Source organism: Aplidium turbinatum, chromosome 4 (assembly GCF_918807975.1).
Source record: "Aplidium turbinatum chromosome 4, kaAplTurb1.1, whole genome shotgun sequence".
NCBI lineage: Eukaryota > Metazoa > Chordata > Ascidiacea > Aplousobranchia > Polyclinidae > Aplidium > Aplidium turbinatum.
Genome location: NC_137475.1, coordinates 34,375,349 through 34,438,545, shown reverse-complemented (window position 1 = coordinate 34,438,545; position 63,197 = coordinate 34,375,349). Strand labels below are relative to the sequence as shown.

Below are 63,197 nucleotides of genomic sequence, written 5' to 3'. Positions count from 1 at the left end.
GAGTTAAATACAGTAGATTACACTAAATCCATGTGTACATCAACTGCCGTTTTTTAATTCTTAATGAACTACATATGCATTGATATTAATTTCTTTGCTGTGTAGCTGTTTAAGGGTTGCCAAGGTTTTTAAAGCTATCGTTTGTTGTGTTGTATTCAATTGTAAACTGTCTATAGTTATAAGGTCATACTTATAATATTGTACAATACGATGCTCTACAAATATATATGCAACAACATTGGTCCATAAACATCAAACTGAACAACCATGCAAAACAACAACTCCATAACAACCTTTATCACAAATTTTATTTTACCCAGGCTTCTCTTTCATATCTGTTCATTTATCCCATGCCAAGGGGCACATCATCTGCTTGTCGCTTTTTGTTCTGGCGTTGAGCTTTTCTCGTTTGTAGTTTTAGCACAGTAAAAAAATAATTTTAATTTTTAAAATGTCAATTTTATTATAGGCTAGCCTATATCTAGATTTCCTGATGAGAGGTCCGTTGAAGTTATTTTTTGGTATTTATTTTATTTGTAGTTAGGCTACATAAAAAGAGTGTAGAGTTTTGTGTTATTGTTTACTTGTATGTGGTTGTGGTTTCAATTTGCAATACGGTACATGTTTTCGAAAAAGTGCTAGATTTATTTGTTATAAAATATTCTGACTATTTTACGAATCGCTTGCAAAACAGATAGAGGTATCAATGATGAATTCAGAGTGAGATCGAACAGTTCAGTTCTAATATGTAGTTATGCAGAATTTTTCAAACTACCTTTTCCTTTCAGACTTTTTATAAGTTTATGTAGTAAGGAAATCCTGTGTAGTAAGGAAATAATGTATCCTGTGTTTATGATTGTCTCTGAGAACACTATGTTTGATGAAATTGTTACTACGTCTTTGCAAGGTGGGTGACATCACAAAATACTGGTTTGTGCTCAATGTATCATACATTTTTCATTCGGAGTAACTGACAGAGGGCATGCCTTCCTACAAATGCACATTTTAGTTTGATTTACTGAAAATTATCTCTTGTAATATTTTCACCTTTTGGAACCCTGTCAACTACGTTTATCCCTGACACCAACTTCAAGTAACGCGACTGCTTGTTGCAACCACCTAACTTACGTTTAAGCAATAAAGCCAACACGCTTTGTACATGCATTTCACTTCAGAAGCCACACGCGACCTTGGTGAAAATCGACGTCACAACACCACTGATCGTTACCTTGCGACTGTACGATGGTTCCGTTGCATCAATGGATGAAATTGAAACGCTGAGAAAGAAAAACGACCTCGATCAACATGAACTTGCATCAGTTAGTTTAAATCGCTGGATGATGTCACCAGGAACTAAAAGGATAGTAATGACGTTGCAAAACGATGGTATATATGGAACACTTTTCCTGCCTCCTGGAGATGGACCATTTCCAGGTATTTGTTGTTTTGATCCAAAAACGAATTTCTGTTAACCAACTTTACGCTTCATTAACGAAATTGCAAAATCAACAAAGAAGTTTCATGCTTGTTATCATTACTGGTATAAATAACACTGGTCACATTATTTAATAAACTTTCACGAAAGAAATACATTTTGATTCAGGCGCGATACCCATTATGTGATTGGATGGCGCAGCAGAGCAGTTAAGGCGCTCGCTTTCAAATCATTTGATCTAGCTTCGACTTCCAGCTGAAGCACCTCACCTCTACCCAGAGTGTGGTATGTTAGGTGGGTGTAGGTGCTGAAAGGCCGCTGAGAAAATAGAACTGGCCACCCTGCTCGCGAAGGCTTAGTGTTGTGAGAATCTTATCTTCTCATTTCCCGATTCTAGGAATCAAGCGTGCTACTACCTTTTACCTTCGAACATCGTGAACAAGTTTTGTCGAGCTAAAAGGGATATACTGTACTTCCGACTTTTTGCTAAAGCAATCTAATGAGATCTTGATTAAAAGCAAAATATTGCCGCGCCTTTAATGTGCAATACTTTATATCGTGTATCAAGCTATTGCATCTAACAATGATTTATTGCACTCTGTTTTCACTTATTTGTTATCTGATGTTCCTTCTCGTGCTTTGTAGCCAAAAGTATCTCGTCTTGACTCTTGGTAATTGAACATCGATGAGTATTTTTTTTACCTTTTCTAACTGTAGTATCTCTACTAACAGGTCCATATGATCTATCATCCTAACTGTCGTTGGCATCCGATTACTGCAGTAAGTGTTTTTTTAAGTTAAGTGGGTTTGCGGTGGGCATTTGGCTAAACAACCATGTATTTATTACTTTCCAACACCCCCCTAAATCGATTTTTTTTATTGCTTATAGACCCTCCCCTCCTTTGAAAAACTTATAGGTTGTAGCTATACATGGTGTTAGACAATGTCATTATATTTTTTCACTTCGTGATTTCATCTTGTTGGAAACCTACAACTTGGCAGTTTGATAGCCTACTAACCAGCTGCATAAATTCGAATATTTTCGCTTCTTGTGTTGGTACTTTAAACCAAAGTCTTTTTTTTTTCTTAGAAGCACAGTGTACTTCTATCTCAGTAGACTATACGTTTTGGTTCACAATTTTGTTGTTTTATTTTTGTTTTTATCAGGACTAAACAATTACTTATTTTGCACTGACCATGCGCTATATTTTCAGTTTTTTTGATATAAAGTAAGGTTGGTTATCACTTCCCAGTAGCGTTGACAGGAAAGTCCAGGGGGTACTTTTGGACAATGGCCCTGGATGAATTCAGGGCCCCGTAACCTTTCCAAGGGGCCCGGGAACCTGAAGAAACCAGCGCGTATTCTTTGGGTACAGTGCGTTTTTGTTAGAAGTGTATTGATTTGGGCCCAACGATCTCATTGGACACCGGGCCCAAATTATCCTCTCAACGGCCCTGTTAGTTCCTACGTTGTGGTGAATAATAAATTGCTGTTTACCGTTTGAAACTGAACGTTCATTTTATGGTTTAATTGGCATTGAATTGATTGAACCTGGCTATTTTCGCTACTAAATCAAAATTAATCGAATTAAAATCTAATCTAAGTCTACTAAATGAAAATGTATGTGGCTTAATGGAAGTATTGTGTTTGTTGCTATATATTCTATTTGTATTCCTGAATGCACTTGCGTGGATGCTAATCTCAGTTGTGTAGAGTGTATCATTGATAGTCTATTGCATCTTCGAGAACATTTGCACTCAATTTGTGTTCAAAAATGGTTCAGACTTGATTTCATGTAACTTTTTATCAACACAATGTTGTGAGCATACCAACGGTAAATATGTTTCGACTAAATTCGTGTGTACATTACTTTGTTTTTTAAAGAGTGTTTTTTCATTGTTAGTGATAGTATATATAATAATTATAGTATCCATTATACAGTAAATGTTGACTTCTTTGCAGTTGTACCAGTTTTTGAAAGTTTCCAGAGTGTTTTAAATTTGACGTTTATAATTCTGATTTAAATGAAAAACTATGTTTAAATTGTATAGTTATAAAATAAACCTTTTGCTTCTACAACACGTTGTACTTGTACTACAAATATATCAAACCAATCAACAAAATATTATCTAAATTTACGTTTACTGGAACAAAAAAGGAAACAACACTGCCTTTAAACTTCTTGTTAAAAAGCAAAAACAAAACAGTCAAAAAATAAAACAATCAATAGACTTACAATGAAATAAATAGAAAGCTTTCACTTCTATGGAACATCATCAGGATTTTTGTGATGTTGAGTTGTGCTGTTCAGTTTCATATCGTTAAAAGCTTTAACATGCTATAGTAAAAAAGTGTAAGTTTTCACTGTCAGTTTATTGTCCTGCCTCCATGAAAGCCGTAGCCCAAACGTCTGAGTAACTTTCTTTACAGTTAGTATTTTTGTGTTTGAATACAATTATTGCTAATTGTACATTCTTTCTTGGGTTTATGTACGTTTATTGCACAAACAACACATTCTTCATGCTACGAAAGCTTTTTTTACACCTAAAATACTACACCTGTTTGTGAAAAAAACTATTTGTGATTATGAGATCCACGAATTACTTGTCAATATGATGTATTACGTACCGGTAGTTCATACGTTGCGAATTCAGAATGAGGTAGTTTTTGTTATGTTGTAATGCAGATGTGTTTAAACCAACTTTTTCTTTTAGAGTTCGTAGCTTGTAAGTTTTCGTATTTGTAAGCATGAAGCCCGCATTTAGGGTTTCCTTTGAAGACACCATGTTTGATGAACCTGTTGCTATATCCTTACAAGGTAAGTGACGTCACAAAATGAAGGATTTTATTTAACGCGAACCACACATTTTTGATCTGCATTTGCGAACAGAAAACTGCGTCACCGACGATGCACACTCTACAGTAGATTAATCAGCACAAAACTGACTTTTAGTTTTTCTGCAAACACTAATCATGCACGAAATTGTACAATGCTGTACGTTTGTATCAGTTGTCTAAAGTGCAAATATGATAATTGCTTGAATTGACAAGTTAACAAACTTTCTAGTGATAAAATATTAACATCCCCGTATACTTGTGGGACATTCGAAAATTGCTGCTCTTTTCCATTTGATGTGGTATTTCAACTGGGTGCATCTTGCTTTATCAAAAGAATGAGATAATCTTGGTTCAGGTAAAATAAAATGTTCCGTGGATATCATACAGTATGCTGGCTGCTGCATGCTTGACTGATACATAAGTGACGAAGTATTCGTGCATTATCAGATGGAAAAATACGAATTAGAACCAAATTTGCAATGCTTCGACAGTGCTCTGGTTAACATCTGATACAACAAATTCAAATACACTGATACCCTGTGCTGAAATCGCATAATATGCTGTTAACTTGCCCATTAAACTAAGGTGATTTTCGCACGGATTTAGCATTTTGGAAGCTAACTGGTCAGAATCACAGCCGTTTCTGTCGTCGTCAAGATCACAAATTCTTGACCAGTAGCAGTAACACTGACATGAGTTACTCGGACAAATTCAAACAATTTGTCACGTTTTGCCGCGAATGGATTTCTAATTTATTTCTGAAGTGCCAGATTAGAGTCGGGAATGTCGCTATCAAACTCGCCAATAAGGTTTTTGAAATGTTTCGTCAAGATGGCTTGATGGCATTAAACGTGCTTTATTATTTCATTCCTCCACCTTCAGCGATAGAAACGCATTTGTTTATTTATCAACCAAATGACAAAGCTTTGGTAAGATCTGCATATCAGGTCGTACAGTAGATCCACGACACGATCAGGACCTTCGCGCAGATGAGCCATCTCAGTGGAATAGAAAAGTATCGTGTTGTATTTCGTCTAGTGGGGATGTTGAAAAGTTGCTTGGTAAAACAAACAAATAAATTGATTGATCACATTCGTGGACGCCCCTTTCTCCTAAAACTTGCTTTATTATACGAATAGTGATTGGAGAAGTTTTTTTTTACAGTTGCTAACTAGTAAATATCGAAGCGATTCAACTTAAGAAAATTAACACAAACGAAGAGTGCCTAGAGTTGAATAGCTGGTATGAGAATGCAATAAACAATAAACATGCAAAGACGCAAGTAACATCGGCTTAACCAACATCCCTTTTTCAGGTTTGAAGAAGAAACAGTTGGTGACTTTACATTCATTTACTACAATAGACAATGGAAACTCGTTTGAAGGTTTTGCCCAATACTGGAGCGACGATAGAGGTAATGTGAACCAGTCCTAGTTTAGTATGCATAAAATTATTGATTATATTTCGCTACACATCAGTCGAGCAAAAGAGCTAGTGTGACACATGGAAAGTCGTGTATTATCAATTTCACACTAAAAGTAATCTTGACCGGTCATTATTTTCCTTACCATTTTGTCTTTATTTCAGGTTGTGTAGATTTGCAACATGACAAGTCAGTAGGAGGATCTTACACTGGAATTAAACCCATGGGTTTATTTTGGGCAATGAAACCTTCTATGTTGAATAAAGTAGGTTGTACTACTGCTGTTTTATTGTTGCAAATTCGTTTTGTGGCGTTGGCAACCTTAACAAACTCGTATATTTGATTTTCACATATCAATTATAATTAAAAACGTGCCTGTGCCTCGAACAGGCTACCAGCTGACGTAGTTTCATGAGAGGTGTCAAGATCTTGAGTCAAGATGCGGCTATGGAATACCTTAAGCAATGATTATCTCATTGACACAAACCTGAAGTCATACCACTGCCTGATGTCTTGCTTTGTTAAGATTTAATGCTGTTTAATCCTCACAAAAACGGTGCACATATCTTTTCAGAAACCACACGCGCGGTTGGTGAAAGTCGACGTCACGACACCACTGGTCGTTACCTTGCGAGTGTACGATGGTTCCGTTGCATCAATGGATGAAATTGAAACGCTGAGAAAGAAAAACGAACTCGATCAACATGAACTTGCATCAGTCAGTTTAAATCGCTGGATGATGTCACCAGGAACTAAAAGGATAGTAATGACGTTGCAAAACGATGGTATATATGGAACACTTTTCCTGCCTCCTGGAGATGGACCGTTTCCAGGTATGTTGTTTTGTTCCAAAAACTACGTTCTCTCTTCAACATTGTGCTTAGTTGAGCAGTTGTCAAAGCAACAGGAATGTTAAAAGTTTGAAAATTGACCATCACTTAATTGTTAATTTTTCTTGGTCGCTTTGTTTTAACTTTTATCTTGTGCCAATGAGGAGTTGTAAATTTTTGTTCATGCAAGTTTGGCAATCAAGAGCAAAGCATAAACCGTATCATAAACGATTGTATCATCTTTTGTCCAGCAAATGGTTCAGAAGGTCTTGATTAATTAATATATAATAAAATCAACGACTAGCTACTTTGACACATTATAAAAATAGCTAAAGTTGTGCCAATTATAAACAAGAAGGAAACATTGAAGGAAACATTGAAAGAAACATTGAAACATTGGCAACCTCGAAAAGTAAAAGTATATACCCTGAGCCGCAAGGGCTGAAACGACGACAAGAATTTATTTTTGCAAATAAAATTATGTCATTTTACATAAATGTAGTTTCTACAGTACAATACCTTAGCTTAGTCGGTGATCTCAGTTGTTGAATAAATTATTTGATTTTTTCGGACATTTGCAGGCGTCATAACAATATTCGGACATTTTCCGGGAACATTGGAATACAAAGCAGCATTGCTGGCTTCTCATGGTTTTGCAGCCCTTGCTTTGGCTTTTCTTGGTTTACCAGGATTGCCTCCGGTGGACGCACGTGGTGACTTCAAATTGGAATACTTTGAAAAAGCTGTTAATATAATGTCGCAACACAAAAACGTCGACGATAGATCTAGAATTGGGGTGATTGGGCTTTCGTTTAGTGCATTTATCGTGCTGGGAATGGGAGCACATTTGAAAAATGTAGGATGTGTCATTTGGATTAATGGCTTTGTTTATCCAATGTTTGGACATCTGACGTATGGTGATGTCAATTACAGTGCAATGCAGTACATTTCACGTGAATATGAAACCAATCAAGGGGATATTCCTCTATTAAATTTCCGACATTTGTATCCGTTTTATCCTGATCCTTTTCATCCTGACATCGATAAAAGTAGAATAAAGTTCTACGACCGACATGATGTGAGTTATATGTTTATCAGTGGATTGAGTGACAACAGTGTGCCATCAGAACATCACATCAATCAAGCAGAAAAGTTGCTGAAAGCGTCTAAACATCCAAATTATCAACTTCTTCGATACCCAGGTGCTGGACACTTAATTGAGCCACCATTCGGTATTCATCATTCAGCAACTGAACACAAGGTACTTCAATTCCATTTTGATTGGGGTGGTGAATCATATGCTCACTGCAAGGCCCAAGAAGATTCATGGTCAAAGCAAATAGAATTTTTAAAATGTAGTTTATTGCCGAGAGCTGGTTCAAAAGTATAGACTTTGGCTGTGATGATCAATGAAAGCTTTGGAATGTGGATCAAATTACTGAGTGAACTTTTGCAAAATATGTACTCAATTTGAAAATTTTCATTAAAACGTATGCTACTGCTCAAGATAATGTATAAGGTTGTTTGGAACTAAAATGGGTGTAGTTGCAAGATTTTTATGCAAGCAATTTCATAAGATCTTGCTTAACAACTGCTGTAAATCGCAAAAATTTTGATCCATCTTTAATGCGAGATATTGTGTATCAGATATTAAGCTATTGCATCCTATAAACTAATTATTTATCAAATCCCTCCTTTTCTTTGTTGTTTGATCCGTTGTCTAATCTTACAAACATTAACAACTGAAACCATCAAGACTCATCAGCCGAAGTTTACTAATTTGTGGAGAAGGCAAAGAGTCAACAGTTCTCACTGTATAATTAGGTACAAGCTCGACAAGGGAAAATGAACGGTTATACTCGAAGCTTCCGACATTTTTCACCAAATTAGACGCTATTGCAAATGATGCAACAAAATTTGAGAAAATTAACGTTAATACCAAAGTTATTTCTAAGTAAACGTTTATTCGTTATTATGTGAGAAAGTATGCCAAAAGTTTGCTAAAGACGTAACACAAAAATTGTTTCTTTCGGGCAGCAGCCTAGGTAAACTTCACGGTTTGATGAAAGTTCATACAGATAATCTGCACGTCCTGTTGTATCTATGGTTTCTTTCCCTAAATGCTGTTTTTTTTTTGTTTTTTTTTTTAAACTGAAGTGTTTCCAATATGCTCCGAATCAATTAATGATTAGTTTCAATGTTAAGTTATTATTCACCACTCTTTCTTTAAATGAAACTACAGTACAGACATTATCGCCAATTGTATTTTTTTCCAAGACCAGCCCAACCATCCACCAAACAATGTTTTTGTTTTTATAAAATTGTTGCATACATATTATATGTTTCTCTATAAAGATAAATTTTATAAACAAATTGACAGTGTGGCAAAAAGTTCACATCTCAGCTCTTGCTAATTTTATTTTAGGACATGTTGAAAATAAGATTTTTGTCATCTAAAATTGTATTTGCGTTATGTTGACATTTTTGTATATGATAATTCTTTGTACGGTGCAGTTTCTCAACATACTAACTCGCAACATCCTAATACAGCCAATACAGTAGAGAAAATTTATCGGACCATCCCTTTTCTCGCCAAATTTGACAGTTGGGTTTGGTAAAATTCAACTAACACCAATAACCTCCTCGATTTTAACTATGTTTGCCCTTCCAACTACAAGCCTGTATATGTGCCTGCTCATGTGATCGCGAGATATTTGCTCCAATATGGATAATTTTAATAATGAACTTAATCTATTACGTTTTTGTTTTAATGATAGCAATTTTTCCTCATGGTTTTTTAATAAAGTGCTTGAAAGGTTTTTGGATTCACGTTGTACTGACTGTCAAGCTGAAAGCGTAAATTAAAAAAACCTTCTCACAGTCTCTTTTATAGGTAAAGAACATGTCGAGTTTTATTAAAACGAAGTTCAACATTGCTATTATTTCTGTGTATAAAATAGAGTTGGTTGTAATTTTCAGCTTTAATCTAGGACTCCCTCCTATTTGTGTTCAAATGTCGTGTAGGCTACAAGTTTACTTGTTTGCACGACGCGAACTGTACATGCATTTGTATGTTCACGCGACATGTAGCCATGAAAGTGAGAGAACACTTGGATGAAAAAGTGCCATTAAAGACCACATACTCCAATAACAAATTTGTTTAAACAACAGACCATCCTTAGGGTCTTTTGAAACTCCACGTAAATGTTTCACTAAATTTTGTATTAAAATCCGTGATTTTGCTCACAAATTCTACAGGGAGTTGTTTGCGGTAGGTGCCTCCTATGTGCTGAGCGTCTTTACTTAATTAATTGTCATGTGATGTCTTTTTACTCGTGTGATTAACCGTCATGTGCTGTGCTTTTATGTCCTCTGCCTTTCTAGTTCCATTCTTGTGCATTTCCTTTTCAATCCTTATGTAATTTCAATCCATGTGTTGGTAGATCAGTTATATAATTTCAATTCACGTATTGTGTATCATAGTTATATATTGTACTTTCAATTCATGTGTGTGTAGATCAGTTATATAATTTCAATTCATGTGTTTGTATAGTAGTTATATATTGTACTTTCAATCCATGTGTGTATAGATCAGTTGTATACTTTCAATTCGTGTGTGTGTAGATCGGTTAGCGTATTTGTAATCTGCAGGTCGCTGCAGCAGATGAGGTCCATTAACCAATCAGAAGGCAAAATTTAAATCAGCTGATTGCAGTCATGCAACTTATGCACGTTAAAGCAAATTAATTGAAAGTTTCGCTGTGGCCAGGCTAGGGCTAGGAATAGTAACTTCGATGGCGTGGGTTGGATTCCCATCCCTACCATTAGGCGTATTCTTTTTTTCTTCTGTAATTACCAAACAATGTTCAAAGCAAGAATCAACTGTCTGGCTGAGTGCAAGAAGGGTGACTCTGTCAGTCCGCAGACTGCAGTCAGCTGGTTCACAGAGAAAATTGTATTTATTATACAGTACGTATGCTTTTTTATCGCATCTATAGGCATACGCCAGGCGGTTGAAGATTTAGATTAAGTGGACGAGAAGGCAAGGAAGCCAATCTTTGTGTCCATCTTCAGGCATGCCTTTTAGTGTCTTGCCAAAGACGCAGCCGCTTGCTCTTGAGCGGTGTCGAACCAGCGCCTTTTCGAACGTCGAACCAGAGCTCTCAGCCTTTCACCACTTGGCTATGCAACTGACATTCAGTGCTGAAGTAAAATAAAAACTGTGTTCAGAATGTCAGGTTATAAAATAAACTTCTTTTCCGCGATACTTTTCACAACACATACTGTAGCCTACCTAGCATGTAACAATATTTTGTTTAAACGTAAAAAATAAATAACCCGAAGGTCTTCCATTCTAAGGAACCCACATTGGGATTTTATTGTCATGTTATGTTGCTCTGTTCGGTTTCATAAGTATCGTTTTAAGTTTTAGCACACAGTAGTGAAGTATAATTTCTTACTGTGACTTTCACTGTGCTGCCTCCATGAACACAGCAAACGTTTGGGTTACGATTTTGTATTTGTTGTGTTATTTTAGTACAATACATGCTATATATTTTACCTTACTGTATAGCTTACGTGTATATGATAAGCCTGGATAAAACAATGGAAACTTTTTACGAAAGCTCTATCTACAATTCGCATTTGTAAAAACTATGTTCGTGATTATGAAATCTGGTTGTAAGTCTAGCTGGCTAATTAACAAATTGCTTGTAAATATGATATAGGCTGTGTAGCCATGATTTGCAAGGTCAAAATAAGGTCTGTTGTGTTGCTATGCAGCCATTTTTCAACCAGCTTTTCCTTTTAGAGTTTGTATAAGTTTGTGTAGTAGTGAAAATAATGAATCCGGCATTTACGGTTTCTTCCGAGAACACTATGTTTGATGAACCTGTTGCTATATCCTTGCAAGGTGGGTGAAATATTGTATGATAATTTATGTTAAAATGGTCACTAATTCTTACCCAGTTGTAACACTGACAGCAAGCATGTGCTGCTATGATGAACACCACAATTTTTTAGCAGAAAACTACTGTGATAGTCATACTTTTGCTTGTGACTAACCAAAGCAGAACTTTTAATATTTTGTAAACAATATATCGTATGTAAACAATTTTGTGCTTTTTGTATCAATCATCTAAGAACCACATAACATATGATTGCTTAAATTGGGATTTTGAACAAGTTAAGACATCTGCAATGATGCCTCATTCTTCACCTGTTCTTTCCATGTTCTTTTTGGAGGTTTCCATTTCCTCTTACCAGCTACCTTCCTCCACCTCCCTTCCTCTGCTCATAATCAAAGTCAATACCTTTCGAGAAAAACTTTCTTCCTTCCTCTTCTGTACATGCTCTGTACATGCTCCTCTGTACATCATCAGTCTTTTTATCCCTCCTCGTTTTTACTACCACATTGTTCTCAAGTTCTCACCATTTCCCTTTCCGTTCTTCTCACAATTTTCAGTTCACTCTCTTTTAGTATCTATGTCTCGTTATCTTACAATATTGCAGGTGCACACCACTCCGATAGCCTTCTTATTTATTTTCAATGAAATTTTCTTCAGTATGGCATTTCACCACATTCCATGAACTGTGCCCAACCCAGTATCGTCCATCTTGTCACAGCTGCTTCACATCCATCACTTCCATTTATCTGATCACCCAAAAAAACAGAAGTCTGTCACTGTCCAATTGTCCATGAATGAATTTCTTAACGCGATCCTCAACTTAAAGGCATGCCTGAAGGTGAACACGAAGATTGGTTTCCTTGCCTTCCCGTCCACTTAATCTAAATCTTCAACCACCGGGTGTAAGCCTGGATACGACAAAAAAAAAACAAAAAAAACTAAGTCTCTTTATTTATCATATTTCCCACGTAAATAAAAAAACACTTTGCCGATCTTAGTTTAACTCTCTTCGTATTAACACATCTTGCATGTACCCGTTTACTGCGCTCCTTGCATTGCATCAAATTTCCCATTACTTTTTTACCACTTTTTTCGTAGTATCACTGGACATACTCAAACAAGTTATCAACTTTCGCCATGAGCGGATTTCTGATTTATTGCTAAAATGCCAGCTTAGAGTCAAGAATGTCGCGATCGAACTCGACAAGGTTTTCGAAATGTTATGTCAAGATGGGCTCAATGACGTTAAACATGCTATGTTTAATTATTCCATTCGACCACGTTCTTGTTCACCGATAGAAACCCATCTGTTCATTCGCGCTACAGTCTCTTCTTCAGCGAGCATCATGATATAATAATAATAACAACATTTACATAGCGCCACATCCACAGTATAAACTATGCTCCCGGCCCCCGGGCGCTGTCAATCTATGTCAATTTCTGCCTTGCATTGGCCTGTGGAGCTCGTTTACTGCGGCAAAAACTTCATTGAGATAGTTTTACTTGAACTTTTCGACTTCTCGTGGAACCAAACGGCTAGATTCAGTAAAGATCTGCATATTAGTTCGTAGGCCTACAGCAGTTTCAAGGTACAATCTGGACCTTGTCGTAGATGAGCCATCTCACACCGGAGTAGAAAACATGTTTAAATTCAGACTCGAAGTTGACATAGTGTGCGATAAAAACGTGTTGAAAAGTTATGTGATAAACAATTAAAAGGATTCATTGCATTCGTAGACGGCCCATTTTTCTCTAAATTTGCTTTGTTATAGGAATAATGATTGGCGAAGTTTTTTTTCTACAATTGCCCACTGATCAATGTCAAAACGATTTAACCTTCAAAAACGAGTATAAAACTAAAAGAAGAGTGTTTATAGTTGAATAACTGGTATGAAAATGCAATAAACATGCAATAATGCAAGCAACATCGGTTTAACCGACAGACTTTTTTACAGGTTTAAAGAAGAAACAGTTGGTGACTTTACATTCATTTACTACAATAGACAATGGAAACTCGTTTGAAAGTTTTGCCCAATACCTGAGCGATGATAGAGGTAATGCGATCTATCCAATTACAATAAGTTTAAAGTTATTGATTAAATTTGAGTTCAACAGCAACACCTACACTACTCACTATAGTAGTTTTATAAGACACATGACTTCACTGATTCCGACTATGTCGTGGTTTATGTAGGTCACTCAACTCTGTTCAGCGAAAAGGCCAGCGTTCTTCGAAAGTCATCTACTCTCAGCTTAACACTAAAAATAATCTTTACCGGCAGTTGTTTGCTTTATCACTTTGTCTTTATTTCAGGTTGTGTAGATTTACAACATGACAAGTCATTGGGAGGATCTTACACTGGAATTAAACCCATGGGTTTATTTTGGGCAATGAAACCTTCTATGTTGAATAAAGTGAGTTGTGCTAGCACCGCTTCATTGAGATGTATATTCGTTATGTGCCGTTTGCATCCTTCAAAACTTTAGAGGTTTAATTATTGTAAATAACAAAAAAACGTACTTCAGTTTCGAATTGGCTACTAGCGTACGTGGTTTCGGAAGAGGTCTTCCTTACAAGATAGAAAACTACCTGACAAGCAACTTGGAGTTTTCATATTTAGCAGAAAAAAGCACAGGATTTAGGTTATGATGTGACTAAGGATTACTTTCAAATACGTTTATTTTATGACACAAACCTTTGGTCATACCACTGCTTGATGCCTTATGCTTTCATAAGTTTTCACCATCTTCAGCCAGTCATGCCACTGCTGGCTGATGGCCTCCACATAATGTTTCCACATCTTTGGCTGTTCTCATCCGGGTGATGCCAATATTTTTTCAATGTCATTCCGCCACCTTCTTTTCGGTTGCGCTCTGGTTAACACTGTTTAATCCTCACAAAAACGGTGCACTTTTCTCTTCAGAAACCACACGCGCGGTTGGTGAAAGTCGATGTCACGACACCACTGGTCGTTACCTTGCGAGTGTACGATGGTTCCGTTGCATCAATGGATGAAATTGAAACGCTGAGAAAGAAAAACGACCTCGATCAACATGAACTTGCATCAGTTAGTTTAAATCGCTGGATGATGTCACCAGGAACTAAAAGGATAGTAATGACGTTGCAAAACGATGGTATATATGGAACACTTTTCCTGCCTCCTGGAGATGGACCGTTTCCAGGTATTTGTTGTTTTGACTTTAAAATTACTTTCTCTCTTGCAACATTGTGCTTAATTGAGGAGTTGCCAAGAGAACAGAACAGAATTGACCATCTAGGCGGGTCAATATATGAAAAATATGGGGGCAACCCCAAAAAAATTTATACAAAAGGTTTTTTTGTTCCAAGTGTATGATTAGGTTGTACTATACCCCAGAAAAAAAGTCTACAAAAATCCGACCCCGGAAAAGTAGTTAATTAACATAACTATTGGGTCATTCCATGTCAAGTGATCCAGAAAAATGGGATTTCGTAACCCTCCGTTTCAGATTTTAATGAAAATTCACACACTGATAAAACTTTTCTTTCTGATTTCAAAAAACTAATTTTTTTTTAAATTGGTCAACTAAAACAAAAGTTACGGCCACTTAAAGTTGACTGCTTTTTGTGATCGCTGAAGCGTAAAGTCCATTTCGCTTTCACAAGTTTAACTATAGGAAGATATTTCCCAGCTTGTAAAAAATTGTACTGATTTATATTTTCAGGTATTGTAGGACATTTACTTCTTCAGCCATATCACTCAAAACTAAAGCTCTTGACCATCACCTTTGACCTTTAACCTCATGTTTATTAGTAACCCAATTGTGCTCAATCATGCGGAACATAATTTTTGATCATAAATAACCCATGGTGCTCACTAGTTACAATCACATGCAATGCATCATTTTAAAGGTATTTTCAAGGAGAATTGATATTAGAAATAAAATTAATGGCTTATTGAGTATTTCACCTCACAAAGTGAAAACAAAAGCTTGTGTCTGAAAATCAGTACTATTTTTTTATTGCAAGTGCGCTATGCCAAGTTCCCCTAGTGATGTTTTGTATATTTATAATTTAAAATAGGCTCATTAAATATTATAATTGAAGAAGATTGTGCCAAACAATGCAAAAACACCCTCCACACATCCAAGACACCCATTTGAATGCCCCAAGCTCCCAACTTCCCTGGACACAACCACCCTATGGACAAATCCCACAAAAGCGACCAAGCTTGTGGCTGTGTGGGGGAGGCCATGGCTTGACCACTAAACAACTTGGAATGGCTCCTCCTCAATGACTTTCAGGGAGAGGAGCCAACAACAAGATTGTGCCAAAAATTTATGTTTTTCAACTAATATGGGTCCTGCTACTTAAAAATTTTAAGCCTTAGATCCATCTGAGCAACAATGATAAATTCTAAATTCCAGAACAACATTTTGTCACTTAGGGTACATACTCTTTCTTGACCTATTTTGAAGTTTCACTGGTGATTCACCCAAATTGCCTAAACTTTCATTTAAAATGTTCAATGAGTCACTACTGACACTATCTACCTGCAGTGATTGTATATCGCTTTCACTAGATGAAGAAGCTCTTCCAGAAGTATCTATAAATTGTTGAATTTTCATTCTGCAATTGGAACAAAGTTTTTTTCCAGGTATGAGTTTTAATGAAGGCTGACAAGATTTAACTTTTTCGTGCCATTCCAGACTGATAGTGCGCAAACTTAAATTTCGTACAGGTTTTCTATGGACTATGAAAACGTCACAGCAAGTCTTCTGCTTTGATGAGTAAGCATCAATATACGTACAGTATGTCTGTGGAACATACAGATTGTCTCAAGAATGCATTCTCTTTTATTCTCATCTGCAACTCGAATATGAATAGGAGGAATTCTTGTCACAGGGCTGCAATAAGCAAGGGCTGATCAATATGATAAGCAACAAACTACGAGAGAAAGGCCCCACAGTTATAAACGCTGAAGGAGATGCCGACTATGATATTGTTCAGGCAGCTATTGCAGCTTCTGAATACCCGGAATGGCCCGTTTCGGTGAGTCCGATTCGGTGAGTCCGATCCCTTAGCGGGGGATTTTTTCAATTTTTTTTTTAAATTATCGGGTACCGTGGCCTAATTATCATTGCCGTTTTAGGGTTATGGGTTAGAGGTTAGGAACTCACCGAATCGGACTCACCGAATAGTAGCAGACTCCTGAATACCACACTACAACCCTGGTTGGAGAAGACACAGATCTCTTGATCCTTCTCCTCTATCATATGGACAGTCGGAAGAAGACAATGTATTTTCATTCGGACAAGAGGTCTAAAGATCAGAGGGTGTACAATATTAATACCCTAAAGGAATGTCTCGGACAACAGCTATGTTCTCAGTTACTTGTTACAGTTACTTGGGGCATTCAAATGGGTGTCTTGGATGTGTGGAGGGTGTTTTTGCATTGTTTGGCACAATCTTCTTCAATTATAATATTTAATGAGCCTATTTTAAATTATAAATATACAAAACATCACTAGGGGAACTTGGCATAGCGCACTTGCAATAAAAAAATAGTACTGATTTTCAGACACAAGCTTTTGTTTTCACTTTGTGAGGTGAAATACTCAATAAGCCATTAATTTTATTTCTGATATCAATTCTCCTTGAAAATACCTTTAAAATGATGCATTGCATGTGATTGTAACTATTGAGCACAATTGGGTTACTAATAAACATGAGGTTAAAGGTCAAAGGTGATGGTCAAGAGCTTTAGTTTTGAGTGATATGGCTGAAGAAGTAAATGTCCTACAATACCTGAAAATATAAATCAGTACAATTTTTTACAAGCTGGGAAATATCTTCCTATAGTTAAACTTGTGAAAGCGAAATGGACTTTACGCTTCAGCGATCACAAAAAGCAGTCAACTTTAAGTGGCCGTAACTTTTGTTTTAGTTGACCAATTTAAAAAAAAATTAGTTTTTTGAAATCAGAAAGAAAAGTTTTATCAGTGTGTGAATTTTCATTAAAATCTGAAACGGAGGGTTACGAAATCCCATTTTTCTGGATCACTTGACATGGAATGACCCAATAGTTATGTTAATTAACTACTTTCCCGGGGTCGGATTTTTGTAGACTTTTTTTCTGGGGTATAGTACAACCTAATCATACACTTGGAACAAAAAAACCTTTTGTATAAATTTTTTTGGGGTCAAACCTTATATTGACCCGCCTAATCATTTGTGTTAATTTTTCTTGGTCGTTATATTTTAACTTTTATCTTTTGCCAATGTAGAGTTATATGTATTTTTATCTTACCGCGGAGAATGGCACTCAAAAACAGAGCGATGTCAGTTTAGCTGTTTTTATTTCTGACTATGACAGCGAAAACAATAAACATCAACATAGTAAAGGTCAAGAAAAAGGTAGAAGCGACAAAACGCGAACGTTAAAACGTGTTTGAGACCGAAACAAGTTATTATGTTGAAAGAAAATTGGCACGGTTGCAACACCATCAGAAAAATTTAAGATAAAAAGGGAAGTGTAAAAAAGAAGTTACAAATAAAAATAAAAACAGAGACATATATTCAGGCAATAGCTTTATTAGCCCATGTTGCTTTAACTGACATTTTCAAGATTTGTATAAATCGACACTTGCTATGAAGATCGGCCATATTGCGTTATCAAGAGTGCTGATGGTCGTGGGGAGAACACATCTTGACTCGTTTAGCTCATAGCAAAGAAGAGCAAGGCACAGGCATGGAGAAACCATTTTAAAAGTAGGTGGGCCCAGAGGCGCAGCAGTCAAAGTCAATCCAACTTCGCCCCCCAGACCCCCATAACATTGTTAGATTCCTAATACTTGAAGTCGTTAATAGATTGTGTTTTCATTATTGCCTTTCGTGCCAAAAAGCGAAAATTTTCCATTTTTGGGCCCGATTTGGCCAAACAATTTACAAAATTGGTAAATTGCTCTGTAGCGCTGTACAAAATATGGCGATGTACACACAAATAAAAAGGAAACAATACACACACAGTTATAATACCACCCGGGAGTGATAATCTGCAGCATTATACAGTACGTGCATACTGCATATGTAATGATATCATTGTTTTAACCATCGAGACCATAGACAATAATTATATTGATTGATAGATTGTTCCACCAGTCACACGCAACCACACCCACACGTGCTGCCCATCAATAGTGGGCTCAACAGAAAAGTTTGAAGATTGGATTTCATCATTCAGCTATCAAAGACAATCAAACTAGTGTGTATCAAATGAGTGAAGACCTTTTTTGGAACTCCCTGTCTGATTTGCCATTTTTGCTACGTTTTCAAAAAAATTTGACTTTCAAAAGTGGGTGGGCCAGGCCCACCCAGAAAATATAGTAGGTGGGCCTAGCCCACGAGGCCCACGTGGTTTCTCCATGCCTGGCAAGGCAGGGAAATAAAACCCCACAAAAAATCCTACCACGGGAAAAGCCATTTCAAGCGCAACGCACCTGGGCCTTGCACGACTTACAAAACAACGACATCATCTTGCTGAAATCCAATTGCACCCAGAGAAGCTATGTCTTACAGATATCAAGCATGCTTTGATATACAGTTACGTCGACAGAACGATAATTACGTCAAAAGACCCCAGTCAGCAAAACTCGTCACCTCCACAACGACCCAACGTCAGCAGACGTTGAATCAATGTAAAACAGGCTCCGCTAGCTGATGGGATGTAGATCAACGATTGATGTAGATGTAGCTGGAAGTAGATCAACCATTGTACCATCTTTCGTCTCGCAAACGGCTCAAAAGGTCCGCGTGTATTGCATGGTGAAATCCATGACTGGCTCTTCTCTATTAGTCTCTTGGCATAGTCCGGTGAGAACATTGCCTATCCAGGGTAGTAAAAAAATTAACCCTGAGCCACAAATGATAACGACCGTTGATTCTCGCAATTAACACAATACCATTTTATGTAATTAAAGTTTCTACTATAACTTAGTCGGCGATGTCAGTTGTTGAACAACTAGTCTGACTTTACAGTGTAGATTTTAACGATCTGTTTTAGCCTGATACTCAGCATCAGCATCATGATGCTGAGTATCAGGCTAAAACAAATCGTTAAAATCTACACTGTGAAGTAAGCAACGATCATGCTGCTAAAAGCGAAACTCAATCAATTGCATAATCTAACTTTCTCGAACGTTTTTAGGAGTTGTAACTATGTTCGGAGGTTTTCCTGGAACCCTGGAATACAAAGCTGCATTGTTGGCTTCTCATGGCTTTGCAGCTCTTGCTTTGTCTTTTTTTGGTTTACCAGGATTGCCTAAGTTTGACGTTGGTGGTGAATTAAAATTGGAATATTTTGCAAAAGCTGTGAACCTCATGTCCCAACACGAAAAGGTCGATGGCAGATCTGGAATCGGGGTGATTGGGCTTTCGATGAGTTCCTATATTGTGCTGGCAATGGGGGCTCATTTAAAAAATGTGAGATGTGTGATTTGGATTAATGGCTTTGTTTATCCAATGTTTGGACATCTGACGTATGGTGATGTCAATTACAGTGAGATAAAGTGCATTTTACCTGAATATGAAACCAATGAATTGGAAACGCTTGTATTAAGTATCCGAAATATGTATCCGTTTTATCCTGATCCTTTTCATTGTGACATCGATAAAAGTAGAATAAAGTTCTACGACCGACATGATGTGAGTTATATGTTTATCAGTGGATTGAGTGACAACAATGTGCCATCAGAACATCACATCAATCAAGCAGAAAAGTTGCTGAAAGCGTCTAAACACCCAAACTATCAGCTTCTTCGGTACCCAGGTGCTGGGCACTTAATTGAGCCACCATTCGGTATTCATCATGGAATAACTGAAAACAAGGTACACCGTGTTCATCTAGATTGGGGTGGTGAATCATATGCTCACTGCAAGGCTCAAGAAGATTCATGGTCAAAGCAAATAGAATTTTTAAAACGTAATTTATTACCTAGAGCAGATTCAAAGCTATAGGTCTAGGTTGCAGCGCTGGTTATCCTGTATTATTATATTAATGGAAACCATCGCCAAGTGAAAAGTTAGAACATTTTCTTTGTGAGTTGTTATTTCAAACGATGAGTCAAGTCATAATTTCAAGTTGTTTAAAACTAAAATCAATTTACTTGCAATTTTTTTTACAAGCGATTTAAGGTGAACATGATAGACCAACTTTTGAAAATTGAAGCTTCGTTATGCAACCTTCCGTGCATTATTGGAATATGTGTGGTCCTTTATTATGTCAGCAGTTAGTCTATCCTACGTTTTTTACACTTACGCTAAATAATTCATTCACCGAAGCCTCTATTTGCTCGTTAGGCCAAAATAATCGGTGTTTTTTAGCCAAATGTTTTACCACAGATATTTGTGGAAAGTGGATAGAATCATTTTTATCAACGTTGCTGTACTTTACTTCGTTTGGTGGTTTAATTGTTTGTTAGAAAAAAGATAAAATCTGGTAACAACCAAATAAAAGTAGCCTAATGTTTGTTACAGAATGCACGCAAGGGAATATATGACTTTTACTGGCCCTAATAGTTATACATTTTAACGTTGCCCCATGCAAAATTGTTTTGTCAATAACTTCTTAAAACAATGGTCTACGTAGGCCTACGCCTCTAAATAAGTATGAATTTTTACCCCTTTTCCATCTTTTTTGGCGTGTGCACTTTTATCACTGGCGTGCGTTAGCTGATTCCGATTTGAACTCACAGTGGTTTCTACAAAATGTTTTTAAAAGTTTATCGTTTATTATTGGTGTAAAAATTATGAGGCAACTACTAACTGTTCTTGGTTTATCTCCCGGCTGAAAGAAATCGTGAAACAAACGCAACTTGGCATCGTAATATGTGACAATGTTGACCGTAGTACGCTACTGTAGTTCAGTTTGTAGTTGACGATGTTTTCAAAATCGGATTGGGCGTGTTTTAACAGTCCGCATGATAAAGTTTCTCTAATATTATGCAAAAATGTCAATATTGATTAGTAGGCTATATAAATTAATTATTTTTTTACTATTTTGTGAATAATCGTAAAATTAAAAAAAACAACATTATAATAGTATAAAATCGTAGTTTATCTCATCGCTGTCCTACTTTTTTACATAATAAATTCTTGTAGCTTACAGGAATTACTTTAAGCATGTGTGGTGTTTTGTATTGTTGGCAATTAGTCTCCCATTGTATCGTAGCCGTAGGCCTATTTTGGTATTGTCAAGGCATGGACTTCTAAATAGTAGCACCTGGACTGTACACGCAGTGGCCAACATGTGGCCAAACAGTTGGTACAACAGTTGGCCAACAGGGTTAGTTACTTGGCTGTTGGCCCACTGTTGGTCAACCGTTGTACCAACTGTTTGGCCTCATGTTGGTCACTGCGTGTCCAGTCCAGGTGCTACTATTTAGAAGTCCATGGTCAAGGTTTCTGAATTCTTCTTTAACGTTGAAGTTTTGTGACACAATGTTACGTAACAGAATGATCACAAACCAAAAGTCAAGCGTTATGTTTGTCTATCTATATATGAGTTTGACTTGCTAGTCTTATACTCGGAAAAAATACTTTTGTACTGTGTAAGGCTACAAGTTTTGGAGTTCATGCAGTTTCAACTACAAAAATTTAAAAAAGGCCGGAAAATCTGTCCATAAATAGCTTTATCATAAGCGATACAACTTAACATGGTTCTGATTAACCGTTGCGCATTATAAGATATTGGTGCATCGTCACTGCATTATCGAAATATGTGCAGTATTGTATGCGTATTGTATTGTCTATCATGCTACAGCAGTGGTTCCCAACCGGGGGGAATTCCCCACTAGGGGGAATTTTGCAATTTTCATGGAGGAATTTGGTTTTAGGATTTTAAAGCTTTTTAAGCCTAGTAAGTTGGCCTAGACCAGAGCTTTAAAGCGGAGAAGCCCTTAACTCCGATCCTTAATCTTAGCCCATCCTTAATCGGAACCCTTAAGCCCGATTATTTAAGCAACTGTGCACTGACATGGATGCAAACCATCACGTAGGCCTACTTCTTTTTAATGCAAATACTCAATTGCTTTGAGGAGGAAACGTAACCAAGCGAGTGTTTGAGCTCAGAGACGAGCTTAAATTATTTTTAGACCTTTAAATAAAATTGGAATTTGTTTTATTGCTGAATGATGACAGATGAATTAGATCCCTTGCTTATTTGGTTGATATGTTTGGTCCACTGAATAAACTAAACCTAAAAATGCAAGGGAAAAAACAATATATATTCAATCGCTATCTCCGTTTGAAGCAGATTGCGCATTAACATGGGTTATCTGTATCCATGCGCCATTGACATATCGATACCATGTGAATTTACAAACTGTAGCCTACTGCTTCCATGCTGGCTCAAGGCAGGTTGGAAGAGAGTGATTGATTCATGTCACTGTCATTAGGAGATTATTTTAAGGTAATAGAAGACTCCGCTGTCCTGATCGCGGGGGACTACGTTTTGTCTGGCCCCTACCTTTCGACCAGCCTGGTTTGGGTGGCCCTTCCAGGAGCAGATGCCACCGCTCAGCATTTAAAGATGCTTTGGAAGCTTTCACTTGCAAGCTTGATGATTGAAAGAGAAACGTTAGAATAAACAATTGAACATGTCACCATATTTAAAGAACTATCCTCGGTGCTGGTTGTCGACGGCAAAGGACAAGTTCTCCAGAGTTGGAAAAAGAATTGATTTTGCAACATCTCACAGCATTAGAACTGGAATTCATTCAATATTTTCCTGAAATTTATGACGATGAGCTTGATTTAATATGAACTTCATTCACACTGCTGATGGAAAAACTTCCCGATAAATTGCAGAATGAATTTTTAGAACTCAAAACGGATTCTTGCACAAGAGATTTATTCAGAGAAAAAATCAATCACTGGATTTTGGCCATTAACGTGTAATTTCTATCCCAAAGTGGCAGAGAAAGCTATTCGAAGTATCCTTCCGTTTGCTTCCACTTATCTATGCAAATCAAGTTTTTCAACTTTTGCAGATGAAAAGAAAACAGAGAAGCCGAGTAGACGTGAAGAATGATATTCGTTGTGCTCTTTCCAATACTCTTCCACCACATTCATGAGTTGTCGAAACAAAAAAAATCACAAGCTTCACACAGATTGTTAAATGCGTTGACTCTTATATTTTGAATGTCGTTGGCTCCAGCTCGTGTCCGATCGAATTTGGTTTTGGATGGTGATGTCATATGCAGCTTTGGTGACTCAGTCTATGATGGGAAGGACGTGGGAAAAATATCACATTGTATGGATGGTGGGAGACGTGGTAGTTTTAGCTTTCTTTTGTAGGGTTTCGTTTTTCATGGGCTTTTTGTATCCTGTTTTTTTTTTAAATTTTCGTGCCTTCTCTAGTTCTTTTTTCTCCAGAATGATCCGTCACTAGCAAGTTGTTCCCATGAATCCAGATCAATGTTTGCATGGTTGAGGGAGACTTTCAGCTGGTCTTTGAATCTCATTTTTGTTTTTGTCTTTGAATAAATTACTTTTCAGCAACGTTCTTCATTAATTAAATTATTTTAGTATGAAAAGGAATATTACAGGCTAAAAAGCTTATTACCAGTGAAAGTTTAGTTTATCTTCTAAGACTTAGATTGAAATATTGATGTAAACAAGTTTTTAACAAACTAAATTTATAGGGGGGGATTTGGATTTGAAAATTAACTAAAAGGGTCCACCGGATAAAAAAGGTTGGGAACCACTGTGCTACAGTATCGTATTTAACAGAGTAACCTAGGCTATGCCTACGCTAAATAATTTAGGCACATTGAATGCATTGAAAGCCCATCTTGTTGTGATGCTTGTGGAGAGATTGCAGCTAAACATGTTTATCTGTGTCATGGTATTTTTTCTTCACTTGGTGATCTTATGGTGAAGAGTGCAAAAGATCCCAATTAGTAAAAACCATCTAATTCTAATGCGTGCGTATTATGACAATTCATGAAACTAAATAATGTACACACTACACATAATCTTGTCAAAACACATAATCTGTGTTTATTTTCTTGGGTTTAACTTTGAAGAATCAAGAATTAATGCTTGTTTGAAAGGACATGTCGATTTCTTGTACTCTTAATATTTTGTGTATGGCCAATATCGCCTGATGTGTCCATGTTTTTCAAGTTAGACATAAGTTTGGTTATCGTAAAGCATGTGGTTTAATACAGTAGTGTTTGCCAGTTCTAACAATTGTATTACATCTATTGATTCTTGAGATGTCGACGACTCGACGTTCTGCCTATCTAGACGGCGATTTTGATTTTCCTTCAAGTGTCGAGTTACGCGATTTCTACTTTATAAAAATTAGTAGCGATTCAAATGATGTACAGTAAATTGATATATCTAACCAAAACAAGCAAACCTGTAGCCTATAATTTTGTATCGTTAAATAAACGGCACAATAGGTGATATTTTGGGGAAAATTTTAATTGCCCAGTAATGTGCTGCCGATATTGTTTTTTATTTTTATTTGAAAAAATATGAATTTTCTGTCTCCACAGCTGTTTTTAAAGTTTCGGTCGGTTTCTTCTTATGTAGCTTATAGATATTTTGCATTGGTTGTATCTAAACCCGAAACTTAATCTTGTTACAGGTTTTAGAAGTAGGCCTAACACACCATTTCGTTAATGTGTTCAAAACGAACGTTCTTGTTACGTTAAATGAGGTTTCTTTTGTTACACCAACAAGCTATTTTAAATCAACTCAAGAATTGCTCCTTCACTTTTTTGTCACGTGACCCCATATCTTTCATCAAAAGGTTCCTTCGAAAATGGAATCACCAAGTCAGGTTGGTTATTTAGTTATAAGGAGTTATGACCATCTACTAAATTTCAGCGTGGTTTGGTGGAAAAAACAGCCAATCACACAATCTTTGGCCGTCCCATTTGGGCGACTCTCCCGAGAAAATACAATAAAGTGAATAGGCCAAAGCCATGGAATAATAAACTCTTGGTTGATGAATGTTTTGACTAATACTCGATGGTTCAACATAATTGTTTTCTCCCACAATCCTCTTGAGTCTGCCACTGCTTCCACATTAGCCTACTTTACATTCGATAGGTTGCAGTGAACCTAGAAGGGTCCATGGATAGACACACAGTTAGAATCCTGAACTAAGCCTTGCATACGTGAAGACCTATTTATTACAGGAAAGGCTGCACCAACGTCTTTAAGCTACATATAAATACGCACATTTACGTTTAAGACAACACACACATTTACTTTTATGTGTTTTTGATACGCAGACTCTTGAAAATGACACATTGTGCAACAGATATCGGAACAACATAAAATCGTTTGTCCATCCAGAACCCAGCATGCTTGATGTTGAAGTCGATATAAGCGTTAAAGGTAAATATGTGCACAAATAATGAAGCATACGCTGCATTGAATCTTTATCTTCGGATTGAGAAAGCTTCGGATAGGTTTCTTCCTTGCAGTTTCACATACTTGTAGAGGCATTGAACTCTGACGCAGACTCGGTTACCGAGATTGGCTGAGTAAAATTTCCGATTGTTGAATTTTTTGTTGTTGTCTGTGAATTAGTTTATTCTCTAGACATCGCTGAATGCACCGCAGTCCGAAATGCGTTGCTCACGCGCACAGACGCGCACCCCAAATTCCACAAGTGGCTGAATAGATGTTTAACTACAATGTCTATCTCCACGTTTTATTTATCTTATAAGGGCTGGTGTATCAAAATGACTTTGCCATGATGGGCATAGCCAGGCGATTTTATTGTTTTTTGCCGACCTGTTTTTTTTTAATGAGTTAAACCAAACGCATCAAGAGTTCTGTACACTGCATTGACAATCAACTTTTCATGACGCACCACGGCCGACCAACATTTGTATATCTTCTTTTTATTTAGGCTAGGTTTTTCAAATATGTGTTTTTTGAGATTGATGTCACACTTTCAAATTCCTTAAGGTGTTGCGACCATGCCTAATCCTTGTTAGCTATTTAGTAGGGGAGGTCAGGGACCAGTGGGACAAAAATAGCTTTTTCTTTAATACCGTAACTCAAATAATTTACAAACAATGTGTGCTAAACCACACTTTTTATAAAGTTCCACCTTTTACTCACATCTTCAAAACATTTCAACAATTTTTTTTTAAAATATTTTGATGTTTATTTTTAAGTTTTAAATGCCGCACTAAAGTGTCCCCCTCGTACCTAACTTAAGAGAGCAGTGGGACACTTCAGAAATGTTCCACTGGTATATCGTCCCGCTGGTCACCGATCTCCTTATAGGCTAGGCTAAATCATTTTGATGTAGCACGCCTCAGCATTGTTGCTTCTCCTTTTTTCTACATCCTTGTTATGCTAATAATTGGAACGTCAAGTAGGCTACTGTAATAGTTTTCGCTTGGATGGTGGAAAATACAGCAAAAGAAACAACGAAATGGAAACCTACAGTAAACAGAGCCTACTCGGGATTGTTTTTGTTTGTTTTTCATATCTTTATCCTGCATTGCGGGAAAGCGGACTTGAGCGCTATGCATCGGTGTACGCCTTCCGACGTACACCTGACCCACGCTGCAGCCGACGGCAATGTCTGTTTCCGGTTGTCTACTCTACTTATGACTTAAATTTGGTACTACCCATTACTCGAAATCGATCACTGGGTAGAGGCAATTATCGTAAAGTTTCTTGCCCAGAGAAACAACAGCAAGTGCGGGTGGCTGGAGTCGAACATGCAGGCTCTCGACTGCGAGCCCAACGCGCTAACCACTCGGCCACTGATGTCCCACCCAGCTCTCGTTTTAGAAGAGGTTGAGTTAATATAAAAAAACAAATTTTGCTAGCAATGCCATTAGCGGGTCTGCTACTATTCGGTGAGTTCCTAACCTCTAACCCTAACCCTAAAACGGCAATGATAATTAGGCTACAGTACCCGATAATTAAAAAAAAAATTGAAAAAATCCCCCGTTAAGGGATCGGACTCACCGAAACGGGCCATTCCGGTCATTAGCATAGTAGCCCACGGTATAATTGGCTAATGTCAATAGCCGACAGTATGTTACTTGCTTGAGGCTTAAGTAGCCTAGCTCTTGAGTAACTCTGTGTTTCCTTAGGTTTGCCCCCTTCTCAACAATTCACATTCCATAGTACCGCTGAAAACGACAAAAATCTTTTTGAATGCCTGGCAGTTTATACATCCAATCAACAAGGTAGGGAATTATTTTTATCGCATTTGCATTCCTGGCAGAATACCAAACAAGTTAGTAATTTGACAAGAGGATTTTATCTAGTCGACAGAGAATGATTTATATAGAATCGATGTTAAAGCGATTCACTTGGTAGCCTATCAGAGTTGTAAAGCAGCCGGACTTTGAAATTCTCGGTAAAAATAGTAGCTGGAATCTGATTTTTTTGCCAGTTGATACTTTTGGCGTACAAATATCTAAGATTCTAAGTTGTAGCTACTTGTTTTTGTGTAGGCTAGGTAGCCTACTTCTATAGTTTTATTTCCAAGCAGAAAATTTTCGTTTAAAACTATGCCTTTCTTGTCATGACAGGAGATAGGGAAGGTGTGAGTTTGAAAGTATAAAAAATCTGGATTGTGGCTTATGGTTTGCGTTCAGAGTCAAAATGGAGTTAACATCCTCAACATATTTGGAGCAAGAGTGGAGTAACAAACTTAGGAGTGGAGCAGGAATACACAATACCTGACTTCGTCGCTACGCCTCTGATAGGTAGCCTACAGATATGAAAAAATAGCCAAACTAAATTGTGAAAACGTTTTGTGTGTTCATTTTATAAAAATACTACTGTACTTTATGCAGGTGAAGTTGACTTATCACGAAATGCTTCGTGCGGTGGTTTCTTTAGAGGAGTTGAACCGATGGGATTATTTTGGGCCCTGCAGTCATTTTCCGTTGACAAGGCAAGTCTGATGCAATCAACAACTTTTTGTACCGTTATTTTAGCAACAGACAAAATACTGTAGGGTAGGCTACAGCAAACGCTTGATTGCTTTTGAATCTTTATAAAAGGTTTTGTGAGTCCGAGGATAAGGGGATTCCTGGCAGTGTCGCATACTTGTAGAGGCTATGAACCACCGACGCAGGGACGGTTACCGAGATTGGCTGGGTGAATTTTCCGATAGTTGTTTGAAGTGTTGTCTTTGAATTAATTATCCTATCCACTAGATTCCGCTGAATGGAGAGCAGTCCTGAAATGCGTTGCTCAAGCGCACATCCCGAGAGGCGAACCAAGCGCCGCTTGATTGTGAGTCGGGCGCTTACCCACTCAGCCAACTAAGACAGTTCAACCACAGAACAACCAAACAGACTACCAGCCTAGTTTTGACCGTGGCAGTTTTTGTCTTAACCTACAAGGGTACTTTTTGCTTGCAGATGCAAAATCGATTATTAAAGCGCAACGTATCGACGCCACTCATTGTGACAATCAGCATTCATGCCGGTCATTTTGATACTCTCAAAGAATTCCACCCGCGTTCCACATCAACTAAGCTTTTTCACTTTCAAGTAACACGTCTATGCATTGCTCCCGGTACGAGAAGAATTGAAGTAAAAGAACAAGGGTTGCTTGGAACATTGTTTCTCCCTCAAGGAAAAGGTCCATTTCCAGGTAATAAAACTAGGCTATATATTGCGATTATCACCAGGTATCACAGCTTTTGTTTGGCTACTTTTTTGATGCTCCTTTATGTATTTTGGGTGCTGAGTTCAAAAATCTAATTATTTTTTTCGTAGGCTATCGTTACTTTTTAAGATATTCAATTTTTTGTTTCATCCGATGTAGCTGTAACTAGCAAATTGCGTTATAGGCTTATTCTTGCAGTAGATTTCAACTCAACATCAAGGTCCCGTTCAGTTTATTGAACAAAAACATAGTTTTGCAAATATAGTGTCATTCAAAAATGTACTTTTGAGCGAGTTTTTCTTTTATGACCGCTCCTATCTGACTTTATTGGGGCTCAAGTTGTCAACCTCCACGTGGTGAGCCCTGGATTCGACTGATGACAACAAACCGACAAATAGCAAAGAGAAAAGAAGATCTGACTTTATCAAAGACAAAATGTGGTCTCCCAGCATTGCATTGTCCCAGCAACTTTTATATCGTTTATTTATTGGCTCAATATCTTTGTGAAATCTCTCACCATGCTCCCCACTGAAGTCATCAAGATTCTCTTAAAAAATATGCAAAAAATTCTTTCAGATATGAGGCAAAACCCATGTTCTGGCATCGTTTAACTAATTTTTCCACCAACTCTTTGCAATTTCGGTCCCTTTTATTTATCAAAACTCCACCAACCACGCTTTGAGATACTTGCCACTCTTCCTTTTCTGTTTCATTTATTCCTTTTTCCAAGCTTTTGCACTTTAGCATTGTGCTTATCTGGGGACCCAGAAATATTCCTCCTTTTGTTTGACCAACTGATAGTCTGAGAAACATTGAACCGATTTCTTGAAAAACTTGTCTTCCAAAGCTTTGACAAACTGTTTTACCAGACCTCGGCTGATATGAAGTGGTTGCAGTAAATGCTTTTCCCTGCTTAGAATAGGCTCCCCAGAAACGTACATTTCTGGAGTTAGTTTTCTTGTGTTGGCAAATAAATTTTTTCACAGTGCTCACCGTCAGTTCCGCCACTCCACAAGCACAAAAACGCAAGAGTATTTTGTGTAACCATTCTAGAAACCAAGCAAAAATCCTAACATTTTAAAGTCACCTCAAACATATTACGTAAACTGAGGGTAACTGATTTAAATGAGCAATTGCTTGGCATTTTCATAATCTTTTTTCATCTGAATTGAATAAACAAGTGAAATTGACGGATATATGTTGCCATTGTGAAGTAACATCGCTTTGTCACTTTTAGTAGAAGTGTAATGCTATTTTAAGTGACTATTTCTGTAAGCAGTACTCTGAAGTCGTCACCAAGCAGATTCCACTCATTTAGCCTGAATGTTAATAACTTTGCTCCAGATTTTTTAAGATCCAGATCACGTATCAATTCATACCATTCTTTTGAGCTGAAAAACAAGATTCTGAGATTGCTGGTGCATATCTCGTATCAGTATGGTATCTGTATTATTGCTTATTACTGAGTCTTTACTGAAGTCCATTAATTTTCTATTTAAAGTACACAGCATATAAGAAAGTGAATCCAGTCTAAGAACATATCAATAACTGTTAGTGAATCACAGAAAAAACTAACATTTGATGGTGGGTTTGGAAATGGTAAGGCTGAACTGTGATAAGCAACAAATCAAGGTTTACTTGGATATGTCATAACTGTTTTTCCGCTGATCTTGTGATACTTCGATATGTTTATGGTGCAAAATCATGACGATGATGTGCGAGTCTCTCAAATTCACGGAACTGTAGATGACATTTCCCAGCATTGCATTGTCCCAGAGGCCTTTATATTGTTTTTCCATCGGCTCAATATCCTGGTGAAATCTCTTACCATGCTCCTCACTAAATCCTCCATGATTTTCTTGAAAAACATCCAGATGAGGAACTGGTGCAATGAATGAGGGTGTAGCCTACTTGGATATGCCATAGCTCTTCCGCTGATTTTGCGATACTTCGATGTTTGATGCAAAATCATGATGATGATGATGTGCGAGTTTCTCAAATTCACGGAACTGTAAATGACATAACTTTTCCAGAACCCACTCAAACATCCTTCAAGGTTACATCGACCGCTGCCACAGAGTCCATGTTGCGCTCATGACTTATCTTGATCACCAATGTCTATCCCAAAATACAGCCTAGAGCCCTAGATGCTGTCGAAAAGTCTACTTTGTTTCTTTCACAATTTTATATGTGGTGTATTTACTGCTGATGTAGTAGGCTATCCACATATAGTCATACATAACAAAATCAATCCGGTAAATTTCTTGAGAAATAAAAGCACTTTTTCTGCTAAATTTTACACTGCCACATCCCCATTCACTTCCTCAAACAAATAAGTCGCCAATTTACAACATGATAATGCTGACAGACACATATCATTGCAACAATAACCGCATAAAAAACCTTGAGTTTACGGAAAATCACAAAAAACGGAAATCGTTGTATCTTGAAAGCGATCGATGATAGAAAAAAAACTACAGCATTTTTGGTATCAGCGCTTGAAAATCATACAGATACACTTAAAAAATGTAGTAATTTTTTTTTGAATTTTGTTACGCAGTGTTATAGACCTACAAATGCATGTTGATACGTTATCTCAGTTAAGCTTCAAGTTCGTTATGATTAGTTGAAAGATACAATTGAATAGCCTGTTGCTTGGATGTTTACAAATATTAGTCGTAGCCTGAGCGATGCAGTTTTTATGACATCAGTTCTGTGCCAGCCGATAGTAGCCATGTAGCTACCATAACCTAACAATAGCTGCAAAATAACACCTGGACTTTTATTTCATCACACGTTTTGTAAATTCTATCCATTAGATTGCAACTGATGTTCTCAGTGGTTAATGTGTTGTCGCAACTACACATTTCCATATTTGCAGGTCTTGTGAACATGTTTGGAGGGATGCCAAGTACGCTCGAATACAAACCAGCTTTGTTTGCCTCTCATGGATTTGCCGCTTTGGCTCTGCCGTATACTGGGTTGGAAGGATTGCCAGAAAGTATTTTCAGCCTTGACCTGGAATACTTTGAAAAGGCAGTGGACTATCTATGTAGCCATAACAGCGTTGACGCAAATCAGGGAGTTGGAGTTGTCGGATTGTGTAAAGGAGGCGAAATTGCTTTGGCAATGGCTGATTCTATCACGAGGATAAAGTGCGTCGTTGCGATTAATTGCGCTGTGCTACCTGCTCACACCACATACAAGTATAAGAAGTTAGTGCGAGAGGGTGGGACTCTAGAAAATTATGTCGAAAAAACCAAAGCAGGGTCGCTGGTTTTAAGACGCACATTTCCGATGGTGGACAGAAACTGTAAAGATGCAGAACTTAAATCTAAGTTGTTTAAGTTTCATCCCAGTGTATCTTACATGTATATCGCCGGCTTAGACGACGACGATCTACCGTCTGAATTTTATTGCAACGTGTTAGAAAATGCCTTGAAATCTGAAAATCATCCCAGCTACACCATTTTACGTTATCCTGGCGGGGGACACTTGATCGAGTCCCCCCACATACCACACTGCGCTGAAAGTTATTTCAACGGTTTTGGTGCTTTCCTGCGATATGGTGGAGAGCCACTCGCACATCACCGAACACAGGTGGACTCTTGGAACAAACAAATAAATTTCTTGCACAACAATTTAAGCAGAAAGCAGACCAAAGCAAATCTGTAAACCAATGATAGGTAAACCATTTTAACTTGGTATTTCCCAAAATATCGTGACATTTTGAACTTATTACGGTAGGTATTTTAATTTGTAATGTTTTATACCTGCAAGGTGCAATACATTTCCATACACTGATCACTGGTAATCTAAGTTTATTTTTTACGCATACAAAGAAGTTTTATGTGATCATTGTTCATTCCTGCTACTATTATAACGACAAAATCACCTTGGTGATGAATGAGAATGTATGCGACCAAACTAAAGCCACAAATTAGTAATGCACGTTCAATTAACTTTCTGGTCTTTCAATGTTCATTATTCTAAAAATGTCATTGTTTTGCAGTGTTTGTAACTAAACGAAGCACAAATTGAGATTACTGAACAAACATTGGTTGCAGTTTTCCTCAAACATGTGGACTGGACGTGCCAATTGCCTAGAACTGACTGTATTGACCTAAAATTGACCACAGACAACCGACTCCTTGTGTCCAGAACTTTTACTTAAAACCACACCGCAATAGACTTTAGTGACTTTAATTGCCCTAGCAATGACATACAATTATGCACGGACACAATGCTTTTCTCGTTTAGCTTGGTTATACAATTATACATACATTACATGATACATTGCAGTTGCACTGTGAAATTCAGCGAAGAGTTAAGGTAAGTAGCGAGTTCATGACACAATATGTAATGACATTGAGGTAACTTCAACATTCTTCATCGTTTTGCACTTTTTCGATTACTTGATCAGTAACTTTCCAACATATTTCTTAACGAAAAAGCATCGAATTTCATTAAAGGCTCTACAACTAACTGCGTTGTATATCGAGGTTTGATAAAGAAAAAGACCAACAAAATGCAACTTTGGTCAAATTGCAACTGCGAAGGTCAGCATGTACTAAGTTTATAAGATTTGACAGTTAAATTAACCTGGTGCTAAATAGTGAATACAACCAGCCCAAACATATCGTTCCATGAAAAAAAAGTTATTTGCTATTATCTTTTAAAAACATAAAACGTCACCACAATGTAGTCGTTTTTCTTACTAGAAAGATGACACACAAGCAACTGTCGCATACATGTGAACTGGTACAGACATGAGGAATGGAATGCGAAGTGCGATGCTGTAGTACAAATTAGCTCCCATGTCAGAATAAAAATACATAATGCTGAAGAAGACGATATTTTTAAACAATAGCAGCGATTTTTACGACAGCACCCAAACGCAAAGATCTTCCAGGTAGGCTACATTGAGCAGAACATCACATTACTTGTACAAATGCGAAGACACCAGTTCAGTATAGCAAGCAAAAGGCATCATGAAAACAGTACTAAAAGCTTAGCCTATGCAACAGCATCTTAATATGACTCCAGTAGAAAAAACGTTTGTCTGCATAAAATATGCTTTACTTCTTAAATATCTTTACCTGCATCACAATGATCGAATTAAAATGAACTACCCAGTGCCCGCCCATGAATGTGGTATTTATTTCACAGCCTCCCTTAACAATTTTAGATACTTTTCACAATCCAAAGAACTGTACATTGTTACAGACGCAAACGTATCATCTTTTTTGTCATGATCTACGACGACATGACCTCTTGAATGATGGCCAGCTAATTCAACGCACACACGCACAATCATTGGATTCTTACCAATGCTTGGATCAAGGGCAATGGCCATCGCATAGGCGTCACAGATATTCATCCCTTTGGCATTGATACTTTTCATCAATTTTTCTAGTGGTCGCAAAACCATCTGATGAAAAAAGTTAAAGTTAACTTGTTATTGTTACTCTAAAGCTTTTTTTCGCAACTTCGTAGAACGAAGATTTTGGTTGAACGAACGGGAAGGCAGGCGAACTTTGTTATCAACTTTGCATGCTCTCGATTGGAGTAGAGCCGAGGTCCTTTTGAACGTCAGTGAGACTCTCACGAAGTAGCGCATTACCATTGCAAGATAAAACGGGCCAAGAGAGCCACTTTTAAACAATCTTACGAAAGGTTGTTTGAAAAGTAAAAGCATTATGGATCGGAGCGTTGTTTTTAAAGAAAAGTGACTGTTCCCGGCCAGCAAATAATTTGTTTTCAACGTTTATATACGTTAAATCAATGTAGTCTGTCAAGTAATTTGCTGGCTGGATAAAGTATTCACTATTAGTAACTCGAATCAGCCGACACACTTACTTGGGCAAAAGCTGTTTTCTTGTTGTCAGCCGATGAAAGCCATTCCTGATGCGTGTCCCAGACAAGCTTGTGGTCACAAGTGTATTCATAGTTGATCAAATGGACGGGACACATTCTTGAATAAAACTGCAGTGTCAGATAGGCTGCTTCCGGATCATAGTGAAAATTAAATTCAGCTGCTGGAGACGAATTACCTGAAAAATGAATTGGAAAACAACTTGCCTATCTTGCAATAAACATAGTATGCAAATTAGGTCTGTTTAAAACGATTTTTTTGTTGAAACAAATTTCTTCACCAAGAAATCAAATTCGAAACGACACTAAAACAAAGAATTTTAAGTCGAAACAATCACTTATTTCTGTGCTGAACACTCGCAAACTGGAATAACTGGCAAATTTGTGACCTGCGATTGGTTTCAAGTTGACAACGTAATGAAATCAAGGAAGACAAAAAAGTTTGTGTCGAATTATTTTTGTTTCAGATAGTCCCAATAGGTCTATAAACCTGGTTTGATTTTCTTTTTGCGTATTTATTGCTTAATCATTCACACGAAATGAATAGTATTACAGTATTAAGATGTCAAAAAAATTTACAAGATATGTTTTAAACTTATTACTGATGATACTAAGCTTAAAAGAAACACAATTTAAAACAAACATGTTTCTACAGATCAGTGAAAACCACCTAGAGCATAACGAGTTCCTCCCATGATGTAGACTTCTTTTAATCTAGAAGGCACTTCTGGATCAAGCTTAATAGCCACCGCTAGGTTTGTAAGTGGGCCGGTTGCTATGATCTAAAAAATACCATTTTTAACGGTTAAAAGACTTGATAAAACACTTTTTCATAGCCTACGATTGCGCCACGGAGTCATCTATGACGTTTAATGTTTGCCATATAGCTATCACAAATTTGAAACGGTTGATTGGAGAAGTTAGCTATCTGATGTCCTCTAATACAAGGCTGGGTCAGGAAGACTTTGGCGTTTCATGAGTTCAGTGCATCGCCAATATATAATTACGAAACCGTCAGGAATTTTAGGTCCATTTTCACATCTTTCATCAATACCCAAGCCACAAAAAGCACATGACAGTTCGGCATTGGCCTTTCAGTTCAACTTGTTTCGAAATCGTTTGTAGAAATTGCAATTTTCAAAAGGGAACTTCCTGAACGAATAGAAAATATTAAGGCCCATTGTGCGATGTGGTGAGAGCGAATTTGGATTCATTCATTGAAACAAAATTGAATTGACGATTCAGACATTGAGAATAACAGTATGAATACACAATAAGCAAATTTCTAAATATAGAGAATAAAAGCTGTCCGTCAATTGTCAATGCAAAAAAATAACGCACTTGGAAAAGCCTTTTCGGTATTCTCTTGTTAGATAACAGAACAACTATAAATTAGCCACTATATTATTGTTCATGTCAATCGAGTCTTTTATTGTTAACGTCGGTCTGTAAAAAGACAGGCCTTGATAATGAGACTTGCCGTTTCCAGCTCTGTTAAAAAGCTAAACTATTACTACAGTAGTTTTAGTCATAAATTTTTATCTTTGTAGCAGAGTTGCGGAGCACGTCTTTTAGGTGCAGACAGGTGCGCGCACTGTGGCGTCAGGATATGTAAGGTGCTAACAAAACGAATTTCCTAAGTGGGTTCTTGGCTGTACCTACATAGTCAGGCACTGCAGTATGTTTCAAAATAAATTCCCTTTGTAACACAGCGAGGAAAACTATCACATAATCATTAATCAAGCATTTCTGATAAATGATTGAGTGTAATTTGACACACTGAATATCACCTGAATGATCGGCGCAGTGCGCTGCACCTAAATATCCTGATGGCACAGTGCGCACACCTATTAGACAGGCACTTGCCTGCACTATAAAGACGTGAAACCCAAAGTTGCCAGTTCCACGGTTTCCCGCGGAATTGGGCTAGTTTTGTTTTGGAATTGTGGAAAAATTTTAGCAGTGGCGGTTGTGTTTTGTTTGGTTTCATTCTATTTTCACCAATACTGATTTTGACTATATTTTGCACAAATTTGTCATATTTTGAGCTATTTTTAAGCTTGTTTCATCACTTATTATGGATCTGCTACTATTTGGCGAGTCCGATTCGGCGAGTCCAATTCGGCTAGTCCAATACGGCTAGTCTGATTCGGCGAGTGCCCTATTCGGCGAGAGCCCTTTTCGGCGAGTTCCCTATTCGGAGATTTTTTGAATTTTTTTTTAAATTATCGGGTACCGTAGCCTAATTATCATTGCCGCTTTTACATCGTTTTAACGTCGCTAAACGTTGAAATAAGACCCTAACCCCCAACCCCTACCCTAAAACGGCAATTATAATATTAGGCTACGGTACCCGATAATTTGAAAAAAATTTCAAAAAATCGCCGAATCGGGAACTCGCCGAAAAGGGGTCTCGCCGAATAGGGCACTTGCCGAATAGGACTAGCCGAATTGGACTCGCCGAATAGGACTAGCCGAATTGGACTCGCCGAAACGGGCCATTCCGCTTATTATGACGATTTGGCTCCTTTTTAGTTGCAATTGGGCTGAAAAATTTGAAAACATCTGGCAACCTTGCTTCGCAATATGATAACTATAGAGTTGTTCTTGCACGGTTCTTAATGGCATACACCGAGAGTAGAACGATACGGAGTTGCTTAAACTTGGATTATCTTAGTTTATAATGATTTGTTATTTCGCACACAACAATACCTACTTTAAGCTTTCCATTGTACTGTTTAGAAAGCCGAACAATTGCATTGGCGGCGTGTTCCTCCTGAAAAACAGCACATTCAAACGTCTCACTCGTCATTGTAGCAGTAGTAAATACTTTTACTCAGGGATATCTAAAGAAGGGGATGCGAAGGCTCACTGCTATTGCCTTATTCTTATGACACTACCAGGGCGGTAGTTTGTACGTGTGAAACATGAGGTTCTTTTCAAAATTGCAGAAAGTTTTGTAGTGCAGCTGGTACAGTCAGCTACTAAAGACAGTTTGTAAACGTTACATAGGGCATATTTAAAGAACACTTGTTTGGAAAGACAGTTGAAAAGTTACCAGTAAGCTGTTTTTCTTAACAAAGCCTTTGCAGTAGGCTAGATGTAAAGCAACTATACGGGTACTCGGGTAGTTGAATTAACAAGTAACTATGAGCATTGAGCATGCAGTAAATATCCACTATGCTTGATGCTAAAAGCGCTATGCAGGTTATCATAACAAGATTTATTGAACTACTATCGATGCCAATTGTCAGTTTACGGTAAACAGAAATGATTTAAGTTACGATAAACAGAAGCCCTTCTACTGTCAGACGTATTAAAAGCTTTCGTATCCGCTTCTTTAGATATCCCTGCTTTTACTCAGTAAAGCGATTGCGTTTTTAACAGATGCAAAATTGCAAATACAATATAACAGAAACTTGCAGTAATCACCAATAATGAAAATGTTTGGCACAAAGAGGTTGCAATTGAAAAAATTCAGGAAGAATAGCGTCCACGTAATTGGCTTGCTGTGTTAATTCTCTGGCATATTAAATTAGTTACATTTCACTAATATAATACTTAATATTCTTGTCGATTTTTGTGGTGAGAGTGACTTGAGTTGTATACTTTGACTTTTAAAAACAAGGATTGATGGCAAAAACATCTCACAAATACAAACTACTATAATCTCCTTAATGAAAACATTGTGTTTGCATCGGATTACATTACCTTAACATACTGAAGAAGGTCTGAAGATGCTGCAGGGTAAAAATCAGGCTGATCCCCAAGCCCATCAATGCCATGACAATGTGAAGCAGAAGGAGCATCATGAACTGGAACCAAGGGTGCGGAGCACCCTTTATATACAGGAATCTTCAGGAAATAAGAAATGTGTTGTGAATTTTTCCCTTATGCTTTTGGTGTGATATGGTTTGCGCTGATGTGGAAATGCACTGTTGTCTCAAACGCAACCATGTTTTTATTGCACTAACGAGTTTCAATCCATGCACTTTGTAGAAAGTTTCCACTACTCTCTAAGAAACCATTGCACCAATATTTGTTATTTATGTAAAACCTTAACCAGAGTACTTAGTAGCTTACTATTACACTGCATGTCACCATATTTACGCATCAAATACAATAAAATTTGTCTGGAATTGCAACACAGAAAAGGGCTAATAACATCACGCGGTCTTCTGGTATAGTGATGGCATTTCATTGCCTACTACACTTACAAAAAAAAAACTATTGCAAATGCTTGTTTGACGAATCTACATTGGTTTCATGCTGGTTGGAAACCGAGCAGTGATGCATGTAGAACTTGATTCTTCATAACTCATACTGGTCACTCTTCCTTCTCTGATTTTAAGTCTCTTGTTGATTGATAACATTTAAGAGATGACTCTTGACATGATCATACTGAGGATACTATGGTAGCGAAATCGATTTATGATAAGAAAATGAGGCTGGTACACTGTTTGTTGCAATGAGTAACAAGGCTTATAGTGATGATACGAGACAGTCAACCGCTTTAAGTGGACAATTTGCTGGGTTGATTCAAAAAACAGAAAAGTTTTATGAGTCATAACTGCTATATTGCAAATTGCACAAGAATGGCTAGTTGGCAAGATTGCAGAGACAAGAAAAGCATTTCTAATCTTAAAATTAACCACCTACCTCTTCTACCTTGTCAAACAGTTTCAAAATTCTTAAATTATTCATGACAACATTTTCCAGTGATGTATTTCCTTGCACACACGTCACAGCTACAGTTTTAACTTCGTCTGCTTGACTTAACAGCATCATGAATGCAATTGCATCATCCGAGCCAGTATCACAATCAAACAACACAACATTATCCATTTTGCTGTTGTAAATTGAGCTTCTAAATGAATCGAAAAACACAAAAGTAACATATATGTAAACATCACAAAACAGTACAACACTGCATCATACTTTTCATTCTTCTATGGCGGGTGATACTAATAAATTGTGAGAAGCTTAAATGATATATTAGGATAGAGAGTCAAGAAAGTGATGCAGAATCCTTCAACATATCCAAACTAGATGCAACAAGTGTTATAACTACAGCTATTGTAGAATCGGGTCTGCTACTATTCGGTGAGTCTGATTCGGTGAGTTACTAACTTCTAACCCAAACCCTTAACCCCTAACCCTAAAACGGCAATGATAATTAGGCTATGGTACCCGATAATTTAAAAAAAAAATTGAAAAAATCCCCCGTTAAGGGATCGGACTCACCGAATCGGACTAACCGAATCGGACTCACCGAATCGGACTCACCGAAACAGGCCATTCCGGTAGAATCAGAGTACAAATGAACACACGAGTGATACTAACTACACTGGTTTTCCACCTTTTATGGTTTTAATGATCTTAAAAGTATGGATGTGCTTGTCAAGAGTTATCTCATATTTAAGAATTAATCTTTCTAGGAGAAACTTGGCAAAATATTTAAACACTTTTATTTCTGCTCAGAGTCAGCTTTTTTGTTGCACTGTTTGAAACTTCTGCAAGTCAATAACTTGTTACAAAACGCTAGCCAAGGCAATATGCAAACACTGGAACAGGTCTCGAAATTCACGGCGGACATGTCCGCCATCACAGCATGCGATGTCCGCAGAAAGTACCATCTAGATCGGTCATATTTGTCTGCTGAAAAATAACACAGGAACTGGCGATACAAACCGTCATTGCATAGCACGAACAATTGTTGCAAGAATATAATTTCTCGTGCATTCTAACGCGCATCTAGAAAATGTAAAGACTGTAACTTTCGATTTTTACGTTGCTTCAACAATTGACGACATTGAATCACCATAACAAAGGTGAATTCTTCGCTAAGAATCTATGGGAATAGCAGTACTTCTACACTAATCACACGCAACTTAGTTTAAGTCTTGCGTCACAATGTCTGGCTTTGATCTCCCAGTAATATTGACAAGGCAAGGTTGGTTAAAAAATTAGAATATAAATACGAGTAGGCTATAACAGCAAGATGCAGCAAAATTTGTTAAGTTTTGGTATTACAGTAAAAAAGAAAAGGCCCAGGGAAAATTAACTTTCGCTCACATAACACGCAAAAATAAACGTAAAGAAAAAAGCCAAGTGAAACTTTGCACAGCAGAATATAATAGCGTTAGTGTAGAAGTTTTCCGACTCGTGCCTAGAGCATTGTGACGCAAGAAGCCACACGACCTCGTTCGGTGGAAGTTAATCAGTTATGCGGTGTAAGCAGAGCTCTACAGGGCGCTTTGACTCTTCAAGCGCACGTCGTTGGTCTGATGAAAGCCTTTCAGAGTGACTTTGCTGTAATTTTAAAAAGCCTTCTAAACCGTAGCTATAGTTCTCAAATGGCGAAGAATTATCAAGATAAAGTGATTAAACATGACGATCGACGTTTAAACTCGTGTGTCCGCCGTGAGATTTAATTTGTCCGCCAAGATAGCTGCTCAGACCGGACATGTTTGTCCGCCGTCAACAAAAACGAATTTCGAGGCCTGCTGGAAAATTATTTAAGTCCGGTCGAGTATTTTTTGGTACACCATTTTTTGTATAATTGAATAACATTTTACAATGTTATATCGAATCATGTGCAGAGCAATTGAAATTTTCTTTTGAACAGAAAATTACTGTTTTATATTACATTGCTATAATTGAATTATGAGCAGACACTGATGCACTTTTTTAAAATATGGTACCGGTAATGGAAAATTTTACTCACTAAGCCACTTATACAACCTGAAAGTCTATTACAGCTTAAACCACCATTTATTCAAAAGAACCACACCATTTATGAAGTCCTTCTTACTTTACATCAACTTTGTTCACAAAAATTTCTTAAAAAAATTACACATGATGGTATATATGCATGCCCCCAAACATAATGATCAAATTATGCTTCACCGATTTGACATGAAAAGTTTTGCATATGTGGTGCTATGTTGTTGTGATTGCAACAATTCAAGACAACAAAACGTTTTGGATGGCAGGTCTGTAGTGTCAAAACAGCAAACAAAACGCAGTGGTGTTTGCTTGCACTTGATTGCATCTCACATTTTTCTCAGTTGCTCCAGAAAGCTTTTCATTTCATTCAATTACATGGAAAAATGTATCTGCAAATACAATCCAATGCGTATGCTGAAACTAAAAAAAAGCTTTGTATATTATAATATATATATATATAGTTTATGATTTGCTCAAAAACCAAAATATGTGTTTGAAGCGCAAGAATGCCATTGGTAGTTAATTGATAACAAATGAGTATAGTGCTGCAAAAAGAATCAAAAGTCAGTTACTTAAGGCAATTAAATTTAGTATAGAAAGACCTATTTAAGTACTAATTTTATGAGTAAATGAAATGAACGCATCATGGTTTTGTGGCCAAGCTACTGAATGACATGTCACAGACTAAACTACACCAACAAGCATGTATATTCATGCACGGTTTACATCGATCAAGTTTTGCCACACTCATCAGTTCAGTAGAGTGCTAGTGTGTGGTTTATTTAGATAGTATGTACTTTCTTTTGATCTTAACCTAATTACCCACAAAAATAATTTTTAAAATATGTTAAATTGCAAATTATCCTGATGAAGCAACAAACTAAGAGCAAAAAATAAGTTTTGCAGCAACTGTTTGCTAATATTTTGTCAAATCTCTTTTCTAAATGATTAGCTCACAATATATATTGATTTTAATTTAAAAATTTTCCATTTTGTGATGAGTGATCACTGATCAGTTATGGTGAAACAAAGAAAGCAGAAGGTAGGGGCCAATGGAAGAAAAAAGAGCAGTACAGCAAGTACACCTATCGTAGTATTAAACCCGCCAAAAGGCAAGGAACTAACTACTACTTAAAAATTCCAGAAAAAGCACTGATATTAGAGGCAAACAGTTTTTCTACCATAGAATATACATGTTCAAATTTTTTTTTAATGCGCATCCTGAAATTTCTTTATGTTATTTTAACAACATGTGAGTGCAGTACTTCAAAATGTTATGATTTTTTCTTTTTTGTCCTCAAAGCTTGACCAGTTCCTGTAAATGCTGCAAAATCATTAGACGGACCAGGTTCTTCAGATTTCTTCTGTTGATTATTCCGAATGTAAGTTAAAGTGCCAAACTTCCATTTATAATTAGGGATGCCCCTTTTCAGGTTTTTGATATCTAGTTCTGCCTTTTTTTGTCTTGTGTTCTTCTTTTTTCCATCTAGCCTATTTCCAACACCAACAAAAGCAGAAAATCCAGACGTTTCCTTCATATACTCTTCCAGAGCTTTTTTCATATCAGGCGTACCAACAACAAAGGAATCAGGCTCTACTTTTTTGGGTTTCTCCTCTGGTTGATATCCAACTGGTGCATCAAACTCAAGGCTTATATCACACTCAATAATGCAAACTGCATTTTGAGGTCTAACTTCAAGGACACATAGTTCATATTGACGATTAAGGTACTGGATAGCAATAACATCTCCTTTTGTTAAACATGCAAAATTGCGAAGAGCGTTTTCAAGCACTGCTTTTGGATTAGAAATGTCATGAAATTCGACTGACTGTGGTTGAAATCGAGCATATGTGGCAATTGGTAAAGTACAGTTCTCTATATGAACAAGATCACCTTCAGAAAGTAACAAATTTTGCATCATCCAATAAGGTAAAAACACAACACCTTCTTCTGCAACAAACTCCAAAACACCACAGTGAGTAGAACGGTCAGTGTTGTTCTTTCCTCTATTTGTCAACTTAAAAAGCATTGGATAGGATATATTCAATCGACTAAGTTGATCCAAAGCTGAAGGTGGCATTATAATTTTTCCTCCTTTTTGAATTTCCTTGCTTTTTGACTCAGAGAGGGCACCAAAGCTTGTTGAATAGCATCTGTATTTATTACTAAAAGTATTTGCTCCCCCTCCAAGTCTGAATTCTTCAAACATGTTGGCGCCAAACATTGTATAATATTTCTATAAAACAAAATCACTATCCCATTCAATTTTAAAAGCACTTCCTGCATTTGTAAGATAACAAAAAATACTTAGTTTTATAGATAAAGTGTTAAATTCAAAAGTAAATAGCCTATTTTAAAATCATAAAATGTGTGGTTGTGTGCTGTTGTACAGCATTATATCCAATGCAAAAAGTTCACAAGTGGTTTGATTTTGGCAGAAATTTCACCAACATTAACAGATAACACATAGTCTCTGGCTGGGTTTTTTTCTTGCTGAGACTTTTAGGTCATTTGTCCGAAATGACTTGAAAGAATTCGGCCATTTTTTATTTATTTCGGTCATTTTTGGTCATTTATAGTCAATTGACAAGGCTATATATTTTTTCAGACATTTTGACCGAATTGACTATATTTTTTTGGACATTTTGCTAAAAAATCGGTCAATGACCGAAAAAAAAACCCCAGGTCTCTGGCTAAAGGCTCGATAAATGCAAAATAACATGTTCTGAACTTGCTCCTCACAGCATGCACTGTCAAGCTGTGTCACAACTAAGTTTTCAATTTGACTTTGTATTAATACCCGTATCTTACCTTTGTCTTGTGTAAAAGTAGGCTATTGACCAGACACAGTCAACCAGCTTGTTAGGTAGGCCACTATGCGTATGTGTCCAGTGCTTCCACTTTTACAAAGCTAGATTACCACTTGTATTACCACATTTGTCCTCAGATTACCACATTTTTTACTGTGATTTTTTACCCGATCTTAACCGTATTTCGACTTACTTTTACATTAACACAGTGGCTATTTTTACCCACTTGTTGCCATAGTTAATATCAGGTGTTGTCAGAGTTAGGATTAAAGTTCGTAAGGGTTAAGGTAAGACTTAGGAATAAGGTTAGGGTTTTGATCTTTACCCAGAACTAAAAATTTTTCTAAAATGCAAGTTTTTGTTTTCAACAGCTTTAAACTTTTCTCAAATTACGACAGAATTCCTTATCCGGCAACGCTATTATTTGGTTATATTTACACTATATAGTGTAAAATAAGGCCTAAAACAACTACTCAGTTTATTAACAGAACGTCCGAAATAAGAAAGCAAAGTACCGGTACCAGTAGCTTAGCCAGGAATTTTGAAAGGGGGGGTTTTGACGGCCGGCGGGCTTCGCCCGCCGGCCTCTTCGCCAAAGGCGACACCCAGCGCCGGGGGTCTGGGGGCCTCCCCAGAAAATTTTGAAAAATTACTTTAAATTTGGTGCATTCTGAGAGCATTTTTATCAAAAATGTGGGTATAAATATTCCTGTAAAATGGTGCTGTCTGGTGGCATAGCAAAAGAATAAGATAATGTTTTCTTGGGCATTTTTCGGTAATAAAGCTAAGTCTCTATGTTTTCTTGTTGCTAATTCCTGGCTGAGATATTTGAATGTTTAGTATTCGCAAAACTCGCTCTTTTAATGCAGTATTGCAGTTTCGTTTAAAATTAGGCAAACTTTGTTTTAGAGACATAGAGACTGAAAGCATCATTCTCAATATTGTGACGTCACACGCGTGCCAAAGGGGGGGTTGTAACCTCCAACCCCCCCCCCCCCCCCCCCTGGCTACGCCACTGCAAAGTACTGTATTTGACACCGCAGCTAGAATCTGAAAGACATCTTGACTATGAATATGATCACATGGTCAGTGGTCACCCTACCTTCAAAGTCAAAAGTCAGGACGCATTCCAAAATCAAACCGAAAACGGCGGAACATGCTAGTCACATATGCTGTTATAAGTAGTTTTTTGCATATCTGTTCGATTTTGGAGGACAACAGTTTAAATGCTCTTATTTATTGATAATATTTTATGTCAAATTTTCAAAATTTATAATTTCCACATTTTGAAAACATTTCCACACAAAATTTCCATATTACCACAGTTTTACCACAAATTTTTCATTACCACATTTTTACCACAAGCATGATGAAAATTCCACAATTGTGGTAATTACCACAAAAGTGGAAGCGCTGTACGGTATGTGTCATCCACAGACATCTTATTATAACTAGACTGCGCTTCTCGTATTTCGATTGAAGAAATTGAAAAAAGGCGGCGGCCATTGTTAGTGTCTCAAACTCGCGTGAAAGCTGCGCTGTTAACGATAACATTTCTGAGCTGGTTGCGCTTCTGCAGAAAACTAACTTGTTAACTATAATTTAGAACTTTGGTGTAATAGAGGTTTTATTCATCTATGAAATGAATAAAAGCATGTGTTAAATTGCACAGAATTATACATACAGTCTATAATATAAAGCAAAAACACTGCGATGCGAGAGCACGTATACGATACACTGAATGCATCATTTCCAGCAGTTCAGCAGAACTCTTACCGTATTCAATTTGGCGTTACAGCTGAGCTGATGATTAGCCTATTGTAAAAACAGCAACAAACAGTGTATTACATCAAACCTAAGCAAATGATACGCTATATTATAGCGGCTATAACGTAGGCCTATAGCTCAACAAAATCAAAACAAATTAAATATTCACCAATACTGATGTGATGTCGAAAGGAAGTAGTTTATTGGTGTTTGAAAAGTACTGTTTTGTTAAGCGTTTTACGAACCAATTTGCCTTGTATTTGCTTGCAGGTTTCCTTACCAATGTGGTAAAACCTAATTTTTAAATAACATTTGGACACAGTTTTGACTAGCGTAAAAATGTGATTATCGGTAACGGTGCATTCAAACACAAGATCCGTGAGATTAGTAAATATCTTGGAATGGTTTATATTTCCAAGCACAGCTACCGCAATAGCTTCCACAATGCCTGGATGAAGAGGTAATCTCCCAGCTGTGGTAGTTAGTAACCGTTTAATGCATAATTCAGTTTCTTCACAAATATATACAACACTGAAAGAAGGTTTAAAAAGTCCACTTCTATCTTTAAATGATAAGAAGCTGGGTTGAACAGGTAAAGTGTGTGAACTCAGTTCAAAGCGGCACCTTGCACATAACGTTATCTTTGCGCACATTTTGGCAGCATAAATTAACAAATTCTAACAATATGTTTGCGATTGTAGAACAGCAAAGGTGAAATCATATAAAGATTTCGTCATACTAGGTGAATTGCGGAGATATTTATTAGTTGTTATTTCACAGCAACTTGAAACTGAAGCTATTTCTTTAAAAGTTATTGTTGATGAAATCACACGAATTTACGTCATAATGCAACGTTTTGCTACAACGGAGAAAATCGAAAGCCATCAATCTCTATTGAACAGAATCCTGGTAAAAGCTGCGGTTGTGTTGTTGCATAGAAAACTATTTGTTTTGTCAATTATTTGTTCACAACAACTGAGTTTTTTAAGAAACGCAAATATTATAGGAGAATTACATTTTGTAGAAAGTTAAGTTGTGTTCAGTCGTGTTCTCATTGCTTTAAGAATTGGCGCTCCAGTTGTTTCAGGAACGAGGAGGCGACTGATTCTTAACTAATTAATTCATCTACTTCTACTTGTTTTAAAGTATCAGGTTTGGTGGCCGTGCTTAACTACTGTATATTTATCGATTCATATACCGCAATATTAAATCCGTTCATGCACGTCTTAAACCATAATAGTTTTGCCACCTTTTCCTTTTGTTGGTTTTGTTCCTGTATTTCTTTTTCACAATATCATTTGTTTTGCATTCTGACAAGGAAAAATAAATTGAATTGAATTCAAAACAATGAAAATTCATTACGGGTCCCTACAAAAGCATTGGCAAACGCGCGGAATAGGTACACTAATAATGGCTGACGTCTGAACCTGCTTTCTTCAAAAATCGTAAACGAGAGAAGTGACGATGCGCGGTCTAGTTATAATAAGATGTCTATGGTGTCATCAGAACTCAGAAGAGATCATGGCTGAGTAAACAGTGCTTCCACTTCTGGCAATTGATAAATCCTCTTCAGTTTCCTTTTTTGTCCTGAAAAATCCCTTTTTTCTAAGTCGGAAATCCTTCAACATTTCCTTCATAGGCGAGGTTATTTTTGATGTTATTTAAGTTAAAAAAGGTGTTAATACAACTTTAAAGTTATTATAATCTCAACTAAAGCTATTTTAATCTCGATTTTTTCAGTACCGTAGCACCGGTATGTCGAAGCAACGTTGTTTTATTAGAACAGTAGGCTGCATAAAAGCAGCACATATTTTACAATAACATGGTTTACTTCCTTTGTTCACTGTCCAGCCAAAAAACTGCTTGTCAGTTAGTCGGTTCTGGGACATTTACCACCTGGAGTCCTGGACATCATTTACCAATTATCACTCTTATCTTTCCTACCAGAACTCCTAACCTATCCCTCACACTGAAAATGTACAGTTGGTAAAAGTCCAGTAACGAATTATTCATCCATTAATAAATTTATTTTTGTGTTTAGTTCAGTTTTCCTTGATGCGCTAACTTAGCACTATAGGCTATAGCAGAGCTTCCCAAACTGGGGGTCGCGTAACGAACATCAGGGGTCGCAGAAAGTGTACCGATTTTTCACAAAGTACTCTATATTAACACTTCTGTGCAAGTTGTTAAGTTAAAGCTTTAAAAAGGCTATTAGTGTTGAAAATTGGAGTCGTGATTTTCTAACGAAAAAAAATCAGACTGAGTCCACCATTTTCGTAGTGACATCTTGTTTTTCAAATTAAGCTATTTATTAAATTTGCTTGAAAAACTGAACGAACTTAACTTGTCTCTTCCAAGCAGAAAACATCAATATTTTTACATTGAATTCTAAATTTGAACCGTTCATCAAAAATAAGGACAAAAAGTTTAAACATCTGCTTGAAAATGCTTGAAAATGAACACTAAGTTGAAAATGGTCCATTTGAAATGTTCTCATTTACTGAATACTTTTTTGGCTAACAATGATATAAAATCAAATGTTTAGACCTCTGGTTATTAACCATTTGTCAAATCTGTTGAAACAGTTTCAAAAGTATTTTCTACCAAATTACATTGGATCCAAAACCTAATCTATTTACAACTCAAAAACAATTTTGTACAAAAAAGCTTCACACTTTTTGGCTTTGCGTTACAGCAGAATACCCCTGTAATCAGAGAATAGCATTTTTTGTATTTTTTTGCGTTAATTCAACGTCTGCAGATTGCACGAAAGAATGATTTGCAGGCTAGGTATGCAGCTGTGGGGTTCATGGGTTGTTCGCGCTCAAGCTTATCTAAAATTATAATTCCACCTCCGTTTCGGAAATCCGTGACTTTTTGACTTTAGACTCAACTTTGCAAGTTGCAAGCTGATACAGCGGAATACCATTCTCTGATTCAGCAGTAGGGCTAACCGTAGGCTACTCCTGCTGTTTGTATCGACGTATTTGTGTTGAAAATTTTCACCCGCGAAAACTGAAGCAAATGCTAAGCACTAGTTGGAAGGAACGTCTCACCAACGATTTAATTACAATGACCAGCTAAACGCTTCCTCACCCAAGCAAACATTGATGTAGAATCGTGGAAACAACTTGCCAGTGACGTGTCAATCTGGAGGGAAAAAAACAGTAAAAGAATGGAATTTTTCGAAAAAAAATAGCATACAAAAAGCTCAGGAAAAACAAAACATTAGAAAAGACAAGCTAAAAAGACGACGTTTCCCACCCTCCATACAATGTGACTTATGCCCACGTATTTCGCCATCGCCATCCAAAGCGAAACTCGACTTGATGACAAAACGAATGTTTGGACACGAGCTGGAACCGACAACAATTTGTACGAGTCAGTTCAGTTTATTTTGTTGGCGAAAAAGAAAGAAAAAAAACAACAATAGCCTACACAAAAACAATAAACACAAACAATTCGCATAACAAGGATGACAGCGAAAGACCAAAAGGTTACCAAAGTCAGCTGCCAACCAAACATTTAAACAAAAGACCCAAAACTAAGAACATTAACACGAATAGCACAATACCAGCACTTTACATAATACATTAACAGTGGAATAACACAGGGTAACATTAAAAAAACTGTGCAGAGAAATAAGCAGGTGATATGTTTTAGGAGTGATCATTGTACAAATTCTTTAATAGACATTTATATTTAAAAGTATTACAGGGATATCTATAACTACGGGATTGGAAACTCTTTTCAGTGCTATACATCAGTAGGGTCAACATATTACTATGACTACAGAAGAATTATTAAAATAAAACACTATTTGTATCAACTAAAAAATGTATAAAACTCAATTTCGAAATAACAATATAAAATGTACACTCACATCAAATTTATTTGATGTATGAAAGTTTAAAACCACGAATCCAAATGTTCAAGAAGTAAATTAATGCAAAGAATCCAAAAATTCTCTGTTGTTCTTTAGCATTTTGTGTATTGCAAACCGGATCAAAAGTAAACAAGGAGTGTTCAAAAATCAGTGAAATGTGTTGTCGTAGGCTTTTATGATAAACTTATTCACAGACCAACCAAGTAATTACGAAATCAATACGTTTAAGATGTCATAAGAACTAAAACTAATACTCGGTTTTGAAATTATTTAGCAGCAAACTAAGTACGACAGGATTGCACAAATGGAATACAAACACATTAAACAAACAAGGCGAATGTATACTTTACAGTTTACGGCAGGTGCATTGATTGTTACACTTTTCCTTGTCTGTTTACTATTTGCTATTTTTAAGGTCAACTTATGTAAACCTTTATCACAGCGACGCAAAGAACAATGACCCTACTGGTGTATAAAAGTGTTTTCAGTTCCACAGAGTTTCCAATCCCGTAGTTATAGATATCCCTGAAGTATTATAAGACTTTTCTTGTATTTCTTTTGGTATTTGATTCCATAGTTTCACTCGTTGCAGGAGGCAAATATAAATCATTCTTTTGGTTCTGACTGGTTTTATGATGGTGAATTTCGTTTACAAAAATAAAGCAGCCAGCAAAAGTGTTTCCAACGTTGATGGCAATCAAAACAAAACCAACACCATCAAAACCAAACAGCCTAAGAATCATTAAAACAGCCTTGGGACTAGCATTAACAAACATTGACCCACAACTGGACTTGCTTTGTAGCAAGAAGCGGTCGCATCCATCACACTGAATAAATGTGTTTGGTTTTTAGTCTTTTTTCTAGTAATCTACGTGAAAATGTAAATTGGTAGGCTTCGAGTATCGTTAGGTTGTTTTTAGTTTTCATTTGAATTAAACCTTTCCATAAATATCAAAAATGTATATTTCGCACTGCTTATCATTTTTTCCATGAAGGGTCGCGGAAAATTTTAGGAGATTGAAAGGGGTCGCGAGCAAAAAAGTTTTGGAAGCCCTGGGCTATAGGACTTCTTTTTAGAGAGTGAGAGGGGTTTCCGGATGGCGAGTGACGACGGAAACCAGCTGATCATCGTTATTCCAGTCGTTTTTAGAACTTTTGAATGGAAATATTAATAAAATTGTCTTTAAAATTGTTAAAAACAACAATTCCCTTTTTAAGACAAAATTTCCTTGTAAAATTGTTAAAAATCCTTCCTATCTTCATTTCCTTTTTTTATCCTTTGAAGCGTTGAAAAATCCCGATTTCGAGATAAAATCCTTCAAAGTGGAAGCACCATGAGTAAAGTTTCTGCTTCCTGTCTAAATGTTGTTGGTTGCAAATTGTTTTATCCACTTGGCGGCACTGCTGTTTCCTGAGGAATTTGGGCTCCTTCTCAGAACAAACGTTGAGGGAGTCTTGAATTGCAATCAAATGTCGGGTATTCGAAAGAGTCCTTATTGTCCGAACACAATTCCCTTAGCCTACAGGGGAGCGGGCTCATTCCCCGACACCGAGTGCTCAGCGGTTGCGAACGACGTCGGAGAAGCCGACGGTACTCCAAACCCGCTCCTCTGCTGAGTGCCAAACAGGAATGAAGTTGAATACTATTTATAAAATGTTTTTGGTATGATAATGAAATGCCATAAAGTCGAGATCGCAATATTAGCCTATATCGTATTATCACAACGGTAGAAACTTCGCCACATTTTCACAGGGATTACCGTAGGCCAGCGTTTCTTAACCTTTTCTGACTCTAGCACCCCTGTAAATAGGTCTGAACAGTCTAGCACCCCCTAACTATCGTTAACATACAACTACTACAGTGACGGCCAAAAGTATAGTAGGGGCCAAAATTTTGACATGCTTTCAGATCGCTGGCGATATACTTTAATGAAGTCTCTTGTTGTCTAACAAACTGTGCTGCTGTTTTGATTCAGGGTTTGGTATTTGACTTTCATTTACCAATAGAAATTTAATTATAACCCTATGTAAGCGAATCAACTCTCTTAAAACAGCAGCACAGTTTGTTAGACAACAAGAAACTTCACTACAAAATATACCGCCAGCGAGCAAAAAGCATGTCAAAATTTTGGCTCCGCCAAACTTTGGCCTGCATTATTGAAAGAAAAGCAATGTAAAAAGGGTCTCGAGAGTCTGTTCACACTCTGCAGTTGGATGCTTCAAATGGTGTTGCAGGAGTCTAGCAGGCTTCGAATTTGAGTTGCAAGAGACGAAATGGCAGGTCATACACTGTGCCCGGTCTGGTCCTCCATGATTGTCCAGGAATACAGTGAAGCTATAGGCCTACTTGTTATTTTCGTCACGCCATTTGCGAATCTGCTGATACTGGCAGAAAGACGAAAAAATGCAGAAAAGTAAAACGGCATTTTTTAAAATTATACTGCATGCGTTTAGCACCCCCTACAGTCTATTCCAGCACCCCTTTGGGGTGCTAGCACCCCCGGTTAAGAAACGCTGCCGTAGGCTATGGTCGTAGGTCTGATTAGGCGATTCCGATTGGATGTAGCCTAGGTTTAATGCTATTTTTAGACGAAAATAAGCACAAAGAAACTTTTTTCTAAAGAAATCGTTTTTTATTGCAATTATCGCTTAATAATGTAGGCTACACAAAACAGATAGAAAACCGCCACTTCCAGCAGTTAGTTTGGTAGGCTACAAGTTCCAATTACCATTCTCGTGATACGGCCAAAATTGCAAACATTCGCTAGGTGTTTTGTGTTACCTCAAGTCCTCAACCAGTCAACGGAACGTCATAATAAAACATAACGTCTTTTTTGAATTCAGCATTGAAAATCTATGCATAATATGATCGGATCCAAGCTTATTTTTCTAAAAAGTTGCTCCAAAACGGGACATCCCAATATAGCTCCTATATAGGCCTACAGACTTTCCCATGGTAGTTTATTGCTTTTGAAGTGGCAAAGAAGGTTCACATGAAGAAGAACCTTTTTTGTGCTCTAACCCATGAGATTTTGTCGTCCTTATTAGCACAGATCGACAAAATTGTAATAACGTGAATTAAAATAATTCATTCATAACATATGCGTTGACTACATGCATTATTAATTATTGGATTATGCAGTTTGCAACATTTGTGGAAAATGGTCATAGTAAATCAGAATTTCTCGTAGGCCTACCCTCAAGGGCAACCCCTGACCAAGGGAAAGACGAGGCAAAGCATTATGTAGCCTATGTTAGTTTACACATGATGCACGGTAGTCTGGACGTAGCCTAGGCCCACATGGCTTAAACCAACTGTTCTCAACCAGGGGTCCGTAAAAGTTTTCCAATTTGAAGCATTAGGCCTATTAACTAATTAGAAAATTTAAAACTCGGTTAGCCTATGCTTTATTGGTGTATGGCAATAATTCTCAATCTGTGCCTCGCGATACCCTGGTGCGTAGTTTAAAATTTCAAAGGGCGTACTGCAACTGTTCGTTTTCCTAACCAATAAAATTAAATCTTGTTATGAAGACATGCATGTTCAACAATTCGTCTGAGACAGCAGCTTAATTGTTGATCAATGCTCAATTTAGAAATGCAAACGTTAGTTAGCAGCTTATTAGCACTCACAGTTTTTCCAGGTTTTGCCATGACTGCGATTAGAAATGAAAAAAAATCTTTGCAAAGGTTGCAAAAACTCTATTAATTTGCAATAAATTTATAGAAAAACATTAAATCAGCATGTAGACTACAGTAGGCCTTATCATAACATAACTTGTGGTTACGCGGTCGGCTCAAGATCACGCGGCGTTGGTTCGACTCTAGGGGTGTGCGCTTGAGCAACGCTTTTCAGGAGTGCTCTCCATTCAGCGGCACCTAGTGAATGGAATAGTTCCTCGGCAACAACACTTCAACAATCGAAAACTTCACTCTGTCAATCTCGGCAACCGGCCCTGCGTCAAGAGCCTCTAGCCTATAAGTATGCGAAACTACCTGAAATAACCAATCAAGGCTTTGTCAGTCCGAGGATAAAGATTCAAAACCAACCAACCAAATACAGTATTATTTCTACTGAATAAAACGCAATAGTCGCCTGTTTCAAGTCAGCTGTAAGTAACCGGTAACCGGCCTTGTGTCAAAAGCTTCTGCAGTTTACAAGTATGCAAAACTATCAGGAATAACCTATCAAGGCTTTTTCACTTGTCAGTCCGAGGATAAAGATTCAAACCAAACAAACCAAAAACCAAATTTCATCAAATGTCATGAACCGACACAAGTTTGTCGGAAGTTAAGCAGGTTCTTCAAAGTCGATTCGAAACTTATGAAACATTGTTTTCGTGAAGAGACTCGATACAGACTACTTTACTAACATTTCACATAAAAAAATTCAGGGGTCCGCCAAGACAAAAATGTTGAGAGAAACCTTTTATTTCGTCTGTTGCGAGAATAGTAGGCTATACGGTACAAATATATTTCACAACAGACAGGAAGCAGCGAAACACTATATTAGTCATCGAGTCAGCTGCTTCCCTTGGCATACACTCTTGCACTACTTGGGCGACAGCCGACAATGTACTGACATCTTTATGAACTGCTGAAAAAAATTGATATTTAAGTTAATAGGGTAGTTCGGGGCAAAACAAGTCGCCGGGTAAAACCGGTTAGTTTGATTTTAATCAAGCATAACTTATTTTTTTGGAAATAATACACTTAAAAAAATGCTTTAGCGCACTTAGTGGTTCCTTTGTGATGTGACAACAGCAACCGCTGTCCAGTTTTAGCTTGTTGTCTAGGTCTAGGCTGCGAAACGTAAGTTGGTTTAAAATTTTACTTTCATATTTTGGACTAACTTTTTTTTGTGGCTTAGACTAAACAGAGCATTACATTATGAAAATTGTTAATTAAACCAAGACTTTCTAGTTTAAACGAAATTAAAATTATTGTACTTTGTCTCAAAACTACTCATCTTGTAGTTCTTCCTCGGAAATTAGTTTTATTGGGTATTTATTTTTGTTCAGTCATGGCTATTTTGGTTGGGGCAAAACAAGTCAGTCATGAAGTGCTGTGCCAAACTTTTGCCTCAATTGGTGAAAATACTAAATTCTTTAACCAAACTGTCATGTAGGCTTACCTGGTTCATAGGGTATTGCTTGCCTATTACAGCAAAAATCAGCTTATCCTAATGTGAGCGTGAGCTAAGATTTACAAAATTTTGTGTCATGCAACATACCCTTGCATGCACATGATAAAGCTTATTCAGTTGATTTTTATCAACTTTGTGAAATTAGTTGAAAGGTCCAGGTGTTTAATTATTTTTCTTATAAGTTCATAATGCCTTTCATGTGTTTTTATTTGTAGATTTAAGTATTTCATTTCTCAACACAGCTAATATGAGAAACTATATTCGTAAAACCAATCGTGCCAGTTGGAATGAACCTGACATGAAATTAGCCATTGAGGCTGTAAAATCAAAAAAACTCTCAATCAGAAAAGCAATGGTACAATTTAATGTTCCCTTTGAAAGTTTAAGACAACGTTGTAAAATGAACTTGCCAAATGAAAATCCGGATTTGTGGAAGAAGCGACTGGGAAGGTTTAAAACTACACTGAATACGCAGCAAGAAACTGAACTAGTGGAATATATTCAACAAATGGAAGCTTCTTGTTATGGACTTACAATTGCAGACTTACGCAGACTAGCATTCGATTATTGTGAAAAAAATGATATTATGCATCGATTCAACAAAGACAAAAAAATGGCTGGAAGAGATTTTGTAGCTGGTTTTCTGAAAAGACACCCAAATATTTCTCTACGAAAACCAGAAGCAATTTCTTTGAACAGATTATATGGATTGAACAAAGTATCAACAGACAAGTATTTCAAAAATTTGGCACAACTATTGGATACTTACAAGTTGCAGCCACAGCAGATATACAATTTAGATGAATCAGGGTTGTCATGTGTACATAAGCCCAACAAAGTGTTGGCACAAAAAGGAAAAAGAGTTGTGTCTTCTACCACTAGTGGAGAAAGAGGAGTAACAACCACAGTTATGGCCTGCTGCAACGCAGCAGGAAACTATGTTCCACCCATGATGATCTTCAAAAGAAAGAATAAAAAGCCCGCCTTGACAGATCATGCTCCTCCTGGAACTTTAAATGAAGTCACTGAAAGTGGTTGGATTGATTCAACAAGCTTTATGAACTTCATTAAACATTTCGTCAAACACACCTACTCAAGCAAGTCAAACCCAGTGTTAGTCATAATGGATGGCCATAAGACCCACACTAAAAATTTGGAGTTAATTAATTTTGCAAGAGAAAAGGGGCTTGTCTTGTTATCTCTTCCTCCACATACCACGCACAAGCTGCAACCTCTTGACAGGACTTTTTTCAAACCTCTAAAAGCAACTTTCAATGCAGCCTGTCAATCATGGATGCGAACACATTTTGGTCGCCGCATAACTGTTGAAAATCTTGGAGAGCTTTTCAGCACAGCTTATTTGAAAGCTGCTACTGTTGAGAACGCAGTAAATGGCTTTAAATGTACTGGAATCTACCCTTATAATGATCAAATTTTACCTTCCAGTGACTTTTTAAATGACCCAGAAGTGAAGAAGACATCTCACCCCAACAATGCTTAGCTGAGGCTTCAGAACCAGAAATTCCCAAGTCTTTCCATGAAGAGCCAACTTGTTCTTCCATGCTGCTACACATAGAAGCACCAAGCTCAACTTCTCAAAGTATACCAATATTTGACCAAGAGGACTCTGCACCTGAATGTATACCAGGCACTAGCTTTTCGAACAGTTTTTGTGACATCATGGCCATTCCTGATTTACATCCCAAAGGATCTGCACGAAGAGAAGAATCGGAAATTTTGACAAGCACTCCTTACTTACAAGAAAAAACTTCTTACAAGAAAAGAAAAATCACAAAAAAGAAAACTTCAACAAACACAAGCTCATAAAAGAAAAAGACTATATCAAAAAAGTACAGCAGTTACAGAAACAAGCATAAAATCTCAAAGGTCTCAAAACTCAAGAAAAGTGACAAATTTAGATTGCCAATGCATTGTGTGCAGTGAATGGTGGCATGATTCCAAACCAGGAGAAGTTTGGGTGCAATGCAGTAAATGCCAGGAGTGGCTCCATGAGCTCTGCAGTGGGCAAAATGATCAACAGACATTGGTTTGTGACATGTGCTCTCAGTTGCATTTTGCAAAGTGATGTGGATTTTGCCATTTAACCTGCTTTTGAGCATTATATACACTTTTGACTATGAACCATGATTGCTGTCATTATTGAAGTTGTTTTTGTGTTTTGCAACTAAATTTCTTGCTTAAAGACAATTTTAGCACAGTTGATTCACTTTGTATGTGTAAATATAAGCTTTCTTTCATCAAAAAAACACTGACCTGTTTTACCCTTACTTAGGGGCAAAACCAGTCATTTGACTCGGTCGTAAAAATGATGTTGTATTAACATAACTTAAAAATAAATTTCACTTTTTTTTTGCTATCTTGTTTAAGGAAGCCTTAATACAACTGTTTAACACTAAAAATTGAGACATTTTTAACTTTATGTGAAGATATACACAATAATAGCAAAATGTGACTAGTCTTGGCCCGCACTACCCTATAATCTTTAAGATAACAGTGTGCACACAATCTGACGAAATCAAAAATAGGGGAAACCTGTGTAATCTGATACCATGTGCAAATTGGTAGCCACTTTAACAAGTAAAAATTCTGCCACCAAAATTGACTAGAATGACATCGCCAACCAATCATAAGCTACGTTTTCCGTGATGTGAAAAAGGGCGAAAAGAAGATGATACAAAGCAAATTAAGTGATGGATTTTCTGTCAGCTGGTTGGCTTAGGGGTTAGGGCTAGGAAGTAGTTATTTCATTGACCCGGGTTCGATTCCCACCACTGCTATTGCTGTTTTTTCTTCTGTAATTACCAAATAAAGTTCATAACAAGCATAAACTCTCTGGCTGAGTGCTAGAAGGGTCACAATTGGACGGTAGCTTCTTATAACATGTTCTGATTGGTTGGCGGTTGCATTGTAATCATTCGCAGTGGCAGAATTTCTACTTGTTAAAGTGGCTACCGTGCAAATTGGACCACTCCCTCTATTTCTTTCAGAAGTGCATCAAACTGACATTTTGTTAACCGCTACATTTAGCTTTGAGCTGTAGTTCATCTATAATTTTCATTTTTTTGCAAATCGCAACACCTTTGCTTAAAATTTTCAAAACGTGTTTTTTGTCAATCTGATGTAACTTAATTTGAACTTGCAGATAATAAGGTAGAACGACTAAAGAGGTTATTTCAAATAATTTTTGCTTTATTTGGTCAGTAATTTACTCAGCATCAAGCTAGGTTTTGACCAGGCTCGTGTTGAGGATAAAAAGACACATTTTGTATGGGTAGCTCTGATCGTGCAATTTGGACCACATTTAATTGTGTCGTCAAATTTTGTTTGGTGCTTAAATTGGTGTATGTGGTCCAAACTACACATGGTATGATTTGTTACAGTAATAAGTTATTATTATTGCATTTGTACATATTTAGCAAACGCTTTGTAAAAGGTGAGTCCCATACTTCATCCAAGCATCGGGGGATGAGAAGATAAGGTTCTCATTATACTAAGCCTTCGGCACTAACGAGAGTAGGGTGGCCAGTTCCTTTCCTTCAGAAACTACTCCCACCCAATTCATTACACCCTGGGTAGAGGTGAGCGGTGTTTTTCAACCAGCTTAAGCCGGGTGTCGAACCAGGATTGCATGATCGGAAAGCGAGCACCTTATCCGCTGCGCCATCCCATCGCGAAACACTTTGTAACTACATGTAATTCACTGGCATTCTTATTTCAAACTATCATGACCACTAGAAGTGACAGAAAAGTAAAGGCACGGAAAATGGACAGAAGATGCTATGAAGTCTGCCATTGCAGAAGTTAAAAAAACAAACAAACTGGAATTAAATCAAGCAGCAATGGATTATTAAATTCCTAAAGCAACTTTTTTACGCCATATGAAAGCACAAAATAAGATAGTAGTTGGAGGGAAAGAGTATTTTGGAAGACACACTGATCTTTCAAACAATATTGAAGAAAAATTGGTCCAGCATATATTGCAAATGGAAGCAAGGCTTTATGGATTAAAACCAATCAATTTTAAGAAAATTGGCTTTCGAAATTGCTGAAGCCAACAACATCACCACAAGACTAAGAAAAAGCCAGAAGAATAGTTGAGATTCTTTTTGAAACGACATCGTGAAATTTCATTAACAATCCCTCAAGCGACATGCTTCCGGCTTCAACACAACACAGGTTACAATCTTTTTTGAGTTAATTGGCAGCATTCATTCTATTAATGATATCCCAGCTCGCAGGATCTATAATATGTAATCTGGCTTAACAGTTGTTCAAAAAGTTTCAAAGGTATTCGCAAAAAGAGGAAAGCACCAAGTTGGCACAATTTCTAGTCATAAAAGGGGTCAGAATGTGACAATCATTTGTGCAATAAATCCTGCAAGAAAATTTGTTCCCTCTGGAGTGATATTTCCCCATGATTAAATGAAGAGCTTATGGATGGAGCTCTTCCAGGAACGAAATGTTTCTGTCAGGTTTGTGCAATTCAGTATTTTATGGTCCCTCACGACATGAAATAAATGAAGTTGTTTGTTTATGTAGTGTCATGGAGCCTATTGTTATTTTTAAGAATTATTATTGTTCACTTTTCTAAATAATAACGCAATAGTTTTGCTTTTAATGCTTATTTCGATTTTGTGTTATGGTAAGCTGGTTGAATGATTGGAGAATTATTTTTATCACGGCTTGAACATATCATAGAACATGCAAAACCTTTTCCGGACAAGAAAGTTCTTCTTAGCCTGGATGGACATAAAAGTCATGCACACAACATGTGGGCATTGAATCACGCTAGAGTGAAAAAGGAGTCATTGTGTTGTCTTTTTCTCCACACACCAGCTATCGCATGCAGCCACTTGACATTGCATTTGTCAAATCATTGAAAACTTATTATTTTCAGGCTATTGACGATAGGATGGGAAGTCATCCAGGCAAAGCTGTCACTATGTTTCAGATCAGCAAGTTGTTTGAACAGGCATATGGTAAAGCAGCTAATGATGGCATTACCATGAGTGGCTTTAGAAAGGCTGGTATAGCCTACTTCCTTTCAATAGCCAAATTGACGAAAAAGCATTTCTTCCTGCCGAAGTTAATGACAGACCAGATCCTGAAACTTCTACAAGTCCCAGTGCTGTTATAAGAGATTGTGCTTAAGTGACAAGGAGGCAGCCGATCCAAATCTTGTAGAGATTGATGCAAACAATGATGATCAACACTCAACAACCTCATGGCAAAATTGCATTATCTAATTCTGTATTATAACTGTGAAAATACCTATTGTGTCTGTACTTGATATCAGTCCACTTCCCAAAAGATCAACAACTTTAAGTGATCAAAAGCGAAGAAAGCTATCAAAATCCACTAAATCTGAAGAGAAGTCCCCATAAAAAATTCATCAAGGTTGTTGAAAAGAAAACAGTCTGGCCGAAATAAAAAGTAAAACAAAGCCAATGCAAAAACAATTTTTCAAAAGACTGACAACACTGTTTACAGCTGCCTTGTCTGTGGGAAATCCACCAAAGAGGTTTGGATACAACGTGCATTGTGCAAGTTGCAAAGAGTAGGCCCATGAAGCATGTTCACTGTGCAGATTTATCAAACCCAAATTTTTAATTTGGTGACAGCTGCTTGTGATGTTTTGCAAAGTATTTCACTTGCAAGGCTTGTGCTGGAAGATGACTAAAATCTCAACAATATCTTTAGAATGCAATGAAAAACATTATTAACAAAACAACATTTACAATGCAGATAGGTGAAATTCTTAAAGGTGGACTTTGACATGATATATACATAATTTAACATTTTTCAACATTATTACACTGATTAAATTTGCACATGCCTGTGGTTCTATTTGCATGGCATGATTGGCATCATTGAGTGGCATCATTGAGTGAAATTTTGTATGCAGACGACCTGGTCTTGACAAGTAATAGTATGGAGGGAATGGAGAGAAAGTTTGAGAAATGGAAAGAAGCATTTGAAACCAAGGGTATGAAGGTGAATCTTGAAAAAACAAAAGTGATGGTGAGTGGAGCAGAAGGAACAGTTGTTGAGAGCAAAGTAGATCCCTGTGGAATATGTGGCAAGAGAGTGATAAGAAATTCAATGCAATGCAAGGAATGTGGAAAGTGGGTACATGCAAGATGTGCTAATGTCAAGAGAGCCGCAACAAGATTGGCGAAGTGTTTTGTTTGTGGGAAATGCAGTAAAAGAAGGAATGAAGTGGAAGGCCATGATGATGAGTTCTGCCATGGCATCGAAACAGTGACAGACTTCTGTTATCTGGGTGATCGGATAAATGGAAGTGGTGGATGTAAAGCAGCGGTGACAACAAGGGCAAGATTAGGCTGGGCAAAGTTCAGGGAATGTGGGGAAATGTTGTATGGCAGAAAATTTTCACTAAGGATGAAAGGAAAAGTATATCGGAGCTGTGTGCGGCCTGCAATGCTATATGGTAGCGAGACATGGGTATTGAGAGAGAGTGAACTGGCAATCCTGAGAAGAACGGAAAGGTCAATGGTGAGAGCAATGTGTGGGGTGAAAACGAGAAGGGAAAAAAGGACTGAAGAATTGTTGGATATGCTAGAGATGAGAGAGACCATAGACCAACTGGCAAGGGCAAATGGAGTAAGATGGTATGGACATGTGATAAGGAGGGAGGAAGGAAGTTTTCTTAGAAAGGCACTAGATCTAAAGGTGGATGGGAAGAGGAAACACGGTCGTCCAAGAAGAACGTGGAAACAACAAGTGAAGGATGAGTTTAAAAAAGTCGGACTGAAGGAGGAAGATGCAAGGGACAGGGTGAAATGGAGAAAAGGGATTAAGACAATTGCTGCGCGGAAACAATCGGCCACCCCCACTAGTGGGGAACAAACCGACGATGGATTATGATGATGATGTTTAAACTGAACCTTGTGATTGCAAATTTGTATAATTTACTTTTGGTCGTTTGAACCATTTTTAGCAAACAATATTTTGCCTACGCCTTTGTGTGTGATATTCTCATAAAAATTGGAATCATTGGAGATGTCATTTGAAATTTAAGAGCTTTTTTCCTTAAGGGGTTTAATATACACAGGTTTCCCCTAAAGTATTAATTAATTGCGGTTGCATGAAATAAATTACATAGCTTTAGAAACTACTCAATACATGGTGAGAAAATAGCCTGCCAGGAAAAGTTGTCATAATTGAACAAATAAACATAGCATAAAAATGACAACTTTTCCTATCTGAGTAAAGATTTCGATGAATCATTTGGCAAGAGTTTGGCTTGATCAGTGGCAATGTAAGTAACATAACAATGGTAACATAAGCTTGCTTTACGTTTTAGACTTTCAGTATGGGCAAAATAGCAGCATTATGCAGCAATTTAATGAGCAATAATCACGAATGAACATTGAACAGCAATATATTGACACGCACTGTTATTGCTTCAAAATTATAAATAAAAAAACACAGAATAAAATGATGTCTAATTTAACGCATACGTACGAAGCAGTGTTTTGTAATTCTTAAAACTTTAAAAAGTGTTCAGCACCTGACGAAGACACAAAAGAAACTCAGGACAACTCTAACCACCATTCCGTTGAGCTTGGGCATTGGATGTCAAGCGAGTGCAACAGGTTAGTCCAGAAAAACTTTAATCTCATGTTCAATCTGTGTTGAGAAAGCTGTTGAGACAAAGGCCATCGTAATGCTGTAAAGCATTTGTATTTTCCAGGTAATTCACAATCTGAAACATACAGTTGGCAGTTGGCATTTTTTGAGCTATTCACTTGTGCTTGCTTGTCGTGGTCAGACTTATCGTCAGTGGTCGGAGATTTTGAATAAATTAAGTGAACAAGAAGTCAGTTTTTGCATTCACTTTTAAGCACATCAA

The 63,197-nt window shown here is 37.1% G+C and overlaps 7 protein-coding genes across 7 annotated transcripts in view; 4 read left to right on the top strand and 3 right to left on the bottom strand.

The window, feature by feature from the left end:
- Window positions 1-4,170: 4,170 nt before the first annotated feature.
- On the top strand, window positions 4,171-7,917 carry LOC145769095 (acyl-coenzyme A amino acid N-acyltransferase 1-like). Its single transcript, XM_082580689.1, has 5 exons — window positions 4,171-4,254; window positions 5,590-5,688; window positions 5,862-5,962; window positions 6,272-6,530; window positions 7,109-7,917. Exons 1-5 carry the CDS (start codon window positions 4,185-4,187, stop codon window positions 7,915-7,917), a joined length of 1,338 nt encoding a protein of 445 aa, XP_082436815.1. The 5' UTR covers window positions 4,171-4,184.
- A 3,421-nt stretch (window positions 7,918-11,338) lies between these two features.
- LOC145769094 (bile acid-CoA:amino acid N-acyltransferase-like) lies at window positions 11,339-20,429 on the top strand. Its single transcript, XM_082580688.1, has 5 exons — window positions 11,339-11,439; window positions 13,390-13,488; window positions 13,749-13,849; window positions 14,359-14,617; window positions 19,621-20,429. Exons 1-5 carry the CDS (start codon window positions 11,370-11,372, stop codon window positions 20,427-20,429), a joined length of 1,338 nt encoding a protein of 445 aa, XP_082436814.1. The 5' UTR covers window positions 11,339-11,369.
- Window positions 20,430-25,072: 4,643 nt separating this feature from the next.
- Window positions 25,073-33,523, top strand: LOC145769535 (acyl-coenzyme A thioesterase 1-like). The gene is made up of 6 exons (XM_082581185.1): window positions 25,073-25,263; window positions 25,721-25,826; window positions 27,554-27,649; window positions 28,265-28,365; window positions 28,838-29,072; window positions 31,969-33,523. The coding sequence occupies exons 1-6, from the start codon at window positions 25,246-25,248 to the stop codon at window positions 32,760-32,762; spliced, it is 1,350 nt and encodes a 449-aa protein (XP_082437311.1). The 5' UTR covers window positions 25,073-25,245; the 3' UTR covers window positions 32,763-33,523.
- LOC145769536 (inosine-uridine preferring nucleoside hydrolase-like) lies at window positions 33,053-39,806 on the bottom strand. Its single transcript, XM_082581186.1, has 6 exons — window positions 39,621-39,806; window positions 38,673-38,816; window positions 37,678-37,737; window positions 35,632-35,743; window positions 34,947-35,140; window positions 33,053-34,518 (listed from the first exon to the last, which is right to left on the bottom strand). Exons 1-6 carry the CDS (start codon window positions 39,804-39,806, stop codon window positions 34,246-34,248), a joined length of 969 nt encoding a protein of 322 aa, XP_082437312.1. The 3' UTR covers window positions 33,053-34,245.
- A 20-nt stretch (window positions 39,807-39,826) lies between these two features.
- Window positions 39,827-43,946, bottom strand: LOC145769537 (ubiquitin recognition factor in ER-associated degradation protein 1-like). Its single transcript, XM_082581187.1, has one exon. The coding sequence runs from the start codon at window positions 43,913-43,915 to the stop codon at window positions 42,965-42,967; it is 951 nt and encodes a 316-aa protein (XP_082437313.1). The 5' UTR covers window positions 43,916-43,946; the 3' UTR covers window positions 39,827-42,964.
- Window positions 43,947-55,700: 11,754 nt separating this feature from the next.
- LOC145769092 (uncharacterized) lies at window positions 55,701-56,801 on the top strand. Its single transcript, XM_082580687.1, has one exon. The coding sequence runs from the start codon at window positions 55,701-55,703 to the stop codon at window positions 56,799-56,801; it is 1,101 nt and encodes a 366-aa protein (XP_082436813.1).
- Window positions 56,802-62,581: 5,780 nt separating this feature from the next.
- Window positions 62,582-63,197, bottom strand: part of LOC145768125 (uncharacterized) — a 3,429-nt gene continuing 2,813 nt past the window's right edge. The window contains exon 4 of the mRNA XM_082579597.1: window positions 62,582-63,050. Within this exon, the coding sequence (XP_082435723.1) occupies window positions 62,878-63,050 (173 nt within the window). The 3' untranslated portion in view covers window positions 62,582-62,877. The remainder of the gene's footprint in view (window positions 63,051-63,197) is intronic.

Coding starts and splice junctions, on each gene's coding strand:
- LOC145769092 (XM_082580687.1), top strand. CDS start 55,701: ATGAACTTGCCAAATGAAAATCCGGATTTGTGGAAGAAGCGACTGGGA.
- LOC145769536 (XM_082581186.1), bottom strand. CDS start 39,806: ATGGATAATGTTGTGTTGTTTGATTGTGATACTGGCTCGGATGATGCA. Junction 35,744..37,677: donor AGTACAATGGAAAGCTTAAA/GTAGGTATTGTT, acceptor GGTATTTTTTAG/ATCATAGCAACCGGCCCACT. Junction 35,141..35,631: donor AGGAACTCGTTATGCTCTAG/GTGGTTTTCACT, acceptor TTCATTTTTCAG/GTAATTCGTCTCCAGCAGCT.
- LOC145769095 (XM_082580689.1), top strand. CDS start 4,185: ATGAAGCCCGCATTTAGGGTTTCCTTTGAAGACACCATGTTTGATGAA. Junction 4,255..5,589: donor TGTTGCTATATCCTTACAAG/GTAAGTGACGTC, acceptor TCCCTTTTTCAG/GTTTGAAGAAGAAACAGTTG. Junction 5,963..6,271: donor AACCTTCTATGTTGAATAAA/GTAGGTTGTACT, acceptor ATATCTTTTCAG/AAACCACACGCGCGGTTGGT.
- LOC145769537 (XM_082581187.1), bottom strand. CDS start 43,915: ATGTTTGGCGCCAACATGTTTGAAGAATTCAGACTTGGAGGGGGAGCA.
- LOC145769094 (XM_082580688.1), top strand. CDS start 11,370: ATGAATCCGGCATTTACGGTTTCTTCCGAGAACACTATGTTTGATGAA. Junction 11,440..13,389: donor TGTTGCTATATCCTTGCAAG/GTGGGTGAAATA, acceptor ACTTTTTTACAG/GTTTAAAGAAGAAACAGTTG. Junction 14,618..19,620: donor TGGAGATGGACCGTTTCCAG/GTATTTGTTGTT, acceptor GAACGTTTTTAG/GAGTTGTAACTATGTTCGGA.
- LOC145769535 (XM_082581185.1), top strand. Junction 25,827..27,553: donor AGTCGATATAAGCGTTAAAG/GTAAATATGTGC, acceptor GTGTTTCCTTAG/GTTTGCCCCCTTCTCAACAA. Junction 28,366..28,837: donor AGTCATTTTCCGTTGACAAG/GCAAGTCTGATG, acceptor TTTTGCTTGCAG/ATGCAAAATCGATTATTAAA.